The following is a 72,089-nucleotide window of genomic DNA, read 5'->3' as shown; positions in this document are numbered from 1 at the left end:
TAACCGGTGAATAGGTAATAATTTCTTATCAATATTATTGTTAAAATGTCATGTTATACAATTTTAACTTTCATCAAAAAGGGAGAAATGTTGTACATAATCATTTATTTGGTGCAGTAAAATTATTATACGATGTACTAATTTATAGATCATAATTAATACTGGGGGCATGTGTTTATGTCAAGTTTAGTTCACTTATTATTTCATGTGTTTGTCTGTTACCATAATTCCCGCATCGGGAAACTATTGTTCATGCTTGTTGTTATTTCTGAGGACCCCTTTTTATACTCAGTTTCATTCTCTTAGTTTTGCACCTCGAGTACAGTTGCTCAATTTTTTTATTCCTTGTCAGTCGTATCAACTAGCTGAGTAAAATAGACAAGTAATTGACAAGCGATTCGCTAAGCGAATTCATTTATAAACTGTGTTAAGTGAACTCGCCATACAAGTAGGCAAAACAAAACCACTGACGTGATTCGCAGCTCAAAATCAAGTACACATTACTGGTTGTGTACGACACAGCGCAATATATACTTTTTGATAAAACTTCTTCTAATGTAGATTATCAACTTCGACGCTCAAAATAAAAAATGTTATAAAAATCAATTCGTTTTGAAATACTTTTCTTCTTCGATATTAAGTGCTGGTAGCAGAAATTTGTTCCTAAACTACTAATTTACTGCAATTTTTTCAACAGTATTTGCAGATTCTTTTAAAGTTCACAGCAATTTTTCACAGCTTTAAAAAAATAGAAAAAATTTTTACCCAGAAATTTGCTCTGAACTTCACTAAAAACAATTCTTAGAGCTGAGAGTTTGAAATCGGACAGATTTCAGTTCATTTGTGTCATTTAAAGTTTACTATTACTTAGGACTTGACATTTATCTGGTTAATCAAAGTGTGAATTAAACAGAGGTATATCAAATTCTGTCGATCTTTACTGGAAAAGTTTGCGGAGCAATCTTATATTATTCAATGCTGAGAATTGGACCTTTAGAAATTGAATGCTCCTGAAAAATTAAATTTTTCTCTGATATCAAACTTTAAATTTTTCTGTCAGTTCGGAGGAAAACATTTGCTGACTGCTTGTTAACTGATAAATTAAATTTTTTAATAAAATTTAAAGACTTAAATTTTAATTACGTTTATGAGGAACATTTTTAAAGAAAGCTATTTTTGTAGATTCAGTAAGAAAATTGAAAAATCTCTTAGGATTTGTCAGATTATTCTTAAGATATTGCGCTGTTCTCGTCATATTTGTGAATGAGAAGTTTTTGTGTCAATCAAATTCCCCCTTTCGGACTCCATTTTTGTCTAAATCATAAATAGCTTCCGTCACACAAATGATTTCATAGGATGCCAGTCATTGCTCAAAAAACGCAAAAGTTTCTCGTTTGATTGACACTATTCTGGTTAATTTTTATAAGGGTATAAGTTTCTGACCACACTTAAACTGAACAAGTAGGTTACGTCAAACAGTTGACAAAAAAATTTAAGTTTAATTTTGTCATGAAACCTAAATTTACAAGTCGTACAACAAATTTCTGAATTCTTCGAAAAACTGGTCGTCAAAAGGCAACCATCTGTTGGTAATACCTTTACTTGCCATTCTTTATGCAATTTGCCATCAAAACTGCTACCGGCTGGTTTTGTAACAGTACTTAAGATCTTCGTAGCTATAGAAGCTTTCTAATCAAATAAAAAAAATTTAACACACGTTTTGCGCTGAACTATAGAACAGTTCTCATTGTATTTGGAAAAACAACAAAAAGCTAACCCATTTCAAAAAATACAACTCCTATGAGGGCTTTTGATTCATTTTTGGCAGCTCAATCAGCGCAATATATACTTTTTGATAAAATTACTTCCAATGTAGTTTATCAACTGCGACGCTCAAAATAAAAATGTTTTAAAAATCAATTCATTTTGAAATACTTTTCCTCTTCGTTATTAAGTGCTGATAACAAAATTTTGTTCCTAAACTACTTACTTACTGCAATTTTTTCAATAGTACTTGTAGAATTTTTAAAAGTCCACAGCAATTTTTCACAGGTTTCAAAAAAAAGAAAAATTTTGTACCCAGAAGTTTTCTCTGAACTTCACTAAAACAATTTATAGAGCTGAGAGTTGGAAATCGGACAGATTTCAGTTGATTTGCGTCATGTAACGTTTACTCTAACTTAGGACTTGACAATTATCTGGTTAATCAAATTGTGAATTAAACAGAGGTATATCAAATTTTGTCGATCTTTATTGGAAAAGCTTGGGGAGCAATCTTATATTATTCAATGCTGAGAATTGGACCATTAGAAGATGAATGCTCTTGAAAAATTAAACTTTTCTCTGATATCAAACTTTAAATTTTTCTGTCAGTTCGGAGGGAAACATTTGCTGAGTGCTTGTTAACAAACTATTTACATTTATTATAAAATTAATTTAAAGACCTAAAATTTAATTGCACATATGAAACTTTGATTTAGCTGTTGTTGTTGCTGCTCTTTTGTTTATTCGGTTACAGTTCGTGTTTCATTTGCATATGGAAGAGTTTTGATTGAGTTCTTCCTATCAAGATCAGTACTCAAACCTTTCGATTTTTAATTCTTGAATGCCAATTAGATTTTAATTTGGAGAAAATGGATACACAGATTTCTCATTAAAACTGAATAATTTTTAGTTCGAAGTTTTCTCAGAATTCTTCAAAAAAAGATTGAAAACCTTGTTTGATTAAATTTTGGTTTTGTTTGACACTTTATCGTACGTACAAAAAATTTGATATCTGTAAATATTGTTTCTTTGTTTTATAGTTTTTCTACCAGATGTGAGATCCTCACAAAACCAGTCAAAGCTGACTTTTTTAAAGTTGTGTTGTTGCATATCTTTGAGTCCCTCATGGAGCAACTGACCTTTTTTCTGAATCTGCCAGCACGTTTTCCAACCTACTTACTTTTTTCTAAAATGCTATATTGACTAATCTTTTGAGATTTTCAATATGACAATTTCATTCTGTTTTTTTTTTGTTAATAGTTGTTGCAAATATTTCAAACATTATCAAACTATTTCGAAAACATTGAGCAAATTTTTATTTTTCACATCTTTTGCTGATCATTTCACTTCTTCCATTTTTTTTTATTATTTTTAAAATAGGTTTTTTTGTTTTATTTCCAAATAAATAAAGTTTCTTTGCAGGGTTCAGTGTACATCGATAATTTTTCATGACTAATCAATATTTCTTTTTGTAATAATCGCTAATTTTTCATAACTTTTTCCGTTTTCTTGCTTCGCTACACAGTGGTATTATTAACAGAATGCTTTAACTCTTCAATAGTAGAAAAAATCATTGTTGTCATAAACATATAATTAACTTTAAATTACTTCCCAGGTCGAGATGGCCAGACCGAAGTGACCCCTAATCAGAGGAGTTTCGAGCGCACACATGTTCCCGGTGCGCTCGAATTACATGGTCTGGAAAAGGCTTCGAGCGCACTTTTGTCTGGACAATGGTCTGGAACTTGCCTGATCAGAGGCCACTTTGTTCTGGGACGGTCTGATCAGAGGTCACTTTGGTCTGGGGCGGTCTGATCAGAGGCAGTTTCAAGCGCACACAAGTCTGATCAAAGGCCGATTCGAGCGCACACTAGTCTGACCAGAGACCAATTCGAGCGACATTTTTTTCTTGTTTTTTTTTTGTTTTCTTACTTACTTTTGTTGTTTCGGGTAAGAGGCAACAACAAAACAGCATTCTGATCGGAACTTCATCTGAAAATCTGATGGGTTTGATCAGAACCAAGGGGTCCAGTTGATAACAACTGCCGGTCCCCTCAAGAAAAGATTTTGAATCAAAGTAGATCAAGACTTTTTTATTCAGAGCTGTCTAAGTTCATTTTTTCAGTTAAAAGCATAAAAAAATGGCATACTCAGTAATTTTTTTGATCATTTTTTTTCCGATTTACTTTCATTAACAATACTTTCAGGATTGGTTATTTTTGTTAGTTGAATATAAGATTGATAAAATGATAGATGAAATGAGTATATTATAACGATATTAAGAGATTTGTTCATGTTTAAAATCATTCTCTGATCAAACTATTTCGAACGCACTTTAGTCTGGACAATGGTCTGGAACTCGTCTGGACAATGGTCTGGAACTTGTCTGATCAGGGGTCACTTCGGTCTGGAACTCGCCTGATCAGAGGCGGCTTCGAGCGCACTTCGAGCGCACAATGATATTCGAGCGCATTCTCGTCTGATCAGAGGTCACTTCGGTCTGGGACGGTCTGATCAGAGGTCCCACTTGTCTGGGACAGTCTGATCAGAGGCGATTTCGAGCGCGACCTCAACCTGGGTTTTACGACACTTTTTGAAATAACGATTTACTAAATCAAATCTTTTTTTGTACATCATGATACCGCAGCTATTTCTGATTTTAAATATTACGTTACGTGGTGTATGCTTTCTAGGATCAATTGATTTGAATAATTTGGTAATTGACATTCTTGAGTTTGACATAACTCATTCCCTAATTAGAGATTTATGTGCCTTCTCTCAGTTCTTTTTCTGGTATAATTTTCGTTTTTGTTTCATCAGGATCACACTCGAATTGTAAAAAGCCTCTGAAAAACTTTTAGTTGAAGAATTTGTTTTTTTAAGATATTTTTGATCCCATTGCGTCTCAGTAAATTCTTCGCTGTTAGAAAGTCTGCCTCGGAGTAATTGGCTTCAGTACAAGCTTCCATTGTCTTATCTGGGTTTAGAATGCGTCATTCACCTCCACTTTATAGACTTTTTCTTACTATTAACACCACCCCTCCGACTATTGCAGATTTCTAAATAACAGATAATTTTATGTGACAAGTGACAATTAATTTCATGCAATTTGAAAATTTACCCGCTTGATCGAAAATTTTGTTGGAGCAAATTTCGTCTTATTAAATTCATTAAAAATTTTGCTTATTGTTATTATTTTATCGTAGAAAGCTTAAAAGCATCAAAGACATTTTTTCTTTCCAAATCCTCCTTCTACTGTCTCTCCTGAATTGTAACGGCTGATGTAAGTTATTTTAGGGTATTTACATGTTGAGGGAGTTGTGAGAGTAACGGTAGACGTAATTTCTTTATAACTTAGTTACTGACCGTTATGTCAAAAGCAGTGAAAACAGAGAAAAAATCAACACAATAAAGAAACCAATTTATTCCTAGGATGCTACAAATATTAATACGCTATAGATCATCTGTTGTACTTCTCGCTTGCACGACTCTTATAAAAAAAATGGTTTTAAAGAAAATGAAAAACTGATTCGAGCTAGCTCTTGCCAAGTTTATTAGTGTTATTTGACTTTGTGTTACAGCAAATCCTAAAAAAATAAATACAGCACTGTATAAGCGGTATCAAATGTTTTCTAAAGTCATTTTTCAGACATAAATCTAAATTTTTTCAATAAAAAAAGATTGCTTTTGTTTCAAATACTGTTTGATTTATATTAGAGATCTGTATAATTGCGGTTTCATACCATAGAACTTCAATTTTTCGAAATATTTTCCGTTCCTGCATTTTGCAGAAGAATCTCAAAAGTCCAATAATCTTTCTCGATTTTCAAAAGTCCAATAATCTTTCTCGATTTTTACGAAATCAATTTTGTCCTATCTTCTTTGTTTTATTGTTTCCTGTTTATCTTAACGTTTATCTTAAAGTTTTCTTAACGTTTATCTTAAACGTTTATCTTAACGTTTATCTTAAACATTTATCTTAAAGTTTATCTTAACGTTTTTCTTACCTCGCTATATTACTTTCATTATGATTCTTAGCAACTCAGTAATTGCCATTCTGGGGGCCGGAATGAAAAAGGAGGAGACTAAAACCACCCAGTATGTACTATAAAATCCTAAGAGTAGGTTTTTAACACTATCTTTTGCTTATTTTATATTTATGTCGCTGAGGAAAGCTATCTTTAGAAGAACAACTTTGGAAGAACCATTAAATTTAGATCTGAAAGTTGTTAACTTTTTATAACGTTTTAACTTGAGCATGCCCCACTAGAGCAAACCCCAAGTCATTATCAGCACTAGGCAAGTCAACTTAAAAATTTACTTGTCGTCTAATTTTTATGTTTTCAGGATCTACTTTTGATGATTTTAGGCTTTTTTAGGCAAGAGTTTTGACTGCCAAGCCTTGGCCAAGACTTGCATTCAGAATTGCCAAGTGAAAAAAGGCTTGGCATAAGGTCCGGGTAATAATTTCCGATGTTTTTTTTGGCTTTTTTAAAATTTTCGGCGCATCATCTCGATAAACTTGTACACTGCGGCATATTTTCACTCTTCATCATACAATCTTTAAACGGTAACTGAAAAATCTTAGAACAGTCGGTCTATGGCAGAAGAAAAATTTAACAAAATTTTAGTACAACCTGTAAGGCGCTGCACTTTTGGGCTACCTGGGAAACACCATTCCCCGTTTTCACTTCATTACCGCTAGAAGATGCGGGGTGTTTTGTGGTGAAAATTGTTTTAATTCACCACCGTTAGGGCAATTTATCTTTTACTCGGTGTTTTTCAGCCCAAAAAACTACCCCCTTTCCGTGTGGTTTTCAACTGTATCCCATCAGCTGATTTCCAGAGTTTTCCAAATCCAAATATTGTTCCAGGCAATATTTTTCTCAAATTCAATATTTTCTCAATAAGACATTAATTACCGCGACATCTCAAGTTTTATCAATTTGTTCAACAGTTCGACAGGGTTCAATCATAAGCTTACTTTAATCCAAACAACAAAACAATAATCAAAACCATTATAGAAAACAAATGGACAAATTTCGGCCTCTTATTTATTTATTATTACTAGTTATGACCTTAGTGCCGCGTAGCTCAAACAGTGTCTTATCAAAAAACTCTCCACGTGAATTTAGGAGAATATCGGTTTTGAATTTTATTATTAACGGGTTCGATAGTCCAGCACCCCGGCCCTTTTTCGCCAAATTATTAATTGATGATTATTTTTGTGGTGCAACTATTATCGATAAAAACTTCGCAGTTACAGCAGCTCATTGTATATTCTTACGTTCCCGTAAGTTTACCAACTTTTAAGATAAATTAGCGGTACCTGTCTTTCATAAATAAATACTTACCCCCCCCCCTTTTCAATGACAGTCTTTTTACAGATACTATAACCCCCCCCCCCCCCCCATTTCAATGACAGTCTTTTTACAAATACCCCCCCCCGCGCCACCACCCTTTCACCAATGACAGCGTCTCTACAAGTACTAAACGCCCTCCCCCGACCTCTGACCTCTTAGGTTCCATATCAGTCAAAGAGTTCAAAGAAGTGCCAGAATGTTACAAGAGAGGGCTGACTTTTTTCCAAAGTTGTCCAGTAAAGACTGAGCTTGGGGTCTTCTATTCACTGAAAAAAAATTGAACTGTTTAAATTTTTTAATCACGAAAAATGTCCCAATTTTCTATGTTTTCTATATTCAAAACTAAGCTAAATTCTTATCATATTCTGACGTCAAACCGGGATTTTTCTAACCGCAGCTTTAAAACGTTTTCAAAACATTTTTTATATAGCTTGTCCACACATAATAAACCGCAAAAAGTTATGTTCTCTGTATCTTTAGACATTTGCGTCGCGTACTACTTTCATCATTTCACGATTAGAGCTAATCATCACTTTTTATCTGAAAACCAAAAAAAAAGTTAATCTCTAAAGTTTTGTAGATAATAATTGAAAATTATTTTGAAATTAAATAAAATAATAGACACTTAGCTTGAATTGGAATAGACTTTAAGGTAAACCATGCGCTTAAATTGTAATAATTACTTAGCGTTCTGAAAATTAAATCGATTTTGATTGTTAATTTGATCTGAAGAAGTGAGTTGTTTTGTAATGCATCTTTTTTCTTACTGCAAAAAAAATCAAACTAAAAAAGCCCAATGACTATCCATGAAAAAAGTGGTTTTGTGTTTTGTCTGCACATAATGCGAGGTAAAGAAAAACCCTTAGGATAATGCACTGGTTTCATTAGATTTCTTGGGATTCTAGGCTAATTTAACGGTTTTTTCAGATTCTAACGAATCAGTACTGAAACGTTGTGACACGAAACTCCGAATCACCAATTCTAAAAGTTATTATCAAATTTTTTGAAATTTTTCTTCTTTTTATCTGAAGCTGAAACTTTTTCGTCTCTTTATATGAAGCTGAAAATTAGGGTTTTTCTACGATTAAGGAATTGGGCATGCTGTTCTACTGCTCCACAGCAAATTAATTTTTAGTTATATTTTTTTGGATAGCATTAAACGTTATTTTATACGTTTTTCGGATCTATAGTGTTTTGCCCCCCCAGTGATTTTTACGCCTACAGTAACAAATTACATGTTGTTATATATCACGCTACTATGTAAAAATAGCATGTGCAACGGGTGGGGGTGTAAAAATATACGCTCACTAAGGTGGGGGGCAAAACAAAATAGATCCGTTTTTCCATTATTGTATACATGTATTAATAAAATAGAACATGGAACTGATTTTATCTACTGATCACATTGTCGTAAGTTTGAAAACTTATTTTTTTATCAAAAGAAGTCTAAACTTTTGGTTGTCACAACTAAAATTCTCCTCAGCGTATATTTGTGGATAGATTGACGATACCAAAAAAATAACCAAATTTCACGAAAAAAACAGAGTCGCACGCTTTTCAGCTCCTTCGTTCCCCTGTGTTAATAAAATGTTATCTTTTATCAATCACGCAAAAAATGAGGGTGGTAGAGTAGGATTGGTCTTAATTGTTTATATCTCTGGAATCAAAATAAGCGAAAAGAAATGTAGCCAACATATGTTCTGGTTTGAAAACGATGTCATGTGTAATTTTTGTATTTTAAGAGTAAGAATGGCCTCTTTTGCTAAACAAATGTGTAGGTCTAATAAAATTTCTTCTTCAACTCGATATATATTATGCGTAATCTTTTCTCCTATAATGAATCTTGTCTACTAAAATCTTTTTGATTCTCGGCTATCAAAATTAATCAGTGATATTACTTTTTTATGTATCAAAGCATAACTGGTTTTTGGTGTCATTTTCTCCTACTAGAAGTTTAATTATACTCTTGTATACTTTTTGCTCATTAATTCATACCGAGAAAAGCCAGCATGCTAAAAGATTTTGTTTCTATGATTCGACACAAAAATGGGCAAAATTTTTGTGTCTCGATCATCTCATCAAAAGTATGAAAGTCTGAAAGCAAACGAACCAGAGTATCATCACCTTGCTGTCTTTTTTTGACGCAGTTAATTTGGGACACTTGCTCTGGTAATTATGCCTCAGAAATTTTCTGTGAAATTTAATTTCTTCGAAAAATTGAAATAGAACATATGGTGCCAAACAACTCCTTCTAGGACAATGTTTTCTTTGCAAATTTCGACCAATGTCCGAAAAAGTAAACTTCAATTTTTTTGCCCTTTCTGCAAACCAGTGGCAATATCTCTTGACTATTTTTCTGCGATCAAATAAGTTAACCAATTCCGCTATTTTGAGCATGTAAAAAAACCCGAATTTTTATTGCTCAAAATTTTTAATAATTACTTGAGGACTAAACTCAAAGATTCAATTACTCTTGTGTTATTGAGTAACAACTCGTGTGCTATATGAGTAATTGCAATAAATCTAATAGCCTTCCTAATCCACCAAGTTTAACAAAAATTACATTTCAAAATTTAATTACTAATTAAACTGTCGTCCATTTCGGTCTAGTTGAAACTTTTTTCGTTTCTAGCAAATGCATGCGGAAATTACTTACTCATCGTGGAACTTATATCAGGTATATCCAAACTTGAAGAAAGTTTGGGCTGAATTCGCTTTCTAACTAGTTCCAACACACGTTTATAGACCTAATATTAAAACAGGTTTGTGGGAAATGATAACAAAATTTTTTCGGGAAATCCTTCGTTTGTGAAGTAATGCGAGTGCAGTTATCTGATATCATGATTTGGAGATGTTTTGCTATTTCCTACTTAACACCCAACTCAGAAAGGTTCCTGACTTAGAGCCACGGCGCTCTTAAATAATGTTACTTAGTAAACTAAATGAGCAATGCGTTATTTAAATCTATCCAGCGAGAAAGTATTACGTCATAATTTCTTAACCATGTAAACCTTACAAAAAGATTAAATGCACACAAAATACGTTCTATTTGGCATAGAAACCTCGGCAAAAGTTCGTTCAACATAATTTTCGTAGAGCCTACTAATATACTGAATCGATTGCGCTCTTTTTAGGCTTAATATTTTCATGTTTCGAAAACGTAGGGGTGTCCAATCTGAGCCGAAAATGGGTCCAGACAAAATACCTGCTAGCCAACATAGCTAGATTTGCCGGGCCATTTAGATGTGTTTTTTTGCCATGATGATGTTACGAACAGTTGTCTTATCGAGATTATGATCAATTAACATTGTTCGAAAGAGTGTTTTATCACCTTTAAATACCTTTTATCTTACCACGTCTGAAAAAAATATTTAATTAATAGTTAGTGAAAAGTAATCAAATTACCGATTATACACTCTAAAAATGTCTAGGTAATTTTACCTGCAACGTTTGCAGGTAAGCAAGATTAGAAGGAAACAAAGTCAGTCCGAGCAGAAAACTAGAAACATTCAGCAAAAACTAAAATGCCCTATATCATCTATAATCCTTGCTGTCGGTAACCAGTTTTTGGCGTGCTCCTCTTGAATTTTCATTTTGTGTTTACATGGCTAAAACTGACTGTTCAGATAATAAGGGGTGGGAAAGTATTTATGAAATTGTGACCACATATCCATTATTTTCCTCTGTATTTTCTCTTGCGGTTTTAAAAAAGACCATTTTGCGATCTTCAAAAAGCTATCCATCGACTCAAAAACATCTCTGTCATAATTGACAACAAGGTTAGTAGCTATCGGTAACCCATCAGACTAAGTGAAGGACAATCAGATATTGTCCAACGACTCCTCAACCAAACTTTATATGTTCAATGTCGAGAATCGTTATTCAAAGCAATCTGATTCGCAAAACGCAAAAATAAATGTTTATAAGCACAAAATCAAACAGAAAAACCTTCAAATGAGAAACAAGAGACAGTTTTGGGTCATGAAACCAGTTTTGAGATGAATAGAATGTATCCGCTTAGCAAAACTTTTTTGAAGCACAAAATTGGTTTTTGGGGAAATTTGGATCATTTAGGTAAAAGTCTACTCTCTAATGCGTTAAATTTGCGGGTAAAAAACACAGCAAAAAAAAGTTTTTTAGGTAAATTTACCTGCAAAAAGCACGCGCAAATTGCAGGTAAATTTACCTAGAACATTTTTTTGCAGGTAAAATTCTAGGTGTTTTTACCTGCAAATTCTAGGTAGATTGCATTTAACTTTACCTAGAATTTTACCTGCAAAAATGAAGTTCTAGGTAAATTTACCTGCAATTTGCGCGTGTTTTTTGCCGGTAAATGTACCTAGAAAATTTTTTTGCTGGTAAAATTCTAGGAGGGTATAACTGCAAATTCTAGGTAACTTGCAGGAAACTTTACCTAGAATTGCAGGTAATGTAATGTGTTTGCAGGTAGATTCTAGGTGAATTGCATTAAAGAACAATTTACTTGCAAAATATAGGTAAATTTACCTGCAATTTATAATCAATTTACCTGCAATTTTTTTAGAGTGTAGGCTTACCATAAATTCTGTCAGTTCGGCCGGTTCCAATGACACACGGCACGTGTGTGTGTGTGTGTGTGCGTGTGTGTGTGTGTGCTTGTGTGTGGTGTGTGTGTGTTGGTGTGTCTGTGTGTGTGTGTGTGTGTGTGTGTGTGTGTGTGTGTGTGTGTGTGTGTGTGTGTGTGTGTGTGTGTGTGTGTGTGTGTGTGTGTGTGTGTGTGTTTGGGTCTCTCTCTCTCTCTCTCTCTCTCTCTCTGTGTGTGTGTGTGTGTGTGTGGGTGGGTGAGTGGGTGTGTTTGTGTTTTGTGTGTGTGCCTGTGTGTGTGCGTGTGTGTGGGGGGGAGAACGAGAGAGAGAGAACTTCAACATTTCTACTTTTAACTGCTTTAAAAACAGCTAGGTTGCAATTTATTCATCTTAAAAGATTTTAGTTGTTGTATCGACCCGTTTATGGGGCAGAACCTCAAAGATAAATATGGCCAAATTTTTCATTCCAATAATTCTTAAATAAATTTTGCAGTTCTTACTCAGTCTTTTAAGTGCTAACTAGAAATTGATTGTTTTTTCAGCCAGTGAATTGACTTTGCATGTGGCTGATTTCTCCAGTACAACAAGGAATACAGCTTCACATTCAATAGATGAATACTTTATAGCACCCGAGTAAGTAGAAAAACGAAAATGAATTCAATGTTATGATTTACATTCATAGATAATTTGTATGAAAACTGACCTGTCGTACCTGAGGTTCAGTGACAATCAGTACTGTTTCAGAAGAATTTCAGAACCAACTGTGAAGTGAATTCTGAATTTCTCTGAATGCCCGGGCCGAGGATTTTCCCCAAAAATAACGGGGAAGAGAGTGTAAAGAGTGTATAAATAAAAAAATTACCCCCCTATTTCTCCGCTTAATTAAGGGTGGAAGAGTGTAATTATAGGAGTGTAATTTTAAAAAATAAAGGTGGAAGCAGTTAATGAGGATTGATCCCCCATCTTGCCCCTGTCGAACACTTTACTTTAATTGTCTGCATTAACCATTGCGCCAACTGACACTAGGATCAGATGTTTCAATTTGGTTATATTAGTAATTGTGTAAGAGTGTAATTTTTTATCAGTCCACCCTAAATTACACTCTTTGTAAAGAGTGTAAAAAGAGTGGAGAAAAGAGTGTAAATAAAGTGTAATTTTTTAAAATTACACTCTTACCCTCTTTTCTCCTATAAATAGCAGTGGAATACGCATTACACCCTAATCCCCGCTAATTAGGGGTGGATTAGGGGTGAAACCTCGGCCCGGGTGAGAGCAGAATTCGGAGCAAAAGATTCTGTGTTCTTCTGAATCAGAAGATAATTCAGAATGAATCACTGAAATAGCTCTGAATCAGACAAATTCAGTTTAAAATGTGGCCTGCATTGGACTCTGACTCAGTACTGAAATTGACTTATAGTTAGGTACGGTCTGAAACAAAATGTTTCGTGTAGTAAATTGTGTTCATTGTGGTAATCTCGTTTCATTAATTGTTTATTTCTAAAAAAAAACAGCACGAAACACATATTGACGATAATGGTCAATACTGGATGTAAATTTAGTCAACGAGTTGTACCTGCCTTTTAATCAGTTTTCGCAATAAACTCATTTCGTATAAATTTATTTTGTAGCAAAAACAGATTCCCGGGTCGAGGTTTGGTGGTGAATTTTCGTAAGAAATGCGGTTAAATGCGGTGAAAAAAAATTTCACCGCGTGTTTCTTACAGCTTTTTGCGGTGAATTTTGCGGTGAAATTTTGTAAGAAATGCAGTGAAATGCGGTGAAATATTTATTTTCACCGCATTCACCTTAATCACCGCATTTCTAACAAAAATTCACCGCATTCACCGCATTTCTTACAAAAATTTAACCAAAAACCTCGACCCGGGTTAAAAGCCAGGTACAACTGGTTGAATAATTATACATATAGTATTTACATCCAGAATAAATATGGAGCTTCAGTCTGGGACCTCAAACTGGGGTGCTTACGAAAATGAAAAAAAAAACCAAGCATCTCAAATCCCAAATAAAAGCGATCCTAAAAACAAATTTTTTATCTCATTATGGTTTTTCCTATGTAAACTTATGTCAAGATTTTGTATCGTTATCATACAACTTTCCTTGATTTCATACAAGGTCATATCTGTTTCTTGGGGGCCATACAAATTCATGTATGATTAGTATAATTCTTATTAGTCATACAAGAATCATATAGAAAAAATTGTACGTAATCGCACCTATCGAAGGAACAAATACTGAATTTCAGGAACAGCAAATTACGCCAAAATTGACGTTGGCATGGCGGAAAAGCAAAAATCAGAATTTACTTAAAATTATACTAGGTCGTTTATAATTTTATGATTTCCTAGTACGAATACAAGAATCATATAAAAAATTTAAAAACCGGTAAGACAAGAAAAACCTGCTTTTATAGAGTTTCCTACAACATTTTGATAAAAAGTCACCTGAGCTGACTCGTCTCTAAAATTTTCCTCCCACGTCGATTGGAACCCTCCCCCTTATACATGTGATAGCTATTGTTTTCATTTCAAAAACTCACATATACAATTAAACACAAACGACATTTACAATATAATGATGTAGCAAACTTTTGAAATTGACGTGCATGCAAAAAAAAATACAAAAAGCTTTATAAGCCTGGGGGAAAACAGAGTCATTATACTGATAGAGTATGTCATAGAAGCAAAATTTGAAAACAGATTGTGTTGAACTTTTAGTTTGCTTTAGTACTTTTTGACTTGTGGTCTCGCTGTAAAAATCTCGAACCATTAAAAAAGAAAAGAAATGTTGAAAGTTGTTGTTATTGTCGTTTTATAAGTCAGCGGAAGTTCTAAATATTTTGATGGCTTGGGAGGTTTTTAGTTGCTTGTTGTAAAAACCTATTTGAGTTCGAGTACTTCCAGGAATAGTGCAACATATTTGCCTGACATGGCATTGAAATTTTGTCAATTTGCCTGATGGAGTCAACTACAATCAATTCGCCAGATTGAAAGCCTTGAAACTGCGAATTCTGTTGGTTTTCAGTTGATTTTAGCTAAAAAAATCCTCAGAAAAGAATCCAGAACCTAACAGCTCGTAAAATTTTTGCAAGATTTTATATCACGACGGAAAATTTATCCGTTGATTTCAATTTTGTACTTTCTTTGATAAACATTCATTCGCTTCAATGGGGTTTTCTAAAACAATAGTAGCGTAATTTTTTTTGCCTGGTTTGATAATTTGCAAGGTTCTTGCGTGTTTTAATTTTGTTCGCCACAAGTAGCGAAAACAGTATCATAAAAAAAAATGCTTCAAATATGAAATAGCTTAATGTGGAGATTTGACGCATGAACTACGCCTGCATGTCAGTGCCCTCTAATCAAACGCAAAGCAAAACTTTGTCAGCCATGCTCAATTTGAGTAACCATATCAACCTTTAACAAAAAAGGGGGCATTCCTTTTGTTAAAGAGTCAGTATTAGAAAAAAAAACTTTTTGTTTAACACAAAATCTCATGACATATTTTATGGCTTTTAGGTGATTGTAAGTAGTTTTTCGGCACAGACTTTGAAATCATATTAATTTTATTTTTAATGTAAACTCAATAGTCTTATCGTTATATCTCTTCTCATACGCAATAATTAATTTTGCTTCCTACATTGAAAATTTTTAACTACTATGATCGCGAAATCTCTTTGTTTTTAGTTTTTGAACAAATTCTACAGTTATATCTCAAAAATTATGGTTATCTGAAAAGGGAAAAAAATAACAAAACAAACTGGAAACAGGTTTCGTTTTCCTGGTATCAAAGAAAGAAAGAACTAACATGGTGTTCCACTTGTACATAACTTACGTTGTCTGTTTGTAATTTTCATTCAATTCTACTCAAATCTAGGTTTTGGTCAGATACATTTGAGTCCAACTGTCTTTAACGGCAACAAACAAATTAATGTTTTAGCAATTCTCGATATCAGTGTCGTTTAGTTTACTGAACAAAGCTTAATTGACATTAATTTGATTACATGACAAACTGTTGTAATCAATTTCACCTTGAAATGCTTAGATAAAAGCTCTAAGATTATTTTTTGTACCTGAGCATTCCTCTCTACGGATATTTGCAGCCATATTTATCTGTTAAAAGATCTGGAAAAAATATGGCAGAAGCAGAAAAGATTTGAACTGTAAGCACACGAACATCTGAATACGTTCCGCGCTAGGCTTCTGAAACTGATTAAAAGCAAAAAAAACGGGACCTAATTAGTACTCTTTATTAATATGAAGTTATGGTAATTATAATGTTAATCCGTCTTTTGAGAATAAATAAAAGTTCAGTGATGACGATACCCCTGCTCTAAATTTGCGGACACTGATGACATAAAAAACGTGTTTTTTCCGAGACCAGTGACGGAATTTTGTAAGGATTATCCACAATTTTGTTGTCACCGTTAAACCATTTTTCTCCCACGCGAGAATGGGTGACAAAAGGTCGTCACTCTTATTCGCAAACGCTGATTGTGCTAAAGTTATAGGATTGGCAACGTAATGTAGTGATATGCACTTCTTTCTTTCGAGATCGAGAAGTCAATCTAATTCCCATCAGAAAAAGCTCAATATATTATTTCACTGAGCAGATTTTAGAAAAACAATATAAACTATTGCGGAAAAAAAATAATCAATTCACTAGAAATTGTTTTTAGAATTGACCATAAGATATAGTGACAATAATTTGATACAACTAGGTGCGGTTTCGCATTGCGTCGCCAAATTTTCAAGAACTTTTTCACTGTTTTTCACTATTTTTCTTAACAACCTGTCACTTAGACATAACCCAGACTGAGCTACCAGACTCAAACGACCTCTGGAGAGACTCGGATAGTCGCTCAAATGAAGTATGTTCGCAGAAAAAGTGATAGGGTTGCTCGACAACTTTATGAATGTTCGCATACAGATCGGATCAGGTTCTGAGTTGTGGGCAAAATTTGATCATAGTCTGCACGTTAGTCTGGCCAAAAAAAAATCTGATAAGAGACCAAAATCTTGACATACTCGCTTCATAAGTTGCACTTAAAATTTATCAAAAATCAATAAGCGACCGTATTGATTTGTATTGCCTATTGTTTTGCTGACTACTTTTAGTAAAAAGAATATTGGTAATAATTTGTCTAATTATTTTGCCCTAAAAGTAGCAAAATGTAAATCAATCGTAAATTAATGTAAATCAATCGAGTTTTAGATTTATTCTGTTCCCCCCTCCCCCTCCCCCCCCAGTGTTTATTATGACCCCCCCAGTTACAAATTATATGTTGTTACATAGCACGTTACTATGTAAGAAAATAGCACGTGCGCCTGGGGGTCATAAAAGATTTATGCTCACTAGACTGGGGGGGGGGGACAGAATAGATCCTGAGTTTTTATATTTATAGTTTTCAAATGGGCCAGGAACCGAAGCACGATATAGCTGTGCTGAAATTGTCAGAAAGTATCGAGTTGGGCAATTGGATTTCAATCCAATTGTGCGCTGAAAAAATTTGGCTGGTCAAGAGACAACAAACATTTTTATCCTCATGTGGTTTGGGCTCAATTTCTATCAATAGAAGCAGGTTGTCGTTCCCAATAGTTCTCAAGGTTTGCAATTTAAAATTGTCTGAGAGTTGCTCTAGTATAATTTACAAAAAATTCAAGAAGCTAGGTGCGCAATTATTACACAAAAAACTGCTTTCGCGTTCAGATTATTAAAACGTCAAGAGAACTTCGATTGGTAAAAAAAATCGATATTTTTTTGTTTGATCGACCAATGTGAGTTTTGATTTATCAAATGTTCTCCCCAGAGCGAACAATTGCACTAAAATTACAATCAACAAATTTTTCAGATGTACATATGCACATGTTTGTATGCGTATTTTTATATGAGTATAACTATAAATATTCCATATATGGCATTTACAATATACTATTATTTGGGAAATTATTGCATAGCCAAAACGTCTTGGATACGTTGAATAAAGGAATAACTCATTCATAAATTACCAAAAATTGTCCATTTCCGACATTATTTTTTTGTTGACAGGAGATGGCCTTTCATGAAACCTCATTTGAAGGGGTGCGTTGGGATGGCCCCACCCCATGTTTAGAAGACAATGTGTGTACCATACCAGCAGTTGATGGTGGGAATATTTGTCACCTGGACGATGGGAGTCCCCTGTTTCTTCTGGACTGTAATACGCTGCAACCCGACTGCCTCTATGGCGTTGCCAGTTTTTATAGGAATCGGATATTTAATCTTTTCGTCCCATAAAATCACTTTTTGCATGTCGCGTTGTTGTACGTAATGGGAAAACCAATAGCTTTCAAAGTGTTCGTTGTAGAAAAAACCTCAAAAAATTTTTTAGTTAGCTCGATTGTTTTAATTGAAAGATTAGCGGCAAAAAACATTTCTCGAAAAATTAAAAGGAATTTTTTTCGCAAAAAAAATTTTATTTCCAGTTTTTAACAAAACCGAAAAACTTCAATTTTTACTATTTTTATCTTTATTTCATCTTATAAAGGTGAGTTACCAAAACTTCCATGTTAATAATTTCTTTTTAAAGATATCAAATATTTTTTCAAAAAAAACCTCTCTCTCTTGAGAAGTTGTGGAATCTGAAAAGGTCGAAAAAATCAATACTTTCAGGAGCGACCGAAGAATGAATCGAGAGAGCTACTGCAACGCTGGAAGCTACTTTGCAAGCATAGTCTACTTCCGTGACTGGGTCGAAGATGTCATCAATTTGAATGCTCCTTGATATCTTCCTTTGAGTGAAAACTTTTGCAATATATGAAACGTAATTTATGAAAATTAAGAATTCAGAAATGATTTTTATTAATCAGGGTAAAATTTCAGCGCATTTTAGAGCAAACAAATTTTTGAAGATCTTCAATTGGGATGCAATGCGCCGAATGACCTCCAAAACGAAACTCGAAACACCTAGATAACTAAATAATTGAAAAACCTATTAAATTTTTTTTACCCTGGTCGAAGTGTCACCGCCATTCAACGCAAAATTATGTAAGATAAGCGGTTAATGCGGAAATTTTTGTAAGATAAGCGGTGAATGCTGTGAAAATACATAAATCAGGCGGTGAATGCGGTGAAAAAATACTCTATCGCCTGGTAGCGCTGAAATTACATAATTTAGCCGTGAAATTACATAAATTCACTGCTTCGAAAAAAAGTGTCCAAATTTTGTAAGATAAGCGGTGAATGCGGTGAAATTACATAAATTCAACGCTTAGAAAAAATTGTTCAAGATGTTTGAGATCAGCAAAGAATGCGGTGAAATTAATGGTGAGTTTGGGAGGAATTGTTAGATTTGCCTTCCCACTAAAACTACCCCTTAATCTTACATCATTTTGAAACCTTTTCTAAGCGGTGAATTTATGTAATTTCACCACTAGAGTAAGCGGTGAACTAACAAAAATTCACATTTCACCGCTAAAATATGTAATTTCACCGCTCAAAATTGCAAATCTTACAAAAATTCACCGCGCATGTTTTGCAGAAAGTAGAGTGAATTCGATTTATATTCAAACAAAAAATAAAAGAATTTAGAGAGAGATGGCGCAGTGGAGGAAGAAGTGGATGTCATGCAGGAGGTGAGAGGTTCGGTCCCTTGTAAGGGCGGTGAAATTACATATTTTAGCGGTGAATTATGGTGAATTTTCGTAAGATCACCGCTTAGCCTAGCGGTGAACTTACATAATTTCACCGCATTCACCGCAGTTCACCGCAAAATTATGTACGTAATTTGCGGTGAAAAAACTAACTTTTCACCGCTTATCTTACATACTTTTGCATTTTTTTTCTCGACCCGGGTAAGATTTAGGCTTGATTTTTGTCAAGAAAGTGTCAGTGTATAAACGAACTTATAAGTTATTTGCACAACAATGCAGACTTTTCTGTTCAGTTTTCACTATTACTACCGTGTTCTTTCAACACTTTCTTAATCGATGTTCAAAGCATTTTCATTTTTTTTTCATCTACCTTTTCAACAGTTTCAGAAAAAAATCGAAGAGACCAAATTGAGTTATGGGCCAGACGGAATCTTGACACCGACCAAAAACAAAGCATGTCGGGACTATGAGCCCAGTCGAACCGGATCAGTGTCCCCCCCCCCCCTCCCCGTCACAAATCCTTGCGGACCATACATGTCTTCAGTTTGGGACCGCACCCTGGGCTGTGGGTTTTATCATCATTAATCAAAACACATTATAGCTCAAGACGTGGATGACCTCAAGCAATGTGCAATTTCCAAAAAAATTTAAAAAAAATAGCAGGACAAGTCCTGACGTATAATTCAAAGAGTTTTCATTGACTTAACAAAAAACTTGACCTGGAACGGACTATCAAAAATCATGAAAATGTGTGAACTGATCTTAAAAAAAGCACAGCCGGAAGAAATCCGGAAACGACTCGAAGGAGAAAATTGCCCATACTTATGACTAAACAACTAGAACAACTATTGTGAACCCTGAACCTCCACAAATGCAATAAAAAATTTAAGGAAGAAAAGAAACGGCATTCAAAAAAATTTTAACAAAAAAACTAGAAAAACTTATTGAGTTTATTTAATCGTACAGGGAAACATAAAGCCGAGTGACGTTCCTTTGCAAATAGAACAATAGAAAGCTCGAAAACAATGTGCAAGTCGTAATAGCCTACGAAACTTGTCTAAGATTTAAAAAAAGAAAAACTGCAAAAAAATAAGAAAAATTGTTTAAAATTTCTCAATTTCTCAGTCAATTTTCCTCAGAAAAAAATGATTTATACCAAAAAAACTTTAGTCAATTAAATCTGAACATTCCTTAAGTAATAAGTTTCTATTCAAATCCCACTTAGAGCATTAAAAATGAAAAAACAGGCAAAAAAATCATTAAATTTAGTCTAAAAACCAGCAAAACTGATCAAAAACCTGCAAATTAGCATTAAACTTAAACTAAGTATATGAAACCTTCAATTTCTATCAAAACAAGCCTAAAACTAACACAATATCATCATCAAACCTCATAACCATCAAAAGTTGCAAAAAACTACTCATCAAACAAAACCTGCCTTCACGATTTTATGATTATCTTGAAACAAAACCATGAAACAAAAAAGTAAAGACAATAAAATCAAATCTGTTAAAAACCGAAAAAACTATCTCTGCCAAAACAACGTCATCAAAACAAAGTACTTACAAAAACCACTTATGTGACATTTGAAAAAAATACTTTGGGCTAAAAATACGAAAAAAAACTCTTAAAAACAACTTTCACTGAAAAACTGGAAAAAAATACTAAATTTTTTAAAATTTCAAAAACATATAAATCAAAAGAAAAATTCCTCTTAGCCAATAGGGTATCCAGATGTTCGCAAAACAATAGGCAAGTCATAATAGGCAAAGAAACTTAGCTAAAAGCAGAAAAAAAACGAAAATGGCAAAGAAAATTGCACAAAATAGATCCAATTTCGCCATTTTTTGTCATATTTCTCAACAAAAAAATGCTTCTTACCCCCAAAACTGTAACCAATTGTTATCATAAAATTGCTTCAGCAGAAAGGGTTTTTCAGTACCCTTTTGAGCCAGTAAAACAAAATATTCGTAAAAAAAATTAGCCCGAAAGTCAGCAAAATATTTAAAAACCTTCGAATCATCATAAAAAGCATATGAATTTCCAGAAACCTTCAAACCACTACCGAAAGCAGCCAAAAATTTAAACAAAAGCATAACCTAACCTCTTACCCAAAATAAATGGAAAAAAAACTGCTTTAAAATGCCGCACGTGAAAAAAAAATTTCGCTCGCTTAGAGAAAATTCTTTCACACATCAATTTCTCGCTCTCTCAAAAAAGCGGTATGAACAAAAACCACTCTCTTTTTTTCTCCGCTCTTCATTTTTGTTCAGCGCCAAAATCACTTGAATTGACTTAAAGAAAACATAACCGGAAGAATTCCGGAAACGACTCGAAGTAGAAAATTGCCCGTACTTATGACTAAACAACTGGAACAACTATTGTGTATCCTGAACCTCCACAAAAGCCATAAAAAAATTTAAGGAAGAATAGAAACGGCATTCAAAAACCAAAAAACAAATTAAAAAAAAAACTGGAAAAACTTAATGACTTTTTTTAAATAGTACAAGGAAAGATAAAGCCTAATGAAGTTCCTTCACAATTAGAGCAAAAAAAAGCCTGCAAAACACTGGGCAAGTCATAATAGGCTAAGAAACTTGTCTAAATTTTGAAAAAAAAACAACAAAAAATCAAAAAAAATAAAAATTGTTTAAATTTCTCAATATTTCTGTCATTTTTCCTAAAGAAAAAAAGATTTATAATAACAAAACTTTAACCATTGGTATCTGAAAATTCCTTAAGCAACAGTTTTCTGTTCTAATCCCACTTAAAGCAGTAATACAAAAAAATCAAGTAGAAAATCATTGAATTTCGTCTAAAAATCAGCAAAACTGATCAAAAAGCTCCAAATTATCATTAAAAATCAAATTAACTACTTGAAACCTTAAATTCCTATCAAAACAAGCCTGAAACTTATACAATATCATAATGAAACCTCATAACCATCAAAGTTGCAAAAAAAACTACTTTTAAAAGCCGCACGTGAACAAAAAAATTTCGCTCGCTTAGAGAAAATTTTTCACCCATCAATTTTTCGCTCTCTCAAAAACACCGGTATGAACAAAAACCATTCTCTTTTTGCTCCGCTTTTCACTTTTGTTCATCACCAAAATCACTCCAAATTTTTTAACGCGTTTTGTTTCCCGCTTTAAAAATCACTCCAATAAAATTGATTAAAAAAACATAGCCGGAAGAAATTCCGGAAACGACTCGAAGTGAAAATCCATTTAAACGCCATCCAACTACTCATCAAACAAAACCTGCCTTCACGATTTTATGATTATCTTGAAACAAAACCATGAAACAAAAAAGTAAAGACAATAAAATCAAATCTGTTAAAAACCGAAAAAACTATCTCTGCCAAAACAACGTCATCAAAACAAAGTACTTACAAAAACCACTTATGTGATATTTGAAAAAAATACTTTGGGCTAAAAATACGAAAAAAAACTCTTAAAAACAACTTTCACTGAAAAACTGGAAAAAAATACTAAATTTTTTAAAATTTCAAAAACATATAAATCAAAAGAAAAATTCCTCTTAGCCAATAGGGTATCCAGATGTTCGCAAAACAATAGGCAAGTCATAATAGGCAAAGAAACTTAGCTAAAAACAGAAAAAAAAACGAAAATGGCAAAGAAAATTGCAAAAAATAGTTCCAATTTCGCCATTTTTTGTCATATTTCTCAACAAAAAAATGCTTCTTACCCCCAAAACTGTAACCAATTGTTATCATAAAATTGCTTCAGCAGAAAGGGTTTTTCAGTACCCTTTTGAGCCAGTAAAACAAAATATTCGTAAAAAAATTAGCCCGAAAATCAGCAAAATATTTAAAAACCTTCGAATCATCATAAAAAGCATATGAATTTCCAGAAACCTTCAAACCACTACCGAAAGCAGCCAAAAATTTAAACAAAAGCATAACCTAACCTCTTACCCAAAATAAATGAAAAAAAAACTGCTTTAAAATGCCGCACGTGAAAAAAAAATTTCGCTCGCTTCGAGAAAATTCTTTCACACATCAATTTCTCGCTCTCTCAAAAAAGCGGTATGAACAAAAACCACTCTCTTTTTTTCTCCGCTCTTCATTTTTGTTCAGCGCCAAAATCACTCCAAATTTTTTCACGCGTTTCATTTCCCGCTTCAAAAATCACTCCAATAGAATTGACTTAAAGAAAACATAACCGGAAGAATTCCGGAAACGACTCGAAGTAGAAAATTGCCCGTACTTATGACTAAACAACTGGAACAACTATTGTGTATCCTGAACCTCCACAAAAGCCATAAAAAAATTTAAGGAAGAATAGAAACGGCATTCAAAAACCAAAAAACAAATTAAAAAAAAAACTGGAAAAACTTAATGACTTTTTTTAAATAGTACAAGGAAACATAAAGCCTAATGAAGTTCCTTCACAATTAGAGCAAAAAAAAGCCTGCAAAACACTGGGCAAGTCATAATAGGCTAAGAAACTTGTCTAAATTTTGAAAAAAAAACAACAAAAAATCAAAAAAAATAAAAATTGTTTAAATTTCTCAATATTTCTGTCATTTGTCCTAAAGAAAAAAAGATTTATAATAACAAAACTTTAACCATTGGTATCTGAAAATTCCTTAAGCAACAGTTTTCTGTTCTAATCCCACTTAAAGCAGTAATACAAAAAAATCAAGTAGAAAATCATTGAATTTCGTCTAAAAATCAGCAAAACTGATCAAAAAGCTCCAAATTATCATTAAAAATCAAATTAACTACTTGAAACCTTAAATTCCTATCAAAACAAGCCTGAAACTTATACAATATCATAATGAAACCTCATAACCATCAAAGTTGCAAAAAAAACTACTTTTAAAAGCCGCACGTGAACAAAAAAATTTCGCTCGCTTGGCGAACATTTTTTCACACATCAGTTTTTCGATCTCTCAAAAATACGGTATGGACAAAAACCACTCTCTTTTTGCTCCGCTTTTCACTTTGTTCATCACCAATATCACTCCAAATTTTTTAACGCGTTTCAGTTCCCGCTTTAAAAATCACTCCAATAAAATTGATTAAAAGAAACTTAGCCGGAAGAAATTCCGGAAACGACTCGAAGTGAAAATCCATTTAAACGCCATCCAACTACTCATCAAACAAAACCTGCCTTCACTATTTTATGATTATCTTGAAACAAAACCATGAAACAAAAAGTAAAGACAATAAAATCAAATCTGTTAATATATGATAAAATATCTGACCAAACTTTGTTATGAATTGCGATCCCGAAAAAAATATCTCTGCCAAAATAACTTCATCAAAACAACTAGAACTTACTAAAACCACTTAAGTGAATTTTGAAAAAATACTTTAGGCTAAATTATGAAAAGAAAGCTCTTAAAAACAACTTTCACCGAAAAACTGGAAAAAGTTTCAAAAGCATATAAATCCAAAGAAAAATTCCCATCATCCAATAGGTTATCCAGATGCTCGAAAAACAATAGGAAAGTCATAATAAGCTAAGAGACTTGGCTGAAAGCAGAAAAAAAAACGAAAAACTGCAAAAAATTAAGAAAAATAGTTCCAGTTTTCGCCATTTTTTGTCATATTTCTCAACAAAAAAAGATTCTTAACCGCAAAACTGTAACCAAATGTTATCATAAAATTGCTCAAGTAGAAAGGGTGTCTTCAATGCCCATTTGAGCCAGTAACACAAAATAATCGTCAAAAAAAAACAAACAAATTAGCCCGAAAGTCAGCAAAATACATTAACAACCTCCGAATTATCATAAAATTCACATGAATTTCCAAAAACTTTCAAAGCACTACCGAAACCAGCCTAAAATTAAAACAAAATCATAACCAAACCTCTTAACCAAAATAAATAAAAAAACTGCTTTAAAATGCCGCACGTTAACAAAAAAATTTCGCTCGCTTAGAGAAAATTCTTTCGCACATCAATTTCTCGCTCTCTCAAAAACAGCGGTATGAACAAAAGCACTCTCATTTCGCTCCGCTCTTCACTTTTTTTCAGCGCCAAAATCAGTGCAATTTTTTTCTGATTAGAAAAAAAGGACTTCTCCAATATTCCTCTTAGGGTCGTAAAAAGGACTTCTCCAATACTCCTGTTCGAGTCGTAAAAAGGATTTCTCCAATACTCCTCTTCGAGTCTTAAAAAAAGGACTTCTCCAATACTCCTCTTCGAGACGTAAAGAAGGACTTCTACAATACTCCTCTTCGAGTCGTAAAAAAAGGACTTCTCCAAAACTCCTCTTCGAGTCGTAAGAAAAGGACTTCTACAATACTCCTCTTCGAGTCGTAAAAAAAGGACTTCTCCAATACTCCTCTTCGAGTCGTAAGAAAAGGACTTCTCCAATACTCCTCTTTGAGTCGTAAAAAAGGACTTCTCCAATACTCCTCTTCGAGTCGTAAAAAAGGACTTCTCCAATACTCCTCTTCGAGTCGTAAAAAAAGGACTTCTCCAATACTCCTCCTCGAGTCGTAAAAAGGACTTCTCCAATACTCCTCTTCGAGTCGTAAAAAAGGACTTCTCCAATACTCCTCTTCGAGTCGTAAAAAAAGGACTTCTCCAATACTCCTCTTCGAGTCGTAAAAAAAGGACTTCTCCAATACTCCTCTTCGAGTCGTAAAAAAAGGACTTCTCGAATACTCCTGTTCGAGTCGTAAAAAGGACTTCTCCAATACTCCTCTTCGAGTCTTAAAAAACGTAAAGAAGGACTTCTCCAATACTCCTCTTCGAGTCGTAAAAAAGACTTCTCCAATACTCCTCTTCGAGTCGTAAAAAAAAGGACTTCTCCAATACTCCTGTTCGAGTCGTAAAAAGGACTTCTCCAATACTCCTCTTCGAGTCGTAAAAGGACTTCTCCAATACTCCTCTTCGAGTCGTAAAAAAAAGGACTTCTCCAATACTCCTCTTCGAGTCGTGAAAAAGGACTTCTCCAATACTCCTCTTCGAGTCGTAAAAAGGACTTCTCCAATACTCCTCTTCGAGTCGTAAAAAAAGGACTTCTCCAAAACTACTCTTCGAGTCGTAAAAAAAGTACTTCTCCAATACTCCTCTTCGAGTCGTAAAAAAAGGACTTCTCCAATACTCCTCTTCGAGTCGTAAAAAAAGGACTTCTCCAATACTCCTCTTCGAGTCGTAAAAAAAGGACTTCTCCAATACTCCTCTTCGAGTCGTAAAAAAAGGACTTCTCCAATACTCCTGTTCGAGTCGTAAAAAGGACTTCTCCAATACTCCTCTTCAAGTCGTAAAAAAAGGACTTCTCCAATACTCCTCTTCGAGTCGTAAAAAAAGGACTTCTCCAATACTACTCTTCGAGTCGTAAAAAAAGGACTTCTCCAATACTCCGCTTCGAGTCGTAAAAAAAGGACTTCTCCAATACTCCTCTTCGAGTCGTAAAAAAAGGACTTCTCCAATACTCCTCTTCGAGTCGTAAAAAAAGGACTTCTCGAATACTCCTGTTCGAGTCGTAAAAAGGACTTCTCCAATACTCCTCTTCGAGTCTTAAAAAACGTAAAGAAGGACTTCTCCAATACTCCTCTTCGAGTCGTAAAAAAGACTTCTCCAATACTCCTCTTCGAGTCGTAAAAAAAAGGACTTCTCCAATACTCCTGTTCGAGTCGTAAAAAGGACTTCTCCAATACTCCTCTTCGAGTCGTAAAAGGACTTCTCCAATACTCCTCTTCGAGTCGTAAAAAAAAGGACTTCTCCAATACTCCTCTTCGAGTCGTGAAAAAGGACTTCTCCAATACTCCTCTTCGAGTCGTAAAAAGGACTTCTCCAATACTCCTCTTCGAGTCGTAAAAAAAGGACTTCTCCAAAACTACTCTTCGAGTCGTAAAAAAAGTACTTCTCCAATACTCCTCTTCGAGTCGTAAAAAAAGGACTTCTCCAATACTCCTCTTCGAGTCGTAAAAAAAGGACTTCTCCAATACTCCTCTTCGAGTCGTAAAAAAAGGACTTCTCCAATACTCCTCTTCGAGTCGTAAAAAAAGGACTTCTCCAATACTCCTGTTCGAGTCGTAAAAAGGACTTCTCCAATACTCCTCTTCAAGTCGTAAAAAAAGGACTTCTCCAATACTCCTCTTCGAGTCGTAAAAAAGGACTTCTCCAATACTCCTCTTCGAGTCGTGAAAAAAGGACTTCTCGAATACTCCTGTTCGAGTCGTAAAAAGGACTTCTCCAATACTCCTCTTCGAGTCTTAAAAAACGTAAAGAAGGACTTCTCCAATACTCCTCTTCGAGTCGTAAAAAAGACTTCTCCAATACTCCTCTTCGAGTCGTAAAAAAAAAACTTCTCCAATGCTCCTCTTCGAGTCGTGAAAAAAGGACTTCTCCAATACTCCTCTTCGAATCGTAAAAAAGGACTTCTCCAATACTCCTCTTCGAATCGTAAAAAAAGGACTTCTCCAATACTCCTCTTCGAGTCGTAAAAAAAGGACTTCTCCAATACTCCTCTTCGAGTCGTAAAAAAAGGACTTCTCCAATACTCCTCTTCGAGTCGTAAAAAAAGGACTTCTCCAATACTCCTGTTCGAGTCGTAAAAAGGACTTCTCCAATACTCCTCTTCAAGTCGTAAAAAAAGGACTTCTCCAATACTCCTCTTCGAGTCGTAAAAAAGGACTTCTCCAATACTCCTCTTCGAGTCGTGAAAAAAGGACTTCTCGAATACTCCTGTTCGAGTCGTAAAAAGGACTTCTCCAATACTCCTCTTCGAGTCTTAAAAAACGTAAAGAAGGACTTCTCCAATACTCCTCTTCGAGTCGTAAAAAAGACTTCTCCAATACTCCTCTTCGAGTCGTAAAAAAAAAACTTCTCCAATGCTCCTCTTCGAGTCGTAAAAAAAGGACTTCTCCAATACTCCTCCTCGAGTCGTAAAAAGGACTTCTCCAATACTCCTCTTCGAGTCGTAAAAAAGGACTTCTCCAATACTCCTCTTCGAGTCGTAAAAAAAGGACTTCTCCAATACTCCTCTTCGAGTCGTAAAAAAAGGACTTCTCCAATACTCCTCTTCGAGTCGTAAAAAAAGGACTTCTCGAATACTCCTGTTCGAGTCGTAAAAAGGACTTCTCCAATACTCCTCTTCGAGTCTTAAAAAACGTAAAGAAGGACTTCTCCAATACTCCTCTTCGAGTCGTAAAAAAAGGACTTCTCCAATACTCCTGTTCGAGTCGTAAAAAGGACTTCTCCAATACTCCTCTTCGAGTCGTAAAAGGACTTCTCCAATACTCCTCTTCGAGTCGTAAAAAAAAGGACTTCTCCAATACTCCTCTTCGAGTCGTGAAAAAGGACTTCTCCAATACTCCTCTTCGAGTCGTAAAAAGGACTTCTCCAATACTCCTCTTCGAGTCGTAAAAAAAGGACTTCTCCAAAACTACTCTTCGAGTCGTAAAAAAAGTACTTCTCCAATACTCCTCTTCGAGTCGTAAAAAAAGGACTTCTCCAATACTCCTCTTCGAGTCGTAAAAAAAGGACTTCTCCAATACTCCTCTTCGAGTCGTAAAAAAAGGACTTCTCCAATATTCCTCTTCGAGTCGTAAAAAAAGGACTTCTCCAATACTCCTGTTCGAGTCGTAAAAAGGACTTCTCCAATACTCCTCTTCAAGTCGTAAAAAAAGGACTTCTCCAATACTCCTCTTCGAGTCGTAAAAAAGGACTTCTCCAATACTCCTCTTCGAGTCGTGAAAAAAGGACTTCTCCAATACTCCTCTTCGAGTCGTAAAAAAAGGACTTCTCCAATACTCCTCTTCGAGTCGTAAAAAAGGACTTCTCCAATACTCCTCTTCGAGTCGTAAAAAGGACATCTCCAATACTCCTCTTCGAGTCGTAAAAAAAGGACTTCTCCAATACTCCTCTTCGAGTCGTAAAAAAAAGACTTCTCCAATGCTCCTCTTCGAGTCGTAAAAAAAGGACTTCTCCAATACTCCTCTTCGAGTCGTAAAGAAGGATTTCTCCAATACTCCTCTTCGAGTCGTAAAAAAAGGACTTCTCCAATACTCCTCTTCGAGTCGTAAAAAAAAACTTCTCCAATGCTCCTCTTCGAGTCGTAAAAAAAGGACTTTTCCAATACTCCTCTTCGAGTCGTAAAGAAGGATTTCTCCAATACTCCTCTTCGAGTCGTAAGAAAAGGACTTCTCCAAATGTCCTCTTCGAGTCGTAAAAAAGGACTTCTCCAATACTCCTGTTCGAGTCGTAAAAAGGACTTCTCCAATACTCCTCTTCGAGTCGTAAAAAAAGGACTTCTCCAATACTCCTCTTCGAGTCGTAAAAAAAGGACTTCTCCAATACTCCTCTTCGAGTCGTAAAAAAGGACTTCTCCAATACTCCTCTTCGAGTCGTAAAAAGGACTTCTCCAATACTCCTCTTCGAGTCGTAAAAAAAGGACTTCTTCAATACTCCTCTTCGAGTCGTAAAAAAAGGACTTCTCCAATACTCCTCTTCGAGTCGTAAAAAAGGGACTTCTCCAATACTCCTCTTCGAGTCGTAAAAAAAAGACTTCTCCAATACTCCTGTTCGAGTCGTAAAAAGGACTTCTCCAATACTCCTCTTCGAGTCTTAAAAAAAGGACTTCTCCAATACTCCTCTTCGAGTCGTAAAGAAGGACTTCTCCAATACTCCTCTTCGAGTCGTAAAAAAAGGACTTCTCCAATACTCCTCTTCGAGTCGTAAGAAAAGGACTTCTCCAATACTCCTCTTCGAGTCGTAAAAAAAGGACTTCTCCAATACTCCTGTTCGAGTCGTAAAAAGGACTTCTCCAATACTCCTCTTCGAGTCGTAAAAAAAGGACTTCTCCAATACTCCTCTTCGAGTCGTAAAAAAAGGACTTCTCCAATACTCCTCTTCGAGTCGTAAAAAGGACTTCTCCAATACTCCTCTTCGAGTCGTAAAAAAAGGACTTCTCCAATACTCCTCTTCGAGTCGTAAAAAAAGGACTTCTCCAATACTCCTCTTCGAGTCGTAAAAAAAGGACTTCTCCAATACTACTCTTCGAGTCGTAAAAAAAGGACTTCTCCAATACTCCGCTTCGAGTCGTAAAAAAAGGACTTCTCCAATACTCCTCTTCGAGTCGTAAAAAAAGGACTTCTCCAATACTCCTCTTCGAGTCGTAAAAAAAGGACTTCTCCAATACTCCTGTTCGAGTCGTAAAAAGGACTTCTCCAATACTCCTCTTCGAGTCTTAAAAAAAGGACTTCTCCAATACTCCTCTTCGAGTCGTAAAGAAGGACTTCTCCAATACTCCTCTTCGAGTCGTAAAAAAAGGACTTCTCCAATACTCCTCTTCGAGTCGTAAGAAAAGGACTTCTCCAATACTCCTCTTCGAGTCGTAAAAAAAGGACTTCTCCAATACTCCTGTTCGAGTCGTAAAAAGGACTTCTCCAATACTCCTCTTCGAGTCGTAAAAAAAGGACTTCTCCAATACTCCTCTTCGAGTCGTAAAAAAAGGACTTCTCCAATACTCCTCTTCGAGTCGTAAAAAAAGGACTTCTCCAATACTCCTCTTCGAGTCGTAAAGAAGGACTTCTCCAATACTCCTCTTCGAGTCGTAAAAAAAGGACTTCTCCAATACTCCTCTTCGAGTCGTAAGAAAAGGACTTCTCCAATACTCCTCTTCGAGTCGTAAAAAAAGGACTTCTCCAATACTCCTGTTCGAGTCGTAAAAAGGACTTCTCCAATACTCCTCTTCGAGTCGTAAAAAAAGGACTTCTCCAATACTCCTCTTCGAGTCGTAAAAAAAGGACTTCTCCAATACTCCTCTTCGAGTCGTAAAAAGGACTTCTCCAATACTCCTCTTCGAGTCGTAAAAAAAGGACTTCTCCAATACTCCTCTTCGAGTCGTAAAAAAAGGACTTCTCCAATACTCCTCTTCGAGTCGTAAAAAAAGGACTTCTCCAATACTCCTCTTCGAGTCGTAAAAAAAGGACTTCTCCAATACTCCGCTTCGAGTCGTAAAAAAAGGACTTCTCCAATACTCCTCTTCGAGTCGTAAAAAAAGGACTTCTCCAATACTCCTCTTCGAGTCGTAAAAAAAGGACTTCTCCAATACTCCTGTTCGAGTCGTAAAAAGGACTTCTCCAATACTCCTCTTCGAGTCTTAAAAAAAGGACTTCTCCAATACTCCTCTTCGAGTCGTAAAGAAGGACTTCTCCAATACTCCTCTTCGAGTCGTAAAAAAAGGACTTCTCCAATACTCCTCTTCGAGTCGTAAGAAAAGGACTTCTCCAATACTCCTCTTCGAGTCGTAAAAAAAGGACTTCTCCAATACTCCTGTTCGAGTCGTAAAAAGGACTTCTCCAATACTCCTCTTCGAGTCGTAAAAAAAGGACTTCTCCAATACTCCTCTTCGAGTCGTAAAAAGGACTTCTCCAATACTCCTCTTCGAGTCGTAAAAAAAGGACTTCTCCAATACTCCTCTTCGAGTCGTAAAAAAGGACTTCTCCAATACTCCTCTTCGAGTCGTAAAAAAAGGACTTCTCCAATACTCCGCTTCGAGTCGTAAAAAAAGGACTTCTCCAATACTCCTCTTCGAGTCGTAAAAAAAGGACTTCTCCAATACTCCTCTTCGAGTCGTAAAAAAAGGACTTCTCCAATACTCCTCTTCGAGTCGTAAAAAGGACTTCTCCAATACTCCTCTTCGAGTCGTAAAAAGGACTTCTCCAATACTCCTCTTCGAGTCGTAAAAAAAGGACTTCTCCAATACTCCTCTTCGAGTCGTAAAAAAAGGACTTCTCCAATACTCCTCTTCGAGTCGTAAAAAAAGGACTTCTCCAATACTCCGCTTCGAGTCGTAAAAAAAGGACTTCTCCAATACTCCTCTTCGAGTCGTAAAAAAAGGACTTCTCCAATACTCCTCTTCGAGTCGTAAAAAAAGGACTTCTCCAATACTCCTCTTCGAGTCGTAAAAAGAACTTCTCCAATACTCCTCTTCGAGTCGTAAAAAAAGGACTTCTCCAATACTCCTCTTCGAGTCGTAAAAAAAGGACTTCTCCAATACTCCTCTTCGAGTCGTAAAAAGGACTTCTCCAATACTCCTCTTCGAGTCGTAAAAAGGACTTCTCCAATACTCCTCTTCGAGTCGTAAAAAAAGGACTTCTCCAATACTCCTCTTCGAGTCGTAAAAAAAGGACTTCTCCAATACTCCTCTTCGAGTCGTAAAAAAAGGACTTCTCCAATACTCCGCTTCGAGTCGTAAAAAAAGGACTTCTCCAATACTCCTCTTCGAGTCGTAAAAAAAGGACTTCTCCAATACTCCTCTTCGAGTCGTAAAAAAAGGACTTCTCCAATACTCCTGTTCGAGTCGTAAAAAGGACTTCTCCAATACTCCTCTTCGAGTCGTAAAAAAAGGACTTCTCCAATACTCCTCTTCGAGTCGTAAAAAAAGGACTTCTCCAATACTCCGCTTCGAGTCGTAAAAAAAGGACTTCTCCAATACTCCTCTTCGAGTCGTAAAAAAAGGACTTCTCCAATACTCCTCTTCGAGTCGTAAAAAAAGGACTTCTCCAATACTCCTCTTCGAGTCGTAAAAAGGACTTCTCCAATACTCCTCTTCGAGTCGTAAAAAGGACTTCTCCAATACTCCTCTTCGAGTCGTAAAAAAAGGACTTCTCCAATACTCCTCTTCGAGTCGTAAAAAAAGGACTTCTCCAATACTCCTCTTCGAGTCGTAAAAAAAGGACTTCTCCAATACTCCGCTTCGAGTCGTAAAAAAAGGACTTCTCCAATACTCCTCTTCGAGTCGTAAAAAAAGGACTTCTCCAATACTCCTCTTCGAGTCGTAAAAAAAGGACTTCTCCAATACTCCTCTTCGAGTCGTAAAAAGGACTTCTCCAATACTCCTCTTCGAGTCGTAAAAAAAGGACTTCTCCAATACTCCTCTTCGAGTCGTAAAAAAAGGACTTCTCCAATACTCCTCTTCGAGTCGTAAAAAGGACTTCTCCAATACTCCTCTTCGAGTCGTAAAAAGGACTTCTCCAATACTCCTCTTCGAGTCGTAAAAAAAGGACTTCTCCAATACTCCTCTTCGAGTCGTAAAAAAAGGACTTCTCCAATACTCCTCTTCGAGTCGTAAAAAAAGGACTTCTCCAATACTCCGCTTCGAGTCGTAAAAAAAGGACTTCTCCAATACTCCTGTTCGAGTCGTAAAAAGGACTTCTCCAATACTCCTCTTCGAGTCGTAAAAAAAGGACTTCTCCAATACTCCTCTTCGAGTCGTAAAAAAAGGACTTCTCCAATACTCCTCTTCGAATCGTAAAAAAGGACTTCTCCAATACTCCTCTTCGAATCGTAAAAAAAGGACTTCTCCAATACTCCTCTTCGAGTCGTAAAAAAAGGACTTCTCCAATACTCCTCTTCGAGTCGTAAAAAAAGGACTTCTCCAATACTCCTCTTCGAGTCGTAAAAAAAGGACTTCTCCAATACTCCTCTTCGAGTCGTAAAAAGAACTTCTCCAATACTCCTCTTCGAGTCGTAAAAAAAGGACTTCTCCAATACTCCTCTTCGAGTCGTAAAAAAAGGACTTCTCCAATACTCCTCTTCGAGTCGTAAAAAGGACTTCTCCAATACTCCTCTTCGAGTCGTAAAAAGGACTTCTCCAATACTCCTCTTCGAGTCGTAAAAAAAGGACTTCTCCAATACTCCTCTTCGAGTCGTAAAAAAAGGACTTCTCCAATACTCCTCTTCGAGTCGTAAAAAAAGGACTTCTCCAATACTCCGCTTCGAGTCGTAAAAAAAGGACTTCTCCAATACTCCTCTTCGAGTCGTAAAAAAAGGACTTCTCCAATACTCCTCTTCGAGTCGTAAAAAAAGGACTTCTCCAATACTCCTGTTCGAGTCGTAAAAAGGACTTCTCCAATACTCCTCTTCGAGTCGTAAAAAAAGGACTTCTCCAATACTCCTCTTCGAGTCGTAAAAAAAGGACTTCTCCAATACTCCGCTTCGAGTCGTAAAAAAAGGACTTCTCCAATACTCCTCTTCGAGTCGTAAAAAAAGGACTTCTCCAATACTCCTCTTCGAGTCGTAAAAAAAGGACTTCTCCAATACTCCTCTTCGAGTCGTAAAAAGGACTTCTCCAATACTCCTCTTCGAGTCGTAAAAAGGACTTCTCCAATACTCCTCTTCGAGTCGTAAAAAAAGGACTTCTCCAATACTCCTCTTCGAGTCGTAAAAAAAGGACTTCTCCAATACTCCTCTTCGAGTCGTAAAAAAAGGACTTCTCCAATACTCCGCTTCGAGTCGTAAAAAAAGGACTTCTCCAATACTCCTCTTCGAGTCGTAAAAAAAGGACTTCTCCAATACTCCTCTTCGAGTCGTAAAAAAAGGACTTCTCCAATACTCCTCTTCGAGTCGTAAAAAGGACTTCTCCAATACTCCTCTTCGAGTCGTAAAAAAAGGACTTCTCCAATACTCCTCTTCGAGTCGTAAAAAAAGGACTTCTCCAATACTCCTCTTCGAGTCGTAAAAAGGACTTCTCCAATACTCCTCTTCGAGTCGTAAAAAGGACTTCTCCAATACTCCTCTTCGAGTCGTAAAAAAAGGACTTCTCCAATACTCCTCTTCGAGTCGTAAAAAAAGGACTTCTCCAATACTCCTCTTCGAGTCGTAAAAAAAGGACTTCTCCAATACTCCGCTTCGAGTCGTAAAAAAAGGACTTCTCCAATACTCCTCTTCGAGTCGTAAAAAAAGGACTTCTCCAATACTCCTCTTCGAGTCGTAAAAAAAGGACTTCTCCAATACTCCTGTTCGAGTCGTAAAAAGGACTTCTCCAATACTCCTCTTCGAGTCGTAAAAAAAGGACTTCTCCAATACTCCTCTTCGAGTCGTAAAAAAAGGACTTCTCCAATACTCCTCTTCGAGTCGTAAAAAAAGCACTTCTCCAATACTCCTCTTCGAGTCGTAAAAAGGACTTCTCCAATACTCCTCTTCGAGTCGTAAAAAAAGGACTTCTCCAATACTCCTCTTCGAGTCGTAAAAAAGGACTTCTCCAATACTCCTCTTCGAGTCGTAAAAAAAGGACTTCTCCAATACTCCTCTTCGAGTCGTAAAAAGGACTTCTCCAATACTCCTCTTCGAGTCGTAAAAAAAGGACTTCTCCAATACTCCTCTTCGAGTCGTAAAAAAAGGACTTCTCCAATACTCCTGTTCGAGTCGTAAAAAGGACTTCTCCAATACTCCTCTTCGAGTCGTAAAAAAAGGACTTCTCCAATACTCCTCTTCGAGTCGTAAAAAAAGGACTTCTCCAATACTCCTCTTCGAGTCGTAAAAAAAGGACTTCTCCAATACTCCTGTTCGAGTCGTAAAAAGGACTTCTCCAATACTCCTCTTCGAGTCGTAAAAAAAGGACTTCTCCAATACTCCTCTTCGAGTCGTAAAAAAAGGACTTCTCCAATACTCCTCTTCGAGTCGTAAAAAAAGGACTTCTCCAATACTCCTGTTCGAGTCGTAAAAAGGACTTCTCCAATACTCCTCTTCGAGTCGTAAAAAAAGGACTTCTCCAATACTCCTCTTCGAGTCGTAAAAAAAGGACTTCTCCAATACTCCTCTTCGAGTCGTAAAAAAAGGACTTCTCCAATACTCCTCTTCGAGTCGTAAAAAAAGGACTTCTCCAATACTCCGCTTCGAGTCGTAAAAAAAGGACTTCTCCAATACTCCTCTTCGAGTCGTAAAAAAAGGACTTCTCCAATACTCCTCTTCGAGTCGTAAAAAAAGGACTTCTCCAATACTCCTCTTCGAGTCGTAAAAAAAGGACTTCTCCAATACTCCTCTTCGAGTCGTAAAAAAAGGACTTCTCCAATACTCCGCTTCGAGTCGTAAAAAAAGGACTTCTCCAATACTCCTCTTCGAGTCGTAAAAAAAGGACTTCTCCAATACTCCTCTTCGAGTCGTAAAAAAAGGACTTCTCCAATACTCCTGTTCGAGTCGTAAAAAGGACTTCTCCAATACTCCTCTTCGAGTCGTAAAAAAAGGACTTCTCCAATACTCCTCTTCGAGTCGTAAAAAAGGACTTCTCCAATACTCCTCTTCGAGTCGTAAAAAAAGGACTTCTCCAATACTCCTCTTCGAGTCGTAAAGAGGACTTCTCCAATACTCCTCTTCGAGTCGTAAAAAAAGGACTTCTCAAATACTCCTCTTCGAGTCGTAAAAAAAGGACTTCTCCAATACTCCTCTTCGAGTCGTAAAAAAAGGACTTCTCCAATACTCCTCTTCGAGTCGTATAAAGGACTTCTGCAATACTCCTCTGAGAGTCGTAAAAAAAGGACTTCTCCAATACTCCTCTTCGAGTCGTAAAAAAAGGACTTCTCCAATACTCCTGTTCGAGTCGTAAAAAGGACTTCTCCAATACTCCTCTTCGAGTCGCAAAAAAAGGACTTCTCCAATACTCCTCTTCGAGTCGTAAAAAAAGGACTTCTCCAATACTCCTCTTCGAGTCGTAAAAAAAGGACTTCTCCAATACTCCTGTTCGAGTCGTAAAAAGGACTTCTCCAATACTCCTCTTCGAGTCGTAAAAAAAGGACTTCTCCAATACTCCTCTTCGAGTCGTAAAAAAAGGACTTCTCCAATACTCCTCTTCGAGTCGTAAAAAAAGGACTTCTCCAATACTCCTCTTCGAGTCGTAAAAAGGACTTCTCCAATACTCCTCTTCGAGTCGTAAAAAAAGGACTTCTCCAATACTCCTCTTCGAGTCGTAAAAAAAGGACTTCTCCAATACTCCTGTTCGAGTCGTAAAAAGGACTTCTCCAATACTCCTCTTCGAGTCGTAAAAAAAGGACTTCTCCAATACTCCTCTTCGAGTCGTAAAAAAAGGACTTCTCCAATACTCCGCTTCGAGTCGTAAAAAAAGGACTTCTCCAATACTCCTCTTCGAGTCGTAAAAAAAGGACTTCTCCAATACTCCTCTTCGAGTTGTAAAAAAAGGACTTCTCCAATACTCCTCTTCGAGTCGTAAAAAAAGGACTTCTCCAATACTCCTCTTCGAGTCGTAAAAAGGACTTCTCCAATACTCCTCTTCGAGTCGTAAAAAAAGGACTTCTCCAATACTCCTCTTCGAGTCGTAAAAAAAGGACTTCTCCAATACTCCTCTTCGAGTCGTAAAAAAAGGACTTCTCCAATACTCCTCTTCGAGTCGTATAAAGGACTTCTCCAATACTCCTCTTCGAGTCGTAAAAAAAGGACTTCTCCAATACTCCTCTTCGAGTCGTAAAAAAAGGACTTCTCCAATACTCCTGTTCGAGTCGTAAAAAGGACTTCTCCAATACTCCTCTTCGAGTCGCAAAAAAAGGACTTCTCCAATACTCCTCTTCGAGTCGTAAAAAAAGGACTTCTCCAATACTCCTCTTCGAGTCGTAAAAAAAGGACTTCTCCAATACTCCTGTTCGAGTCGTAAAAAGGACTTCTCCAATACTCCTCTTCGAGTCGTAAAAAAAGGACTTCTCCAATACTCCTCTTCGAGTCGTAAAAAAAGGACTTCTCCAATACTCCTCTTCGAGTCGTAAAAAAAGGACTTCTCCAATACTCCTCTTCGAGTCGTAAAAAGGACTTCTCCAATACTCCTCTTCGAGTCGTAAAAAAAGGACTTCTCCAATACTCCTCTTCGAGTCGTAAAAAAAGGACTTCTCCAATACTCCTGTTCGAGTCGTAAAAAGGACTTCTCCAATACTCCTCTTCGAGTCGTAAAAAAAGGACTTCTCCAATACTCCTCTTCGAGTCGTAAAAAAAGGACTTCTCCAATACTCCGCTTCGAGTCGTAAAAAAAGGACTTCTCCAATACTCCTCTTCGAGTCGTAAAAAAAGGACTTCTCCAATACTCCTCTTCGAGTCGTAAAAAAAGGACTTCTCCAATACTCCTGTTCGAGTCGTAAAAAGGACTTCTCCAATACTCCTCTTCGAGTCGTAAAAAAAGGACTTCTCCAATACTCCTCTTCGAGTCGTAAAAAAAGGACTTCTCCAATACTCCTCTTCGAGTCGTAAAAAAAGGACTTCTCCAATACTCCACTTCGAGTCGTAAAAAAGGACTTCTCCAATACTCCGCTTCGAGTCGTAAAAAAAGGACTTCTCCAATACTCCTCTTCGAGTCGTAAAAAAAGGACTTCTCCAATACTCCTCTTCGAGTCGTAAAAAAAGGACTTCTCCAATACTCCTCTTCGAGTCGTAAAAAGGACTTCTCCAATACTCCTCTTCGAGTCGTAAAAAAAGGACTTCTCCAATACTCCTCTTCGAGTCGTAAAAAAAGGACTTCTCCAATACTCCTCTTTGAGTCGTAAAAAAAGGACTTCTCCAATAATCCTCTTCGAGTCGTAAAAAAAGGACTTCTCCAATACTCCGCTTCGAGTCGTAAAAAAAGGACTTCTCCAATACTCCTCTTCGAGTCGTAAAAAAAGGACTTCTCCAATACTCCTCTTCGAGTCGTAAAAAAAGGACTTCTCCAATACTCCTGATCGAGTCGTAAAAAGGACTTCTCCAATACTCCTCTTCGAGTCGTAAAAAAAGGACTTCTCCAATACTCCTCTTCGAGTCGTAAAAAAAGGACTTCTCCAATACTCCTCTTCGAGTCGTAAAAAAAGGACTTCTCCAATACTCCTCTTCGAGTCGTAAAAAAAGGACTTCTCCAATACTCCTCTTCGAGTCGTAAAAAAAGGACTTCTCCAATACTCCTCTTCGAGTCGTAAAAAAAGGACTTCTCCAATACTCCTCTTCGAGTCGTAAAAAAAGGACTTCTCCAATACTCCTCTTCGAGTCGTAAAAAAAGGACTTCTCCAATACTTCTCTTCGAGTCGTAAAAAAAGGACTTCTCCAATACTCCGCTTCGAGTCGTAAAAAAAGGACTTCTCCAATACTCCTCTTCGAGTTGTAAAAAAAGGACTTCTCCAATACTCCTCTTGGAGTCGTAAAAAAAGAACTTCTCCAATACTCCTCTTCGAGTCGTAAAAAGGACTTCTCCAATACTCCTCTTCGAGTCGTAAAAAAAGGACTTCTCCAATACTCCTCTTCGAGTCGTAAAAAAAAGGACTTCTCCAATACTCCTCTTCGAGTCGTAAAAAAAGGACTTCTCCAATACTCCTCTTCGAGTCGTAAAAAAAGGACTTCTCCAATACTCCTCTTCGAATCGTAAAAAAAGGACTTCTCCAATACTCCTCTTCGAGTCGTAAAAAAAGGACTTCTCCAATACTCCACTTCGAGTCGTAAAAAAGGACTTCTCCAATACTCCGCTTCGAGTCGTAAAAAAAGGACTTCTCCAATACTCCTCTTCGAGTCGTAAAAAAAGGACTTCTCCAATACTCCTCTTCGAGTCGTAAAAAAAGGACTTCTCCAATACTCCTCTTCGAGTCGTAAAAAGGACTTCTCCAATACTCCTCTTCGAGTCGTAAAAAAAGGACTTCTCCAATACTCCTCTTCGAGTCGTAAAAAAAGGACTTCTCCAATACTCCTCTTTGAGTCGTAAAAAAAGGACTTCTCCAATAATCCTCTTCGAGTCGTAAAAAAAGGACTTCTCCAATACTCCGCTTCGAGTCGTAAAAAAAGGACTTCTCCAATACTCCTCTTCGAGTCGTAAAAAAAGGACTTCTCCAATACTCCTCTTCGAGTCGTAAAAAAAGGACTTCTCCAATACTCCTGATCGAGTCGTAAAAAGGACTTCTCCAATACTCCTCTTCGAGTCGTAAAAAAAGGACTTCTCCAATACTCCTCTTCGAGTCGTAAAAAAAGGACTTCTCCAATACTCCTCTTCGAGTCGTAAAAAAAGGACTTCTCCAATACTCCTCTTCGAGTCGTAAAAAAAGGACTTCTCCAATACTCCTCTTCGAGTCGTAAAAAAAGGACTTCTCCAATACTCCTCTTCGAGTCGTAAAAAAAGGACTTCTCCAATACTCCTCTTCGAGTCGTAAAAAAAGGACTTCTCCAATACTCCTCTTCGAGTCGTAAAAAAAGGACTTCTCCAATACTTCTCTTCGAGTCGTAAAAAAAGGACTTCTCCAATACTCCGCTTCGAGTCGTAAAAAAAGGACTTCTCCAATACTCCTCTTCGAGTCGTAAAAAAAGGACTTCTCCAATACTCCTCTTGGAGTCGTAAAAAAAGAACTTCTCCAATACTCCTCTTCGAGTCGTAAAAAGGACTTCTCCAATACTCCTCTTCGAGTCGTAAAAAAAGGACTTCTCCAATACTCCTCTTCGAGTCGTAAAAAAAAGGACTTCTCCAATACTCCTCTTCGAGTCGTAAAAAAAGGACTTCTCCAATACTCCTCTTCGAGTCGTAAAAAAAGGACTTCTCCAATACTCCTCTTCGAGTCGTAAAAAAAGGACTTCTCCAATACTCCTCTTCGAGTCGTAAAAAAAGGACTTCTCCAATACTCCTCTTCGAGTCGTAAAAAAAGGACTTCTCCAATACTCCTCTTCGAGTCGTAAAAAAAGGACTTCTCCAATACTCCTGTTCGAGTCGTAAAAAGGACTTCTCCAATACTCCTCTTCGAGTCTTAAAAAAAGGACTTCTCCAATACTCCTCTTCGAGTCGTAAAGAAGGACTTCTCCAATACTCCTCTTCGAGTCGTAAAAAAAGGACTTCTCCAATACTCCTCTTCGAGTCGTAAGAAAAGGACTTCTCCAATACTCCTCTTCGAGTCGTAAAAAAAGGACTTCTCCAATACTCCTGTTCGAGTCGTAAAAAGGACTTCTCCAATACTCCTCTTCGAGTCGTAAAAAAAGGACTTCTCCAATACTCCTCTTCGAGTCGTAAAATAAGGACTTCTCCAATACTCCTCTTCGAGTCGTAAAAAAAGGACTTCTCCAATACTCCTCTTCGAGTCGTAAAAAGGACTTCTCCAATACTCCTCTTCGAGTCGTAAAAAAAAGGACTTCTCCAATACTCCTCTTCGAGTCGTAAAAAAAGGACTTCTCCAATATTCCTCTTCGAGTCGTAAAAAAAGGACTTCTCCAATACTCCTCTTCGAGTCGTAAAAAACGGACTTCTCCAATACTCCGCTTCGAGTCGTAAAAAAAGGACTTCTCCAATACTCCTCTTCGAGTCGTAAAAAAGGACTTCTCCAATACTCCTCTTCGAGTCGTAAAAAAAGGACTTCTCCAATACTCCTCTTCGAGTCGTAAAAAGGACTTCTCCAATACTCCTCTTCGAGTCGTAAAAAAAGGACTTCTCCAATACTCCTCTTCGAGTCGTAAAAAAAGGACTTCTCCAATACTCCTCTTCGAGTCGTAAAAAAAGGACTTCTCCAATACTCCTCTTCGAGTCGTAAAAAAAGGACTTCTCCAATACTCCTCTTCGAGTCGTAAAAAAAGGACTTCTCCAATACTCCTCTTCGAGTCGTAAAAAAAGGACTTCTCCAATACTTCTGTTCGAGTCGTAAAAAGGACTTCTCCAATACTCCTCTTCGAGTCGTAAAAAAAGGACTTCTCCAATACTCCTCTTCGAGTCGTAAAACAAGGACTTCTCCAATACTCCTCTTCGAGTCGTAAAAAAAGGACTTCTCCAATACTCCTCTTCGAGTCGTAAAAAAAGGACTTCTACAATACTCCTCTTCGAGTCGTAAAAAAAGGACTTCTCCAATACTCCTCTTCGAGTCGTAAAAAAAGGACTTCTCCAATACTCCTCTTCGAGTCGTAAAAAAAGGACTTCTCCAATACTCCTGTTCGAGTCGTAAAAAGGACTTCTCCAAAACTCCTCTTCGAGTCGTAAAAAAGGACTTCTCCAATACTCCTCTTCGAATCGTAAAAAAAGGACTTCTCCAATACTCCTCTTCGAGTCGTAAAAAAAGGACTTCTCCAATACTCCTCTTCGAGTCGTGAAAAAAGGACTTCTCCAATACTCCTCTTCGAATCGTAAAAAAGGACTTCTCCAATACTCCTCTTCGAATCGTAAAAAAAGGACTTCTCCAATACTCCTCATCGAGTCGTAAAAAAAGGACTTCTCCAATACTCCTCTTCGAGTCGTAAAAAAAGGACTTCTCCAATACTCCTCTTCGAGTCGTAAAAAAAGGACTTGTCCAATACTCCTCTTCGAATCGTAAAAAAAGGACTTCTCCAATACTCCTCTTCGAATCGTAAAAAAAGGACTTCTCCAATACTCCTCTTCGAGTCGTAAAAAAAGGACTTCTCCAATACTCCTCTTCGAATCGTAAAAAAAGGACTTCTCCAATACTCCTCTTCGAGTCGTAAAAAAAGGACTTCTCCAATACTCCTGTTCGAGTCGTAAAAAGGACTTCTCCAATACTCCTCTTCGAGTCTTAAAAAAGGACTTCTCCAATACTCCTCTTCGAATCGTAAAAAAAGGACTTCTCCAATACTCCTCTTCGAGTCGTAAAAAAAGGACTTCTCCAATACTCCTCTTCGAGTCGTAAAAAGGACTTCTCCAATACTCCTCTTCGAGTCGTAAAAAAAGGACTTCTCCAATACTCCTCTTCGAATCGTAAAAAAAAGGACTTCTCCAATACTCCTCTTCGAGTCGTAAAAAAAGGACTTCTCCAATACTCCTCTTCGAGTCGTAAAAAAAGGACTTCTCCAATACTCCTCTTCGAGTCGTAAAAAGGACTTCTCCAATACTCCTCTTCGAGTCGTAAAAAAAGGACTTCTTCAATACTCCTCTTCGAGTCGTGAAAAAAGGACTTCTCCAATACTCCTCTTCGAATCGTAAAAAAGGACTTCTCCAATACTCCTCTTCGAATCGTAAAAAAGGACTTCTCCAATACTCCTCTTCGAGTCGTAAAAAAAGGACTTCTCCAATACTCCTCTTCGAGTCGTAAAAAAAGGACTTCTCCAATACTCCTCTTCGAGTCGTGAAAAAAGGACTTCTCCAATACTCCTCTTCGAATCGTAAAAAAGGACTTCTCCAATACTCCTCTTCGAATCGTAAAAAAAGGACTTCTCCAATACTCCTCTTCGAGTCGTAAAAAAAGGACTTCTCCAATACTCCTCTTCGAGTCGTAAAAAAAGGACTTCTCCAATACTCCTCTTCGAGTCGTAAAAAAAGGACTTCTCCAATACTCCTGTTCGAGTCGTAAAAAGGACTTCTCCAAAACTCCTCTTCGAGTCGTAAAAAAAGGACTTCTCCAATACTCCTCTTCGAGTCGTGAAAAAAGGACTTCTCCAATACTCCTCTTCGAATCGTAAAAAAGGACTTCTCCTATACTCCTCTTCGAATCGTAAAAAAAGGACTTCTCCAATACTCCTCTTCGAGTCGTAAAAAAAGGACTTCTCCAATACTCCTCTTCGAGTCGTAAAAAAAGGACTTCTCCAATACTCCTCTTCGAGTCGTAAAAAAAGGACTTCTCCAATACTCCTCTTCGAATCGTAAAAAAAGGACTTCTCCAATACTCCTCTTCGAATCGTAAAAAAAGGACTTCTCCAATACTCCTCTTCGAGTCGTAAAAAAAGGACTTCTCCAATACTCCTCTTCGAATCGTAAAAAAAGGACTTCTCCAATACCCCTCTTCGAGTCGTAAAAAAAGGACTTCTCCAATACTCCTCTTCGAATCGTAAAAAAAGGACTTCTCCAATACTCCTCTTCGAGTCGTAAAAAAAGGACTTCTCCAATACTCCTCTTCGAGTCGTAAAAAAAGGACTTCTCCAATACTCCTCTTCGAGTCGTAAAAAGGACTTCTCCAATACTCCTCTTCGAGTCGTAAAAAAAGGACTTCTCCAATACTCCTCTTCGAGTCGTGAAAAAAGGACTTCTCCAATACTCCTCTTCGAATCGTAAAAAAGGACTTCTCCAATACTCCTCTTCGAATCGTAAAAAAAGGACTTCTCCAATACTCCTCTTCGAGTCGTAAAAAAAGGACTTCTCCAATACTCCTCTTCGAGTCGTAAAAAAAGGACTTCTCCAATACTCCTCTTCGAGTCGTGAAAAAAGGACTTCTCCAATACTCCTCTTCGAATCGTAAAAAAGGACTTCTCCAATACTCCTCTTCGAATCGTAAAAAAAGGACTTCTCCAATACTCCTCTTCGAGTCGTAAAAAAAGGACTTCTCCAATACTCCTCTTCGAGTCGTAAAAAAAGGACTTCTCCAATACTCCTCTTCGAGTCGTAAAAAAAGGACTTCTCCAATACTCCTCTTCGAGTCGTAAAAAGGACTTCTCCAATACTCCTCTTCGAGTCGTAAAAAAAGGACTTCTCCAATACTCCTCTTCGAGTCGTGAAAAAAGGACTTCTCCAATACTCCTCTTCGAATCGTAAAAAAAGACTTCTCCAATACTCCTCTTCGAATCGTAAAAAAAGGACTTCTCCAATACTCCTCTTCGAGTCGTAAAAAAAGGACTTCTCCAATACTCCTCTTCGAGTCGTAAAAAAAGGACTTCTCCAATACTCCTCTTCGAGTCGTGAAAAAAGGACTTCTCCAATACTCCTCTTCGAATCGTAAAAAAGGACTTCTCCAATACTCCTCTTCGAATCGTAAAAAAAGGACTTCTCCAATACTCCTCTTCGAGTCGTAAAAAAAGGACTTCTCCAATACTCCTCTTCGAGTCGTAAAAAAAGGACTTCTCCAATACTCCTCTTCGAGTCGTAAAAAAAGGACTTCTCCAATACTCCTCTTCGAATCGTAAAAAAAGGACTTCTCCAATACTCCTCTTCGAATCGTAAAAAAAGGACTTCTCCAATACTCCTCTTCGAGTCGTAAAAAAAGGACTTCTCCAATACTCCTCTTCGAATCGTAAAAAAAGGACTTCTCCAATACTCCTCTTCGAGTCGTAAAAAAAGGACTTCTCCAATACTCCTCTTCGAATCGTAAAAAAAGGACTTCTCCAATACTCCTCTTCGAGTCGTAAAAAAAGGACTTCTCCAATACTCCTCTTCGAGTCGTAAAAAAAGGACTTCTCCAATACTCCTCTTCGAATCGTAAAAAAAGGACTTCTCCAATACTCCTCTTCGAATCGTAAAAAAAGGACTTCTCCAATACTCCTCTTCGAGTCGTAAAAAGGACTTCTCCAATACTCCTCTTCGAGTCGTAAAAAAAGGACTTCTCCAATACTCCTCTTCGAGTCGTAAAAAAAGGACTTCTCCAATACTCCTCTTCGAGTCGTAAAAAAAGGACTTCTCCAATACTCCTCTTCGAGTCGTAAAAAAAGGACTTCTCCAATACTCCTCTTCGAGTCGTAAAAAGACAGCGCCCCAATACAATTCAAATTCTTTGAATTGTAAGTAATAAACTGATGACGCAAACTGATTGCTTTGAAGTTGATGTCAGCCGATCATCGGCTGACGTTGAATTGAGAACTGTGATTGGTCAGTTTATAAGGGATTAGTTTTTCAAGGATGCCAATTGGCTGGTCAAATTAGTCAATATAATCCACTTAAGTTTACATTATAGTGTTTATCTAACAAACAATCTGAAAACATTTCACTACGTTCAACTATTTCTGGCGAAATGTTGTTGTTGTTGTTGTTATTGCTTTTAAACCACGTTAGAAGTTTGCCCTTTAACTCCGTACAAGTTAAAAATCCGGGAAGAATTCCAGTTCAGGCGAAAGCGACCAATATTTTGATAATTAAGGGTTTTAATAGCCCAACATCCCGGCCGTTTTATGCGAGGTTGAGAGTTTTGGACTATTTTTGTGGAGCCACAATCATCAATACTCGTTTTGTTGTAACAGCAGCCCACTGCATATTTTCGCGACCACGTAAGTACACCGTTTTTAAATGAACCATGTTTTTCAAAAAAAAAATTCCCGTTACTTCCAGTGATAATAAATTTGAACTCAATCGAAAAACTTACGGGTTGAACATTTAACTGTTACACGTATAGCTTGCTTTCTTCAGGGTTAAGACGAGATCGAAAATCTGTCGTTTTGAAGATAAAAGAATATACTTTTTGTTTACCTGCACAATTAACTTGGAGAGTTATCAATAATATAGCCGTTAGTTTGTTCAACCCATCAATAGTATGTTCAACCCACCAGTTATCAATAATATAGCCGTTATTTTGTTCAAACCAACAATGAGCTGAGTTTGGCTATTGCTTTAAGGTATAGTGGGCATCATCTGAACAATTAGGTTTCAAATCTAATCAAATAACGGTCACCCATAAAGGTACAATTTAAATTTGACGCTCAGCGTCACTTCTTGAAACGAAAACATCATCAGTTATGAGTTCTAACTTAGTTATCAGTCGACTAAAAATAATAGTTAGTGGTACCGAGCGTCCATGTTAAATGTTGATGTATAAACAGCTTTAGTAACTGCATTTTTCGAAAAAAAAAAAAAAATCAGCGCAAAAAATGAGATTTCCAGTGAACCTCTTCAAGTGAAACCGTCTAAATCAGAACCCTTTGCATCATTTCTTTCGTTTGTCTATCAGTTGCATAAAAAGCAAAAGTACCAGAAAAAAATCAATTCTAAAGCATTTCAATATAAAGTTGAGTAATATCAGAAACATAACCGACTAACATCGGGCGAATTGCTCTCAAACGACCGGCAACCGGTTGGATTTGTCAGTAGCTAGCCACGAAATAGTGAGGTTAGTTTTAGTTTAATTGAAGTAGCTTGAGGTAAGGGTAATTAAGTTATGATATGACGCCAATTAACAGCAGCCGAAGTGTGGCATCAACAAAAGAGTTAAGGAAAGGGAGCGAGAGAGAGAGAGAGCGAGAAAAAAAAACGTGAACAAGAAAGAGAAGGAAAAAACCCTCAACAAAAAAGGATAAATAGAGAGGGCTAGGAAAATTTTCCATGATGAGATTGGACTCTGCAACTTCTAGTGTTCTAGCCTTGTTAGTAATTAAATTATATAGAAAAAACTGAAAGTGAAAAATTCAAGAAAATTTTATCATTTCGCAACCAATTTTTGTATCTGAAAATCATTCTTGTAATCCATCTGCAAGGCTCAAGAAAATTTCGTCGGCCAGTGATGATCGTTAAACTCAGAGAGGGACAAAGGTATTCAAAAATTTTAAAAACAATTTCAAATTTTAACAAAGTCATGCTAAAATTCCCGATATTAAAATCTTCAGATCCATTTTTTCGTATCTAAAAAGTATCCAGTCGCCTTATTTCTAGTCATAGAAAGTTTCACTGGCTCATTAAAATCTATAAATTTGGAACATGAAAATTTTTTTTTGATTACATTTTGTCAAAAAATCGCTAAAACTCGAGTCATCATGATAACCATCTCATTAACTCTAAGAACTGTAGTAGCTTAAAATAAAACCTCGGAGGAGGTCCCTTGGCCCCTGGTACCTGAAAAAAAAATTTAAAAAATTCAATAAAAAAATATTCAACTTTTTGAAAAAATTGCAAGTTTTCTAAAAAAAATTGCTAAAATTTGTTATATTAAAAAGTTGAAAACTATGTTATGGCCCCTGAAATTTTTTAAGTAAATTATTATCGAACCCTTAAGGAGGTCTTCTAGCAATTGGACTGGGAAACTTGAATAATGACAATAAATGTCTAGAATTTGAAAAAAATGCAAATTTTGTCAAAAAAAGCTGAAAATTGTGATGTTAAAAATCTAAAAACCATACCATTACCAGTACAATACTATGCAGTAACCCATTTTTCAACCCTAGACGAAGTTCCTTGAAACCTAAGTTTGACCGAACTCAAAAAATGACAATCATTTTTTAAAAAAACCTGAAAAAAATTGCGAACTGCAAGGAAAACTCGAAAAACTGATCGCAAATTTTGCAACAACTGCAGTTAAAAAACATTAGAAGAAACCATTGGATTAGTTGAACATGAAACAGACACACAAAAAGAAGTTCTTCTCTGTTTAACAGTTAAGTTTCACGAAATTGGAAAGGGAGCAAAATCCCTACTAAGAATTCGCACTTTTTTCATTGTACAATTTTGTCAGTTTTCTTTTTTTTGGATCACTTTGAAAATAAAGGGTGAATTCTAAGAGATTTTTTTATGACTCTATTTGGTATTAATTTTTGATGTGACAGCTGGTTATTATGCAGTTTTGTTGCATCAAAATCAACTGGTAGCCTTTTCAACTTGGTTTGACATCTTTTTGAGGAAAAATTTTAATAGCAAATGATTTCTCTTTGTTAATTTCAAGAAAACAAAGGTTGGGCAACGTTAATGCGCTTTCTTCAGAAAGACTTGAAAAGCCGTTGATCAATACTGTAAATATTGCAGATATTCGACATTAAAAGATTAAATTTTGTTGTAATTCAAAACATTTTTCTCACTGATAGTTCTTTTCCTATTTTTTGCGTTGGCTTCTCGATACTAGATTTTTAAAAATTTCTGATAAGATAAAAGACTAGACTTTTTTCATCTCGGAAAATTTTAAAATTTATTTAGATATATATATATATATATATATATATATATATATATATATATATATATATATATCTAGGGAAGAAATGGATATTTTCAAATGGTCTTTTTCTCAAAAGTTTTTAAAAAATTTATTGTTCAATATTTACAATTAAAACTAAAAATCCAAGGATGGAAAGTATTAATAAAGCATGGATTTGCGGACGCACGCTAACAACCCTTCCTTTTTGTTTAAACCACTTTTGATAGAGGACTGATAAAGTAATTAAATTTTTGACAGACTCGGCCAGTGTTCGAATATCTTTTTTTCGAACAACCACAAGCGGGAGGAAAATTTGTCGAAGGTGATTGTTTATACCCGAGTCGTCTTCGCATGGTTATCTTGCAAGACGATTCATCATCTGGCAAAATTTTCTTCCAAAATCTTTCAAAATCTTGCAAGATAACCATTCGCCTCGCAAGAATTTTGCATGATGTTCATTCATCTTGCAAATATGCAAATAAATGGAACATGATCGAACAGTATCAGAAATCATGATCGAACGAGTACGTTATTTCTTACCCCTTTTTCTTCGTTTTGGTAAAGTTTTACAAACAAGATAGCGTCAATCTTATTTTTTTGGGCGCAAACCAAAATATTAAAAAATTTAAGAAAAGAATTTGTATTGTTTTGCTAAATAACAATTGTGAAATACAAAAAAATGTAAATAATTGATAACAAGAAATATTAATATCAATTACTCTATTTTTGAACAATAAAACTAAAACTTGTAATTGCGGAAAAATAAAAAAAAGTAATTGAACAGTATGGAGGTTTTGAGGAATTCTCTATTTGCGTTTGTTTTGCTCACAAAAACCGTAAAAATTTCGTCCTACTTAATTTATGTTTTTTTAAATAAATAGAGATATCTGATGTCAATTTTGATTCAAGATATCTTTTAAAACTCACTCAAGTATATCTTGGGAAGCTTTTGTGCTAAATGAATAGTAATGCCTCTATAACAGCCAATGAGAGCAGAACTCGACCGAAACGAATTTGCAATAATTTTGCAAGATTACCATTCATCTTGAAATGTCGTGCAAGATAGCCATTGGTTTGGAAGTGAGTTTATTATAGGTTTGGGCGTTATTTAGATAGTCATTTTTTGCAAGATTCTTGTAAGATCTTGCAAGATAACCATCTGGTGTCGACTAGGGTAACTAATTCATTTTACTGATAGTCTGTTTGCTTATTTAAGCTAATCTGATGGTGTTGGAGGTTGCTGACTTCTTCTATCAATCTGAGGATGTAACTCGCTACAAAATTGCCGACTACTTTATCGCACCCGGGTAAGCTAATAGAAAACTGTCAATAAAAAATCTTTGCCTCCGATTTTTTTATGGCAATTGTTAGGAAAATGCAGTTTTGTTGCACGTAAGTGTTGCTGCACTGAAAATTGTTTGTAGTAGCGTACCGAGGGTCCAGTCTGTACAATTAAATATTACCGCAAAAATATATGTTCACTTCCTGCTTAACATAACTTCATGTCAGACGCCCATCAAAGGTCCGGTCTCTTTTTATATTTGAACGAGCCAAAGTCTGGATTATAGGCAATTTTGTTCTGCCTGGGTATTTTCATAGACAAAAATGCGTGGATGGGTATTTTCATAAGGATTTTTGAACGAGGATCTCGAGCTGGGATGCGAAACACTACCAGGAATTAAAGGAATTAAACCATAAAAATGTTCTGAACTTTTAGTTATAATTTGTTGCACTTTCAGTCTTAAGTCTATTCCCAGTTAAATATTGGAGCTTCGGAGCTATCTCTTAGAAGTATTACCATTTCAATTTTAAAAACCCCATGGGCACATTTGTGCCTGAATTTCATGAATGAATTTTTGATTTCTACAAGCGAAATAAATGCTCTAAAACAAAAAAGAAACTAAAAATCGAACATTTTCCTCGTTCGTGAATTTCAAAGCGGCATATTTTGCAAAACGTTTGGGTCCTTACACTATTTTTAGTATTAGGTTATTTGATCAGAAAAGCTTTCTGTGAGAAGCTTGAATTTTACTAACTGATTTATATTGATCACTGAATTTTTCCAGCTGTCTTATATTTAAGTTTTCATGCCCTATACTGCGCTATAATTATCCATGCCTTATCCTGGCGTTCAATTGTTCTCAATGCAAAATTTGCTGAAGTTTTTCAGGTCTCTTAATGAAACCGTGGAAGTTCACAGCCATAGGAAACATAAATGAAAACGGTTAACGTGATAAAACTGAAATTGAAAATAGGTTAAATTTTAATATCAATTTTTGAAGTAATTGTTTCGTGACTCTGCTTGAAGTTACTGAGAACTTCTGGTGTTTATCATGAACTGCGAAGCGGTTCAAGATTTTGTCAGAATTTCGAAGTAGCTTCTGCAGAGTCACATAACCATGCTTAAAAGGCAAAACGTGCACATTTTAAAATGACGAAAGTCAACGGAAGCCAACTTTTTTTTGAAAATGTAAATTACTCAGTATATAACATTAAGGTTAGATATCTATGGCTTTAATATGTTAAATAAATTAATCAGGATTGTTATTAATGTAATAATCTTCAAATTGTGGCTGTTCGTTCTCATTGTTAAAAATAGGATTTGAAGGCTCCTATTTGTCTATTAACGGGTACGTTCTTGTGTTGATCGAGCAAAAACTCGGTTAAAACATTTTTAAAGCAAGTTTTACTATTAAAAATTCTGATTGAGGAGGGCAATTTGTTCCATTTTTGAACGCTTTTCAAGATTAAAGATTTGTTACTCCATTTCGTTTAACTTATGGCACTGCAGACTTTCGTTATTTTAAAATTTGCACGTGATTGTTTTAAGTCTCCTTCGTGTCTCAAAGATTCGTTTTTTGAAATCCAGTTGATGGTCCTTTAAGTAAAACAAATTTAGGAGAGTTTTTGGAAAAAAAATATTATTCTTTTTTATCCTTTCCATCTGTGCCACCCCCCCCCCTACGTTATGCACCCCCAGTTACAGAACACATTCCATTACATAGCAAATCATTATGTATAAATATGGCATGTGCTTCTGGGGTTGCAAATAATATGCACCCACTAAGCTGGGGGGTCACAAAAGGAAAACATCTTTTTTTTCTTTCTATGATTCACATATTCTCTTCTCTGGATCTGGATCAAGGGAAATTTGAATTTTTTTCGGATTTTTTACGTTTGTGCCCCCCCCCCGGCTTAGTGGGTGCATATTATTTGCTTCCCCGCACCGACGCACGTGTCAAATTTTACATATTCATTATTTACTATGTAATGACACGTGCTCTATAACTGAGGGCTCATAACTTACTGGGGGACACAAACTGAAAAGATCCTTATTTTATTACATTTTTTAATATACCTGTTGACGATTTCATTAGCTGATCAACTATCTGTTTAATGGAAGTCAGACTTCAAACCCCCGCCCCTTCATTTATTATCCTACATCACTGAATATCGTGGGTGTGATCCCCAGAATAGTTCAACTCGAGAGCTCTAAATTTGAGCAACGAATAAAGTTTTTAATTCCAGATTTCAAATGGACGACGAACCAATCAATGATATTGCAGTTTTGAAAACAAGAAGGGCGATCAATTTGGGGGAGGAAAAAGGCCTCCCGCTTTGCTTCGAAAATACATTAGTGACGTCAGGGAGACGCCAACGCATAAGTCTATCGTCGTGTGGACTGGGCTCCACTTCCGACAAAAAAGGCTATTTGTCCTTCCCCTTAACCTTAAAGGTAAACAATTTTCCTTTTTTTTCTTTTGCGTCAGTGTTTAAAGATGATGAGAGAAATAATTTATATGTAATTTTTAAAAACAGCGTTTAAATTACTGTTTCCCGCAGATTTTTGAAAATGAGGGAACTTAATTCAGAACTTTGATGTTATAGTGGCAACAATTGTTAAATGACAGTTATTAACAATTGTTGTCACCATTACTGCAAAGTTTGGAAAGTAACCAGGAAAGCATTCAAAGGATGTCAATAACGAATAATATGATTGAGCTATTTTCGTCATTTTGTCTTGATAGCCCCATTTTTTTAGTTTTAGATTCTTCTTCAATTTTTACAACATTGAGAACAGTGCAAAACTCATTGAAAAATTTGGTCAATCTAGTGGCTGTGAGATCATTTTAAAATGTTTTCGGTAAAAACAAATTTCGAAAAGTTATTCCAATTTTCAAAATTTTGCCTGCTTCTATTTTTAGTTCATCTAGCAGGATTTCTTGTGTTCAGTCTTTTGTATTCAACTGTTTTGTGGGTGTCTGAATTCAGTGGAGAAAATACTGGAAACACGGCTGGAGAGTTTTACCAAAACAAATGCAACAAATTTGTGTTTGTTTTTTTTTAACTTTTTATTTTGAATTCTTTCCATTGTTGTTTAGTGTGTCTACGTTTTTAAATGTTAAGCTCACGAAAATTGCGTCAAAACATCTTGCAACACAATCCAGAGAACCAATAAAATCAAAATTCTTTGGATTTTAAGAATAAATACAGTGAAAACAAAGAAAATAGAAATGAAATGAATGATTTTAACAAAATGTATTGAATTTGATAACCAAAATTCCCTGCAAATGACTGAAATGCTATTCGAAAAAAATAGCTATTGTTTGTTTCAACTCAATGCCTTGCTCACTTGAGACAAACTCAAGTGCGCAAGGTATTGAGTTGAAACAAACAAAAGTGAATTTTAATCCGAAGAGCATTTCAGTCTTTTGCAGGGAACTTTGGTTATCAAATCTATTACAATTTGATAAAATTTTTCATTTAATTTTCATATTTTTTGTTTTCACTGTATTTATTCTTAAAATCCAAAGAAATTTGATTTTATTGGTTTTCTGGATTTTTTGCAAGATGTTTTTACTCAATTTTCATGAATTTAACATTTCAAAACGGGATAAACAGGTAGCGCTCAGCGGGCAATAGAAATCATGAGGCCATCAGTTGGTTTTGTTAGTCTTCAACGTGCTTAGAGTATCTGAAAATTGTTTGGAAGCCCTGGATTCGAGGGGAAAGGGTCAATTTTTATAGCTTTGTGCACAAAATTGTTCAGTTTTTTTTTTTGGTTTTTTCATCATTTTGTGAGTTTTTTTGTCAACCGAATACAAAAAAGCGCTGTTAAAAGTTCATTAAAATTTGGAAAAACCTTTAATATTTTTAGTTAGTACCTTTTGATCACTGTAATTTGTTAATGCAAACCTAAACAACCAAAAAAATGTTGCTTTCGTTTTTTCGTTTCAATTTTGCTTGTTTTGCAGTTAAAACCTAATATACATTTTTTGGCTTGAAGACGGTTTACTTGATTGTTTCTAGAGACAAGGATTTGAATTACTCCTTGTCTCAGTAAGAACTTTTTTGTTACACTTTTAGGGTCTTTTCAATAAAGTTATCAGTTTTTTTTTTAAAGCTTTTCAAAAAATTTTTTAGCTTATTGATCTTTAAAAAACCGTGATTTTTGAGAATAAAAGTTGTTTAGACAGATTTAAGAGACACATAAAAGTTTTTAGGATATTGAAATGACGTTTTTAGGAGAATTTGTTATTGTTTTCAACTTTTTTCAAATGTAAGGCCAGGAAAATTTTTTAATGTTTTATGTGGTTTGTTAGAGAGAATTTACAGATAAATATGGAGAAATAATTTCTCCTTTTCGCAGAATTCAAAAATATGCAGGTTTTCATAAATAGATTTTTCCATTCTTTGCATGTCTTAACCAACATGGGCAGTTATATTTGTGAAGCCTAAAAAAGGTTTGCTAGATAGTTTTTGAGACCACTAATTTGTTTTGAAGATGACCAAATTACGAATTCCTGAATTTTCATAGACTGCATTTAAAGTGTTTTTTACTTTTTTGGCATTTTTTGAGTTTACCTACCGTTAAGAGACAGTTTGAAAAAAATTTCCATTTTTTCCTTTGTAGGGGCCTTTAAACCCATGTAAATTCTTGTGATTGCGTTGGCAATTTTCTTTGAATTGATAAAAATTAGATCACAGAATAATAGCTTCTACAATTTTAGCAGTGCTAATACTTTTGCCACTGTAATTTTATGAGACTGTTTGTTTGGCTGGCATTGTTTAATTGGTCCGCCGGTCAAGTACAGCAGTTCTTAACTTTTCAGTCAATTCATTGTATTTTAATTCAGGACGTGTCCTGCTATGTTGTTTTCTTTCAAATCATTTACTGGACGTTTTTTGTACAAATGGTACTTGTGTTCAATGGCTTTTGCACCCACTTAATAAAATTTAAGTTCAAATAACATTTATGAGTTGACGTACAATGGTACAAATTTAAGTGCTCTATTTATTGAGAAATAGAGTTTTCATATCAAACAAACAGTTTTAGAAAAATTGTCTTCATTGAGATGGTTATTTCATGGTTATTTCAATCTTGTATGCAAAATTAAAGTTTTCAGTAATTTGCTTATTAAAATTAGGGAAGCAGTAACAAACAAAAAATATCGCTCAGCTTGATACCAGTGACTTAATCTCAGCACGGTCTTAGCAGATAGGTCGAAGTAAACCTGAAGCTAGCTTTAGTTATTTGATCTTGAAATAAAATTCGATCTTAAAATATCTTTAATGCCAATTTTATGATCATTGAAATAAGGGAAAATTAAATCCATTGCCGTTTTCGTAAAGTGATTCAAAACAAACTGCGTTTCATCAGAATTTTTTTTAAATTTCTTCAACCAGAGCGCATTTTGGTTACCAGCTGATCAAATCGCCAAAATGATTTATGATTCTGAAATGATGATGCAATTACAGCTTAAAACGAATAGCTATAGCTAAATCTAGACCTAATTGTTCTTAAACATTCATGAAAATGGAACAATATTACCCAAAATTGTGCTCAAATCGTGCCTGTCTTTCTCAATTTTGACGTTACATCTTGAACCGCATTCCGGTTCTTGATAAACGCAAGGAGTTGTCAGAATCATGTAACCTATGCTCGCTTTTACCGCATACCCGGGTACCGCTTTTACCGTAACAAAACAGCTACACCTTGGATGGAACCATATATGGTCTTAGATATGGTATCTAAGAAGGGTCAACCCGGGTAGAGGTTTGAATTATTTGATGCTAGGGTTTCAAATTGCATCGGTATGTTATTTTCTTATTGAATAAAATGCGATTCTAGCACATTTTGAAAATTCCTAAGTTCGTGGTCATTCAACTACAGCCTATTTAAATATTATTCTCTGGTATTATAACTTCTGGCGCTGCTGGGCCACTCTTAAATTTGGACATGCGTGCGTGTTTTTTTAATTAAAATCTGGATCTATTCTACTTTCCCCTTTCCACCCAAATCCCCCTCCCACTTTTTATGAAACCCCCCCCCCCCTTGTTAAAAATAATGAAATAATTTAAGATTAGCGGTGAACAACGGTGAAAAAAAACTTTTTCACCGCAAAGGGCCCGCATCTTTTTGCGTTGAATGCTGTAAAAGCGTTGAATTTTTGTAAGATTTGTGGTTTTTAGCGGTAAAATTTTTTTTCACCGCGTTCTTCGGATTTCTTACAAAAAGCAATCTACCGTGCACGGGTTCGAACCACTCACCTCTTGAATGCCACCAAATTCTTATTCCACTGCGCCATCTGTCATTGTAAACAATCATATTTTCTGTGAATTCAAGATAAGCGTTGAAATTAGCGGTGACAATTTGTAAGGTTTGCGATTTTATCGGTGAAAAATTATTTTTCACCGCTTAAATATTTTTTGTCACCGCATTCATCGCAGTGAGCGCAAATCTTACATTTTTACTCAAATTCACCGCAAATCTTACACCTTTTAGCGATTTTTAGCGGTGAAACCTCGACCCGGGTACCCAGTTATAACTGCACGGTAAAATGGGTAAGAAATTCGGCGAAACTCTCAACGTTTAGTTCATTTTCATCTCATGTTTTTAATTTTTTCTAATCACTTGAACAGGGTTTGATTCTAGGAAATGATCTTTTTCGAGACTTCAGTTGAAGGGATGAGTCAAGACGGTCTTGTGCCTTGCAGACAGGACAATGTGTGCACTATAGCCGCAGTCGAAGGGGGGAACATTTGTAGGATGGATGATGGGAATCCACTCTTTCAACTAGACTGTGCAACTTTGGAGCCAGAGTGTCTATATGGCGTTGCCAGCTACTACAGGAACGGGATCGTTTAGTTTTTGCCCAAATTAGGGTTTCTAGAGTAGATTTAAAGAATCGGAAATGAACGCGCTTGGATACTGTTACAGAGCCAAAAAGCGCGCAAGTTTTCACGTCACGTTTGTTCTGGGTGAAGCAAGAAATATGTACCCACTTCGGTGAGTACCCTAGTCGAAACAGTATGCTAATTGTTGGGTAATGGACTTTCGCAAGCGGAATAAGAAGCGTTTTTAACTAAGTAAAAGAATTAATTTCTCAAAAAAGAGAGAATAACAAAATGATATTTTACAGTAGAATTTAGAGATTTACAGGAGATATCTGATTATTAGATCAAGATGGTGATTCGAATTTGGGGATGAAAAAGGACTCAAAAATCAGCTGTATATATACCCATTATCAGTGTGAAAAAGTCAAGATAAAAAACTAATCTTAGCACCGCGATTTATAGTGGGGGTCGCAAAGGTTACCCAATATGGTTTGCTTCTGCAAATCAGTCGCAAAGGGAACCATATATGGAATGCATTGGCACTTTTCTAAGAATTCATTCACACTTCCGCAGATATCATCATCATTTAATACATGCTGGGAAGATTTTACATCAATTAATCTAACTCTAATAATGGTTATCTAGATTCACCAATTTGAACCGAATATTGATTCTAAGCACCATTTCTTGAAGATTCATTTATATAATTTCTTTGATCGAAGTCATATTGCTTGTTTTTCTAATCTGGTAAGTCAAACTTTCTTTCTAATTCTCACTAATTTTAAGACTATAGTTTGATCGATATTCTAACACCCCCACTCAGACTTGAGCTGATTGCGTAGAGTCCGTTCCCATCAAAACTGCTTGGAATGTTTCCATTTTCGAAACGGGTAAGAACTTTGTGAAGATGTCCGCTGCCATTTTGTCTGTAGGGACGTAATGAATTGAAATAGTCCCATCCTCCGTCTTGTTCCGGATGAAGTGAAATTTTGTTTCGATGTGCTTGCTCCTTTTGTGCATGACTGGGTTTTGGTAGAGTCTGATACAACTTTGGTTGTCTTCTCCAATTGCTATTGGACGTTTCTGTTGGATGCCAAAATCCTCTAGAAGTTGTTTCAGGTAGAGTGCTTCCTGAACTGCTGCTGCCATGCCCTGATATTCTGCTTCTGATGAAGAAAGAGCAACTCTGCCCTGCTTCTTGACACCCCAGCTGAGTGCTGCGCCACGTCCGTTGATTTTGAAGTAATAGCCCGTTGTTGATTTTCTGTCGTTCACGTCTCAAGACCAGTCTGCATCTCTTTCCCCCGCTAAATCATAACTAGCCTTTTTTGTGTAAGTAAGTTTTAAACCTTTTGAGCCTTGAAGATATCGCAGAAGTCGTTTTCCGCACATCCAGTGTTGATTGGTAGGTGCATTCATGTGTCTGGACAGAATGTTGAATGTGAACATGATGTCTGACCTCGTCTGTTTGGCCAGATACAGAAGTGATCCAACCAAGCTTCTGTAGATCCTCTGGTCCACTTTTTCGTCTCCGTTCTGTGCTGTCTGAAGTTTCAAATTCAAATCAGCTGGAGTTCTTGAGGGTTTGCATTGATCCATTTGAAACCGCTCAAGCATTGTTTCTACGTAGCGTTCTTGGTCGACTGTGACTTTGCCCTCTTCTCGTCTGATTCTTAGACCCAGAAACCAGTGTAGTCTCCCTCTGTCTTCCATGTGAAAGGTTGCTTCTAGTGCCTTCTTGACATCAGAGACCACTGTCATACTTCTTGATGCTAGTATGATGTCGCCAACCCAGACCAAGATGAAGTTGTGATCCTCTGCCTCTGATATTGCGAACAAGCAGTGATCGTTCCTGCTTCTGGTGAACCCCTGTCTCAGTAGGAAGTTTGCCAGCTCTTTGTACCAGTTGTTAGCAGCCTGTTTCAAACCATAAATTGATTTATTAATCGACATACTAACTTCTCCCCATCTGATCCGCGTTTTACAAACTCCTGTGGCTGTTCCAGATACACTTCTTCCTCGATTGCTGAGTGCAGGAAAGCAGTCTTGAGATCAAATTGGTGCATCACATGGCCCTGCTTCGCTGATAGCTGAAGTAGAATCCTGAATGTCTCTGGCTTGCAGGTAGGCGCAAAAGTCTCAATGTAGTCCAGTTCTTCCACTTGTGTGAAGCCTTTCGCCACATAGCGCGCTTTGTATTTGACCAGTTGACCACTGGGTCCCAATTTCACTTTTTAGACCCATTTGCCCTGTATGACGTCCCTGTCTGTGGGTGGACTCACTAGGTTCCAAGTCTCGTTGTCTTGGAGTGCCTTGACCTCGTCCTTCATTGCCCGGTGCCACTGGTCCCAACCGTCACCTTGCTTGGCTTCGTAGACTGTTTTGGGTTCCACATAGTCGCGCTCAGCTCCAGCAAGATGGGTCCTGACTTCTCCAAAAAATTGCAGAACGTTCCTTGCTCGCGTCCCTCGTCTGGGCTCTGCTCTGTCCACGTGTTCATGTGCATCTTCATTGAAGCCAACCGTCTCTAACTGTGAGAAGTCTTCTGTGTCACTGTCATCCAGTGACTCTGAGTCTCTGTGACTCCCTCTTGTTGCAGTAGATCCTTCATCTAGTGCTGTTTCTCCAACATCCGAGGCCTCTTGTCTCAGTGTTGTTTCTTGAGTATTCACGCTCCCTGCGTTATGCCACTCCTCCTTTATTGCAGTAGATGTGTCCTGTCGTTCTCTGTTGTCATCGTCTTGACGACCATCATCTGGGTGCCAGATTCTCAGTTCCGACCCATCATCTAGTAGGTCAGCCGTTTCTTTGTTGTCAGTGATTGAGCCCACTTCAGACTCCTTGATGATCACATCTCGAACTGCCATCACCTTGCGTGTGTTGGGTATGTACGCCAGGTATCCGTTTTCTCCTTCAGTGTAACCCACAAACTTTCCTTCCAGTGCCTTGGGTTCAAGTTTGCTGACTTCTCTGTTCCTCTTCCTCATGAAGATTGTGCAACCAAAAATAGATAATTTACTAATTGGAAGCTTAGGTTTTATACCTCTCATCAGCTCTGCTGGGCATTTTTCTTCTCCTCGTCTGACAACCAAGTTTCTGATCCTTGCTGCGTGAAGAATTGCGGCTCCCCACATCATCTTGGGTAGTCCTGAGTCAATGAGCAAACATCTTGCCATCTCCAGCAGTGTCCTGTTGCACCTCTCAGCTAACCCATTCTATTGTGGCGTCTCTGGTATGGTCTTCTCCTGTAGAATGCCTGCATCTAAGCAGTACGTCATAAACTGCTCTGAGAGAAACTCCTTCGCATTGTCTTGCCTCAGCTTCTTGGGCGTCCCCACTCTCAGAACAAATTTCTTCAGGCTGGCCAATGCTTCACTCTTTGCCTTAAGCAATTCCACAAACACAAACTTCGTGTACTGGTCTGCAAACACTATGCAGAACCGAAACCCTGACAGTGACTCTACTCTGAAAGGTCCCATTACGTCTGTGACACCCTCTCCAGCTTCTCTTCTGCTTGAGTCTCTGCCACTCTTGGTACTGGAGTCTTTGTGATCTTGGCCAATGCACACACATTGCATACATCATCGGGTTCCCCCACTGTCTCTGGTGCATTCCTGACCACATCCGCTTGATTCAAATGACCCAATCGTCTGTGCCACTTCCTTGCACTGTCAAGTTTCAAGCTGTTGGAACTCATCTTGAATTCTAGAACGCTGCAGGGTAAGTAAAACAAAATATTTTCTTTTGTTAGTTTTACCCGAGTTCCCTTCTGGAGTTTCATGCAGCTGTTTCCTCTCTCGAAAGTGAAACTATGTCCCCACTCCGTGCATCTTGAGACTGATAGGAGGTTTGAAGAATAGTCCGGCACACACACAACATTTTTCAGTTCGCATTAGAATTCCCCTTTGTTTGAGGGTATGCTGATCCTCACACAGCCTCTGCCCACCACTCTGGAAGCCTCTCCGTTGGGATTTCTGACCACTGATTGAATGGGCACAAAGTCCAGGAACGCATCGATATTCGTCACTATGTGATATGTACAACCACTGTCCACTAGCATGCTTGCTGTCTTCCACTGGGTAAGAGCTGCCCGGCATTCCTCGTCTGGTGTAGCCAATGTTGGACCCATTGCCACTGACTCATGTTTGCCTCCATCTCTTTGTCTCTTGCATGCCCTGTCTAGTTGACCCTTCTCACCACATTTGCTGCATTGTGCTGTCTCCTTCTTCCTGCGGTCCTTGGCAAAGTGTCCAGGGATCCCACACACAATGCAGTTTTCTTCCTTGGGTCCATTCTTGAAGTCACGCTTCACTGCCAGTGCCACTGAACCACTTTGTCTCTTGTGTCTCTGCACCGTGCTCTCATGAAAGTTCTGCAGCCTTTTCCTCAACTCTGTGAAGTTCGTTGCCGGGTTGAAGCTTTCCTGTAAAACAAAACTTTCATACCTCATTGGCAGACCATTGAGGACCAAGGCGTTGAAGAGGGCCTCTGAGGCTGCTTCCCCTGCTTCTTGTAGCCTTGTGAGCAACTCCTGTCCTCTGATTAAGAAGCTGTCCAAATCCTCAGAATCCTCGAACTGCAGTCGAGCAAGCCGTGCCACCAAAGTCACCACTGACGGCGTCTCCACACTCTAAAATCTCTCTTGCAAAAGCTTCCAAGCCTTTGCTCCATCTCCAATGCCATCATCTCCCACACAGTCATGTCTCATTAGCATGAGGGTGGTTGCATCTAGAGTCAATGCCAGATGACACCACACATTGTTCCGTTTCTCCTTGATGTCTGCAACTTCCTTCTCATATGCATCCTTCAGAACCTTGTGGTTCTTCTTCTCATCATTGGTTGCCCCATTGGCAAGTGGCGCAGGCTCACTGTGTTGCTCCTCTGTCCCCAGTAGTGATTTGTAGAGTCCCTTCGTCTGCATCATCGCCACAAATCTTGTGCTCCAGATTGGAAAGTCCTGTGCCTTTCCTGTGTAGGTCAGCAGCTTCACTGTCTGTTGATCCATTGGAGTTTGAGCAGGCAAAACGGTTGTGAAAAGAAAAGGTACAAAGCAGAAAAGGATTATGACTGTCAACAACAAATTAGTTTTGTTTTGGAAATCAATTTTATGACTTAGAAGAATGCTGGGCCCAAAACCTGTTGGGTTATGGACTTTCGCAAGCGGAATAAAAAACGTTTTTAACTAAGTAAAAGAATTGATTTCTCAAAAATGAGAGAATAACAAAATGATATTTTACAGTAGAATTTAGAGATTTACAGGAGAGATCTGATTATTAGATCAAGATGGTGATTTGAATTTGGGGATGAAAAAGGACTCAAAAATCAGCTGTATATATAGCCATTATCAGTGTGAAAAAGTCAAGATACAAAAATATTCTTAGCACCGCGATTTATAGTGGGGCTCGCAAAGGTTACCCAATATGGTTTGCTTCTGCAAATCAGTCGCAAAGGGAACCATATATGGAATGCATTTGCACTTTTCTAAGAATTCATTCACACTTCCGGAGATATCATCATCATTTAATACATGCTGGGAAGATTTTACATCAATTAATCTAGCTCTAATAATGGTTATCTAGATTCACCAATTTGAACCGAATATTGATTCTAAGCACCATTTCTTGACGATTCATTTATATAATTTCTTTGATCGAAGTCATTTTGCTTGTTTTTCTAATCTGGTGAGTCAAACTTTCTTTCTAATTCTCACTAAGTTTAAGACTATAGTTTGATCGATATTCAAACACTAATCTTGCAAGATCTTGCAGGATTCTTGCGAAATATTGTTAATCTTACAAGATATTGCAAGGAAATCTTTTGTGCATGACTGGGTTTTGGCAGAGTCTGATACAACTTTGGTTGTCTTCTCCAATTGCTATTGGACGTTTCTGTTGGATGCCAAAATCCTCTAGAAGTTATTTCAGGTAGAGTGCTTCCTGAACTGCTGCTGCCATGCCCTGATATTCTGCTTCTGATGAAGAAAGAGCAACTGTGCCCTGCTTCTTGACACCCCAGCTGAGTGCTGCGCCACGTCCGTTGATTTTGAAGTAATAGCCCGTTGTTGATTTTCTGTCGTTCACGTCTCAAGACCAGTCTGCATCTCTTTCCCCCACTAAATCATAACTAGCCTTTTTTGTGTAAGTAAGTTTTAAACCTTTTGAGCCTTGAAGATATCGCAGAAGTCGTTTTCCGCACATCCAGTGTTGATTGGTAGGTGCATTCATGTGTCTGGACAGAATGTTGAATGTGAACATGATGTCTGACCTCGTCTGTTTGGCCAGATACAGAAGTGATCCAACCAAGCTTCTGTAGATCCTCTGGTCCACTTTTTCGTCTCCGTTCTGTGCTGTCTGAAGTTTCAAATTCAAATCAGCTGGAGTTCTTGAGGGTTTGCATTGATCCATTTGAAACCGCTCAAGCATTGTTTCTACGTAGCGTTCTTGGTCGACTGTGACTTTGCCCTCTTCTCGTGTGATTCTTAGACCCAGAAACCAGTGTAGTCTCCCTCTGTCTTCCATGTGAAAGGTTGCTTCTAGTGCCTTCTTGACATCAGAGACCACTGTCATACTTCTTGATGCTACTATGATGTCGTCAACCCAGACCAAGATGAAGTTGTGATCCTCTGCCTCTGATATTGCGAACAAGCAGTGATTGTTCCTGCTTCTGGTGAACCCCTGTCTCAGTAGGAAGTTTGCCAGCTCTTTGTACCAGTTGTTAGCAGCCTGTTTCAAACCATAAATTGATTTATTTAGTCGACATACTAACTTCACATAGTTATCTAGATTCACCAATTTGAACCGAATATTGATTCTAAGCGCCATTTCTTGACGATTCATTTATATAATTTCTTTGATCGAAGTCATTTTGCTTGTTTTTCTAATCTGGTAAGTCAAACTTTCTTTCTAAGTCTCACTAAGTTTAAGACTATAGTTTGATCGATATTCAAACACTAATCTTGCAAGATCTTGCAGGATTCTTGCGAAATATTGTTAATCTTACAAGATATTGCAAGGAAATCTTGCAAGATTATGCATAATCTTGCAAGATCTTGTAAGATTCTTGCAAGCTTTACATCCTGAATCGACTAGGGTTGGTGGGGGGATTTAACAGCACTATTACAATAATGTATGTAAATCTTCAAATCTTAACGGTCGTAGATGTTTCTCGTGTTAACATGCAATCAAATTTTCATCAAGTAAAATCAACACTTCATTAAGTTGTTTTCTGGGCCAAAAGTAATACCAAAAATCAGCATCATCTGTTTTTGAATCACTACTGAAAGTCAATTTCGATTATTTTTAAAAAAAAGAATCTTTTTTATCCTGGCTGACGATTTAATATGATTGGTTCAAATTTGTATCGATGCTCACTAAGCTTCCCAAGATGAGCTCCTCGACCCAAGTCAGGTATGCGCCAGACACAATTGGGTTGCAAACAGGGGGTCCGAGCTCGAAGTCTGGAAATTTTCAGGTCTCATTTTCCATTTTAGTCGAAGACCTGATATATATGGGTTGAGGGTGGTTTACCCGTGTTGGGGACAACGACGAAAAAAAACGACGATCTTTTTGTAAGAAATCGTCGTTTTGTCGTCGTTTTCTTCGTTTTCATTAGTTTCCGTCGTGTTTAATTCGTCTTTTACTTGTAAAAAATGATCTATTCTTCGTCGTTTTTTTGTCGTTTCTTAAGGAAAACGATTGAAAAACGACGATTTCTTACAAGTGAGAAACAAAATTCCTCAACACGGGTAAGGCGGCAATGTGGGTTCACCCTCACCTCTGGTAGTATCAAATTTGGGCAAAAATATGACAATGACAGGAATGACGAGAGATGGAGCTCTGATGACTACTGCAATGGGGGAAGTTATTTCACCCGAGTTGTGCACTTGGAAGACTGGATTCTTGCAGTTATCATTATGAATGCATAAATTTTATGAAAATTCAAAGCTTAAAAAAACTGTTTCCTTTTCTCTTGGTAAAACGTGGCCTTTTAAAATTGATATTTTACACCTTTACAGTGGTAAATACAAAATCTAATTTTAGTTCAATCTAAACAGAAGCTTTACAAACTATTGTGTGCGCTAAAAACGGCATTAGTTTATTTGCATAACCTTACCAAACGAAAATTTTGTTCGTGGGCAAAAAGGAAAAGTTCACATAATTGCCCGGGAAAAAGCGTATCTTGCGAGAGTCGTTTAAAAACTGTTTATCTGCTGAAGAAAAGCTGTGGTTGTCCAGGAGCTCTAGTTTAAACTGTGATGGTTTCAAAGAAACTTCAAGAAACATAGATTTCTTATTGAAGTTTCAAAGATCGAAAGAAGAACCTACTGACGAACATGTGGATAAGTAATGGCCACAAAACTAAACTCAATTCTAATTTTGTTTTGGCGCTATCAATATTTTGTTGAACTATCAATCAGATTTCAGAAGTAAGTTCTCCCAAACACAGAAACCTGATTCTAATATCCAGCGACCTCCAACTAATGAACTTGATTATATCTAGACCACATATGATTCTCATGAATTGTTGATGAAAATGGAAAATCACCTCCGGGGTTTTGGAACCAAGATCAATTTAAACATTTTTAACTAATCTAAATTTTCTTTGTATATTTTTGAACAGATACCTACTATAAATACGAGCTAAATTTTATATAGTTTCAGTTCCAATTTTAATTTAACATTCAACTTGTTAAATTACCTTGACCCGTGTTATCTACCACAACAATGGTGTCCAGAACAGCAGCAAACAGACAAATTTTGGATCTACAGAATGCAGAATCAGCTACTAAGTGGATTATGTCTTTTGTGGCGAAATGTCGCGCAGAGAAGAGAGAGGACAATATTAACAGGGATTGTACTATAGTGGATCTACATGTAACAAATCTTTTTCTATATGCGGGCAGGACGCAGTTATTAAACTTAAGTGCCTAATGAGTCTTGGAATTTGATAGACACTCTGTATAAAGACATCTGATTGGCGATTCAAAATTATAATTCTGCTAAAGAGAGAGTAGTAACGGCAGAAAAGGCAAAATTTCTGTCCGTAAAAAAATGAGTAGGGGTGTCAGATGACATTTTCTTAACACGTATCAGAAGAAAGACACGCTACTGTGATTTCGAAAAACTCAAAACAGCGGCCAAACAGGAAGAAGATTTAGTAAAAATAAAGTTTATCTCAGGTTTGAGGGACACTGAAGCAAGACTTAGAATAGTGGCCGGTATTAAAGCACACGCAGACATGTAGGTTACTGAAATGACTGAGGGCCTACAGTTCACAATTCAAGCCATTGCATGTACAAGTTCTTCATTGGGTAATAAGGTTTTTACTGTGATAGAAAAAGTCAGGTTCCATATCAAAAAAAACTTTCAAAAACCAAATGAAAAAAATGCGGCTAATAAAAGCAACAATGTATGAACTAGGAGAGAAATGAGCCACATTCTAGTAGACCCTGTCCAGCGCTAAGTAAAAATGCAACACCTGTATAGAGGTGGGACAGTTCTCAGTTCTCAAAAATGTGTAGAAGAAAACCCCAACCAAATTCAGTTAAGTACAATAAACAGGATAACCTTTGCGAAGAAGAAAATATGTCTTCAGAGCAAGCATCTCAACGATTGGAGATAGGGTTGTTTTAAACTAACGAACAATTCTTTAGCATGTCTCCGACATTGAAAATTATCTCAATAAATGACTCCAAAAAAATAATCCAGGTAGACACTGTTATATCATCAGATAGCACAGTGATATCATCAAAAATATGAACTGCATTTGTAAACCACAGTTGAATGGTAAGATAATACATCTTGACGCTGATGATGATCGTCAATTATCATTCTGGGATCACTTCATTTTGACGTTGAGTGGAACAAAAGCAGGCACATATAAAAACAACCAGCAGTTGTGCAGTCTGATGAAGATTGTGCAGTTGTGCAGTCTGATGAGTTTAGACTACTTAATAAAGACCATCGGCCCAAGAACAGTGTGAAGAACATCACAACGGATCAGCTGCCTGCTGTGAGGCGTCATAAAGCTCATGTGAAGCTGAAAACAAGATCACAGCCAATGTTCTGCAAAATCAGAAAAATACCTCTACTTCTTTAAAACAAGATCACAGAGAAGTCGGAACAGAAGGTCAGACAGGACATCTTTGAACCGGTGCAGCAAAGAGGAGTCGCTACTGCATCTGCAGTGGTGTGCCAGAGAAAGAAGAGTGGAGAACTGCGACTTTTTGTTAACTTGAAAGTGCATAACAATAGAAAGATCATGGATGAAGACTACCCAATACCAGACATGGAGACTATCCTCCAAAACCTACATGGAGCCTCATATTTTGGAAAAATTGACCTCTGAGGTGCCTTCTACCAAATTGAGCTTGACAAGGAGGCAAAAGATATATGCACAATCAAAACATCTGAGGTATTGTTCAAAATGTTCCGACTACCTCAGAGTTTTTCCTAGAATTTCATCGAATCAACACTCAATTGAATCAAAAGTGTTGTGCTCTTTCGAGACGATGTGTTGGTCTATGGAACTACCAAGGATCAGTTTGACAAGAGAATGCTTGCAGTCAAGAATCGACTCCGTGAGATAAACTTAAATATTAATGAGGAAAAAAATAACTCCAAGCCAGTCGATAGAGTTAGTTATTTGGAATACTCCATTACAAAGGAGAAAAAAAGCACAAGATCACAAACATGTTGAAAAAATGCAAAAGTATGAACTTAAAAAACAACTCGAATCCTTTGTGGGGCTAGAAAACTTATATGGAAAAATGAATCCTGTTTTTGCAACAAAAGTGTTTCCAACAAACAATAAGAGAAATACCGATTTCTCATGGGGGCGAAAGGCAACAAAAAGTCTTTGAATACATTACAAAATAATTATATGCTAACTCATTTTTATAGTCATATAGTTTACAAAAAAAACAATAGTTACTAGTGATGCCTCTGAAAAGCCATTGTCGGGGTTCTTTCTCAAGAAGGACATCCAGTTATATATGTATCAAGAAATGTGACCCCATTGGTGCAAAACTAAGCAAATATACAGCGGAAACTACTGCCAGTTGATTTTGTGATCAGAAAAATGAAGCAATTCTTTCTTGGAAGACCATATACACTACAGAGGGACCACAAAACTCCCAAATATCTGTTGGCACCGGACGCTGAGATCCAGAATAGAGCATCAGCTAGAATCACGAAATGGGCAATACTTCTAATGGGCTTCGACTATGAGTTGAAGTACACACCAGGAGAACAGATAGCCAACGCAGAAGCTTTGAGCAGAACGGATTTTGACGTAGACGAATCCAACAACAATCGAGTGAGCTTTGCAATCAATAACGTCTACTTCCCTCAGAGTGATTTGGTGACCCAATCAGAATTAAAAACTGAACTTGGAACGAACAGACTCTTCCAAGACACAATGAAACGAATCAAAAGCGGCATTTGGAAATAATGTTTAGAAGATGAAAAAAGATTCAAAAAACAGAAATATGCACTGGCTATCCACAATGGAACCATCTTCAGATGTGTTGCTGCTTTCTTTCCAACCAAATTACAACAGTTGATTTTGGTAAAAGCGCATAAGACATATACTGGGAAGAATGCAACTGATGCATCAACTCAGAATAGCACGGTGGATGGGTATTACCCAAGACGTTCAACATTTTGTTGTTAAAAGTAAGAATTGACAAATGAACAGGCCTAGCCTGGGATAAACAGTCTCTACGTGGCCAAAAATCAACGTTTGGGAACGGCTTCACATGGACTGGGCTTATTTTAAGGACCAATGGAAAACCTTAGTAATTGTTGAAGCGGGTTATGGCTAGATAGAAGCTTTCCTGCGGGAAATAGAACATCAGAAACTGTTAAAAAATATCTTTGTCAAATCTTTACCAAAGTTCAGAATATCAAAAATTTTAATATCTAATGATGGTTCTGAAGTTGTAGGTGGTGACCTTAAATAGTGGTGTGAATCACTGAGAATTAGTCAATCATCCAGAACTAGCTGAAAGAGCAGTTCAGACAGCGAAGCGGACACTTCCAGCATGAAGTCCCAATCTTAATGTGTCATTTGGAGCATTTCTGCAAAAGGCACAGATGACACCGCGCAGCACTTCCAAGACGAGGAGGAAACTCTAGTTGAAATTCTGTTGGGACACAGAGTGGGACTTCCACTAAGAGCAGATTTCGACTTGTGCGAACCCATTCTAATTAAGGTCTATGAAAAGACAAAGACTGATCATGCTACCTTCACCGTAAGGATGGGCTTGAACACATCTTTCAAACAGCCCAAAAACTCAACACAGACTATTCTAGTGAGAGACAACCAATTTGTGAGACTAGGCAATGACAATGTGAAAATTGAATCACCAGTGGAGTAGACAATATCTCAATCAGAACCACAACTTCAGAACACAGATGTGGGATCTTCACAATGAATTTTTTGTAGCCACATCATTTACAGAGCATCAACAACCTGAATCATCAGAGCCTTCGCGAACTTCAACAAGAAAAAGAAGACAACCCGACAGATTTGGAGAACCTGTACCCACAAACTTGCTTAAAAATGAGGGAGAATGTGATGGTTTCAAGGAAACATTAAACAACATAGATTTTTTATTTAAGTTCCAAAGAACGAAAGTAGAACTTACCTAACGAACTTTTACGCTGTGTCAATAAATAATGGCCACAGAACTAAAACGATTCTGATTTTGTTTTGGCGCTATCATTATCTTGTTGACCTATCAATCAGATTTACGAAGTAAACTCTCCCACCCACAGAAACCTGATGCTATCATCCACCGACCTCCATCTAATGAACTTGATTTTATCTAGGCCATTTATGATTCTCGTGAAATGTTGATGGAAATAGAAAATCACCTCTGGGATTCGGAACTAAGATCTATTCACATGTTAATCAAGTAAAAATTTTTTAGCTAATCGAAATAATCTCTCTATTTTTTTTCTCATAGATACTTACTATAAAAACAAGCTAAGTTTTGTATATTTTCAGTTCCGATTTTAATTTAAAATTCAATTTATTGAATTCCTTTGACCCGTGTTATCGACCACAATATAAACAAAGCTTCAGATCTTGACTGTGATGGTGAAGCCTTGTGAAAATTTCACAACGTAAAATTTGGCTAAAATCACCCCCAAAAATGAGCAATGGTGCTCGCACAAGCAACAGTCTGAAATATTCAACAACGTGTTTTGAGAACAATAAAATGAGGAGGGCTGAGAACCTAGGCCAGAAGTGCCCCGATCGATATTAGGCATGAAAAGAAGTTGCACGACATATATTCAATACTGAAATAGCTTTACTTCAACTTAGTATGTTTTATAGACTTTGTCAGTCTAGAAAATGAATATTGTCGCCTCAGATTTGGTTTCATCACATATGATCATGATCGTCTCTGAAATCTTTTTTTTTTCGAGCAAAATAGTCCAGAGTGTGAATATTTTCTAAAGTGTACGGGAACCCCCCCCCCCCAGCTTAGTGGTCATATAAACCTATAGCCCCAGTTATAACAGGTAAACCAGAGCACTGTACGGCACTTCCCTCAGTCATTGAGAATGAGCATGTAAATTTCATTTTAATGGTGTTATCAGAAAGATTAGTATCTAGTAAAAACAATAAATTTTTTATCAAAATTTTTAAAAAATGAACAGATACCATTGAAAGAAAAGGAAGAACATTATTATTGCAGGCGCGAATGGATCACTTAAACTGGCCATATCACCCAAAGCAAATATTTCTTAAAAAAACAACAGTTTTGACGCATTGTATATACGAAATTAATTTGCCTAACTATTTCTCACTAAAAATAAACAATTTATCGGCTAATACTGAAAAATTAAAGAAATTCAGCTTGACACATGAAAAATGAAGACTATCCATCATTAAGCTTTCGTTGATACCATTCGGTTTTTTTGGAAAATCTAAAAAAAGCCAGACTTTTTACATGTCCCTGGAATCATTAAGTTCTTTCAATAAACTCAGGCCTCGTCAATAAAAAAATGCCACTGTTGTAGGCAAATTTTCCCATTGATTAAGAAAATTATGCGACGATGAGGAAGAGATCGCAGATTTACCGCAGTTTAAGTTTGCAAACTTACTTTGATATGATTGGCGGCAAAAAATCTAATTTGAAATTAACAAAATAGAAAAATTAGCAAGTTCATTAAGAAGCAGAACCATTTTTTTTGCTGTGCAAAGTCATCTCACGTAGAAACATCAGCACGAGTGAAGTTTGCTCAATCGACGAATGGTTTTGTTACTCATTTTCATGCTAAAACTCATTGCCAAGAAAAATCGTGTCTTTAACATGAAAAACAATGGCGAATTACTTTACAGACAGTCTGAAATGATGATTAAAATTGTAATTAACAGGGAGGCTCGGTAATGTGCGTTTGCACATAAAGTTTTGACCCCGCTCATCTACATTTTTGACAGAATGATCTGCCCAACGAGAAAAACATAAAACACTTTCAAATAATTACAGTTTGTTTAGCAAACCAATAAACGAATGAATTAATGTCGCATTAGACGGCCGATAATATCTGCAATTAACGATACAAGACACACAAAAATTTTAATTTACAAGAAACAAATATTACACAGAAAAATCACTGTCTTTTTTAGAATAAAACACAATAACAAAAAAAGTGGCATCAGATGAAAACTAAACAATACAAATTAAGCTGTGCTCTAGAAAAGGAACCTGTTATTGAGCCTTGATAAGACTCAGTAACAATTCGACAAAAATAGCAGAAACGGCAAAGCTCAAAAATATTTTTCCATCTTTGAAAACCATTATTCAATAGGAAATTTAAACCATTAGGTATCATCTGAGAAATTATGAGAAGGTTCATTTGTTTCTCTTCAAGTATAAATGAGAGAGCGATGGAAACCTCCTCAATAATACTTCTGACGAAGCAATTGAGACATGTCTTTATCCAGAATATGTTATAAGACTACAACAAAAGATTTAAAAATTTAACAAAAAAAATAGTGTCGTAGCCGTTAAGACCATAAGCATTGGACTCAACCATTAAATAGGTTCCACTACAACTCTTTGAACTCAAAAAATCTCCCCATTAGAGCGATAGTGTGCCAAGGGAACAAAGAACCAGCCTCAAAGACTAGCAGATTTACAAAATCAAATTTTTTTATAAAAAAATACCTAGTTTCAGCGCCAACAAACCTTTAGTTGAAAAAAGACACATAAGAAGATTGAAATTGAGCTTACTACCTGTCTTTTTAGATACTAGCTAAATATTGACGGAAGTTAGATAAAAAGTGACACAGTTCAAAATTTCATTGATTTTCTTAAAAAAATATTTGAAACTCATAAAAACCATAAGTTTTCAACCAGAACAAAAGACAGATCATGCTACAA

At 36.7% G+C, this 72,089-nt stretch overlaps 1 protein-coding gene and 1 long non-coding RNA gene across 2 annotated transcripts; both read left to right on the top strand.

The window, feature by feature from the left end:
• Window positions 1-17,139: 17,139 nt before the first annotated feature.
• On the top strand, window positions 17,140-18,434 carry LOC142347856 (uncharacterized). Its single transcript, XR_012760709.1, has 3 exons — window positions 17,140-17,313; window positions 17,756-17,903; window positions 18,359-18,434. It is a non-coding gene; the product is annotated as an uncharacterized LOC142347856 (long non-coding RNA).
• Window positions 18,435-45,733: 27,299 nt separating this feature from the next.
• On the top strand, window positions 45,734-67,036 carry LOC142348084 (uncharacterized). The gene is made up of 5 exons (XM_075399248.1): window positions 45,734-45,944; window positions 49,788-49,878; window positions 52,100-52,307; window positions 56,508-56,714; window positions 66,794-67,036. The coding sequence occupies exons 2-5, from the start codon at window positions 49,796-49,798 to the stop codon at window positions 67,034-67,036; spliced, it is 741 nt and encodes a 246-aa protein (XP_075255363.1). The 5' UTR covers window positions 45,734-45,944; window positions 49,788-49,795.
• Window positions 67,037-72,089: the final 5,053 nt, after the last annotated feature.

Source organism: Convolutriloba macropyga, chromosome 10 (assembly GCF_964194025.1).
Source record: "Convolutriloba macropyga chromosome 10, txConMacr16.3, whole genome shotgun sequence".
Classification (NCBI taxonomy): Eukaryota; Metazoa; Xenacoelomorpha; order Acoela; family Convolutidae; genus Convolutriloba; species Convolutriloba macropyga.
Note: the sequence above shows the minus strand (reverse complement) of the source record. Positions and strands in the feature narration are given on the sequence as shown.

Bases quoted from the DNA above. Each gene is read 5' to 3' on its own strand.
- LOC142348084 (XM_075399248.1), top strand. From the start codon at position 49,796: ATGGTGTTGGAGGTTGCTGACTTCTTCTATCAATCTGAGGATGTAACT. The intron at 49,879-52,099 runs GTAAGCTAATAG...TTTTAATTCCAG, and splicing joins GACTACTTTATCGCACCCGG to ATTTCAAATGGACGACGAAC. The intron at 56,715-66,793 runs GTTTAGTTTTTG...CTTTAAAACAAG, and splicing joins GCTACTACAGGAACGGGATC to ATCACAGAGAAGTCGGAACA.